Source organism: Artemia sp. Qi Xiang Cuo, chromosome 3, assembly GCF_049724085.1.
Source record: "Artemia sp. Qi Xiang Cuo chromosome 3, ASM4972408v1, whole genome shotgun sequence".
Classification (NCBI taxonomy): domain Eukaryota; kingdom Metazoa; phylum Arthropoda; class Branchiopoda; order Anostraca; family Artemiidae; genus Artemia; species Artemia sp. Qi Xiang Cuo.
In genome coordinates, this window is record NC_142796.1 from 85,980,567 (window position 1) to 86,040,447 (window position 59,881).

Here is a 59,881-nt window from a genome sequence, read left to right on the forward strand (position 1 = left end):
CAAGTGTCGAATCACATTCCGTCACTGCCAAATAAAAATCAGTGGGCTTATAATCATAACACCCAGTGTCTTCACAACGATGACGTAGAAACTAAATTCTTTTGTTGTTCCAACAGTTGAATCGTTGACCCGGTTCCTCCTTCCAGAACAATCTAAAAGCACGACGATACCAATCTCGTAGCAATACACTACAATCACGGTTAGGATTCTTTCCAATCATATCGTGATATTTATTCTCCCGCTGCTTGCATTTATCATAATTACAATTGAAACATAGATTGGATCTATGATGGGATTCACACACCTCATCAACACAAGCCTTACAACCTTTAAATTGTACAGTATCTCCTCTATGCAATTTACACGGGTTGCAGAATCTACACTTTTCATTATACTCCTCAATCAGTGTGCAATTCTCACATGATGACCAGCTGCCCTGTGTGTACATACATAACGGACATGTATGGAACATTTTGTTATGTGTTGACACTCTCACTGTCCCAATGAAACTGACTTAGCAACAAAAAAAATTGTCTGAGATAGAGAGAGAGAGGAGTAAACCATCCTTGAGCACCATCTTTCTTATAAAAAAAAAGTCCTAAATTTCTAAACTAATGTTTAAAAGCATATCCACAATGTCATTTTGTCGTGTCATGATCAATATATCAATAAATTGTGTAAATGCATTTGGACCACGTTGTAGAAGCTACATACAATAGTCTAATGATGGAGACTCAGTTTTTATTATATCGACAAGCATTCCTCGATAAAATATCTTCCTTTTAATAGAAAAATCTATAAAATCATCATCTTGAATTAAATGTTTTTAAATAATAACTTTATTCCCAATTTTTAGATATTTATAGAATCTATCCATTTTTTTTTTTTTTTTTTTTTAGTCATAACTCTATCACAACAAAATTAATAAAAAACAGAATTTCTTTTTTCTAATATATAAAATATATGATTGTATAATATATAAAAATAAAAAATATAATTGATTTAGAAAAATTTTTATTGAACATAATTACAATAATAATATTCACTGATGCATTTTGTTCTCATCAATATATTTCTATAGGACATCTAATGCTGACCGAAGTTTATTTATATGGAGAATATTAACTTTTCCAGCAAAACATAGCTGCTCCTCCTGCTTAAATTTGCTTAATGATATCACGTATCTCGCATACATAATGTCCCATTCAAGACATAGTCTACAGCCAGCAGTTATTTCCACAGCTACATTAGGTACTCGTATATCGCTGCTGCTGTCGGTTCCATCATTAATCTCCAATAATGTAAATGCACCACTCATTTTTTTTTTTTTTTTCACTAATATCCTTGCAAATAAAATATTCTCTTTGAATTCAATTCTCTTACTAATATTAATTGTAAAGAAAACTATTACTTTTATTCAAATCCTAATCACCAATCAAGTTATACTCGTTCCGCTTGGCAAAGGTGTAATGACCTGTAGAGTAGGACTACCAGAAAAACCTGTTTCGTACGGGGGCGTACGCAAAGTATATAGCTTCAAGCAAATTCCATATGATATTTCAAATTGCTTTAGCTTCTATAGAAATGATACCTCTTTGCAAATGACCCTGGTAACCCAATTACTTGAAAATATACACACATATCCATGCCTCAGGCGTAGGTTTCCTTGTCCCTTTTCAACGAATTGGGCGCTTACTACTAACGTCTTTTGATTTTCTTCACTAGTTATATCCAGATAAATTCTGATTCCCATTGGGGCTTTTAGGCGAAAAAATTAAAAAATTGATTGGAGACATAGAATTTCTAGCTACCTCCCCCCTCCTCAACACAAAATTTGAATCCCTCCTTTCCCACACAAACTACCTGAAAGTTTCAACTGCAATCTTCAAGTTGCTTCTGACATGTTGCAGATACGTTATTTTGATGACCTGAATATGCATGCCGTATAAGTTTATGTTTATTTTTTTCCGCATTTGAAATTGTTGCTGTATTGATTGGGTCCCCTACAAGCTCAGCTTTTGGGGATACAATATCTGATGTATTTGTTTTCCTTTTTCTTTTACTCTTACAGTTTTTTTCTTTATTATTGTATTTGTTATTTGATAGTACTAATAAAAATGAAATTTATGAACAATTAAATAGAAGATTTAAGACACAATTTCTAGAAATTAGAAGAGATGGAAGCTCACAAGGCCGTATCTAGGGGGTTACCCGGTTTGAACCCCCCCCCCCCCAAAAAAAAAAAAATTTTTTTTGACCGAGTCGAAAGTAAGTCGAAAATTAGTAAAACCTAGGTAAAAATCAGTAAAATTAGTCGAAAACTGAGTCAAAAATTAGTAAACCCCCCCGAAAAAAATCCTGGATCCGTCCTTGGAAGCTCAAGCCACAGTTACGCCCTCATAAAGATAACCTGGGAAAACATTCAAAGAAATAGTTTTAATTAGTAATAATTAGGAACCAATTAGTATTAATATAAGTTTTTCAGGTTAAATTTCTTGCTATTTAAATTGTCATTACGGGTACATATTTGATGGTACAATCGAAGCTAAGCAAATATCAATCTAAAACATGGATTTTTTTATAAATAAGTGTGGTTATGGTGTTGCTCGGGCATACCGTAAGAATAACGTGCAAATTAATACAGTTCCATGAATGACCAATACTTTCAACACCAAAAAAAACTTATGCAAACCAGCTTTCGAATATCCTTCTGTGAAACTGTCACTTTCATCATATTTCTTCATCCCTATCAATAGTTTCTTTTTAAGATGCGGGATGTCAAAACTAAGATTTAATTCAGTATTCGTGCTACAGTCCAAGAAATCAAAGCTTAACTGAAAATGCTACTTTTTGTGGCATTGTCCTGCACATGGATTTTGTTAACCCTCATGCTAATCCAGTCAAGAAGAAGGAAAAACTTTCCTCCAGGTAATAATTTGTTTCACTTTGCAACCTTTTTTGTCCTTTTTTTGCCCTTCAAATTTCAGAAAATTTCAACATTTTTGAACTACAAAAATTTCAAGAGGAAAAAGTAATAACCTTTTTTTCCTTCGAATTTCGGTAAATTTCGAAATTTTTGAACTATAAGATTTTCAAGAGGAAAACTTTTCCTCCTGGTAATAATTTGTTTCACTTTGCCTTTGAAATATCTTTTTTTCTTTTTTTCTTATTGATCAAATCTATAAAATTCAGAAACATACCAAGGAATTTAGTCTATGGGGGGAGGGCTATTCATGGGTACAACAATACTTACCGAATATTAGTCACGGAGATTGAATTGGTGACCCTTCCATAAGCTGCACGAGCTGCCAGAGACTATCTCAGCTGTTTACGTACCCCTTGTCCCATTCTGTCAAAAGCTTCACTCTTAACCCCACTTATTAAGTTTACTTTAAATCTTTTTTATGACATCCCCCCCCACCCCCGTTTGAGAACAATTTGTTTTTCGTTTCACCCCAGATGCATGGCCAAAACGTGAAATTTTGGCAATTGGTCATCTTTCCTCCATTGTGTAATTTGTGATGGCCTCCATCATTCCATTAACTTCACCCATAGAAAAAAGATAGGCGGAAAGAAAAAAGAATGAAGGCAACCAACCTCTATTCAACCTATCTATTGAGAAAGAATGGAGTAATCTCAATCCAGAGTTAAGCTATATAATTGAAGTGGAATCTTCATCAGGGGCGGAACCAGGATTTTTTTAGGGGGGGGCTCAAAATGGGTTGATCAAAAAAAAAATTTAGGGGGGGACGCAAAATAGGTTGATCCGATAAACTTGCGTTAGAAGTAAGTTTAATTAACGCAAACTTGAGTTAATTAAGTAAATAACACTAATTTAGACTACGCAAGGGGGGGGGGGGGTGCACCCACCCTCGTCCCCCTCTGGATCCGCCACTGATCTTCATTGAGGAAGAATGGAATAAATGACCTCGATTCTTTTTTCTATCTCTTTGATTTCTACACATTGACTGTAGTTTATCTATTTGTCGGAGAGGATGTGGGTTTTTGTCAATATTCTTAATGTATTGGATTGTAAAATTTCAAAAGAATTAAAATAATATTGTGAGAAACATACCTGAACTACACTATAGTTACCAGCAGTGGCGGCGGTAGGTCTTTTGGGGCCTTGTGCAATATGACTTTGCAGGGCTAAAATGGATATTACGACAAACCAGAGAATAGCATTTATCCCATTCATTTGATTAAATCTTATTGTTTAGGCGTTTTTATGGTCTCAAATGTGATTCCAGGACAAGTTTTCGCCATGCAGTATAAAGGTGTACATTCTATGCTGCACAGATGGCAGAGCATTGACGCTCTCTTGCATTTTTGGTTATGTCTACGCTGAGATCCAGGCCCCTGGTTGGCCGAGGCCCTGCACAGCCGCTAGGTAACACATGCCTAACGCCGCCACTTATCGCAAGTATCAATAGAAAAAAATACCAAAGCGTACGGATGGCTTGTGGTTTTCCATGGTTTCAATGTCAGAGATGTACTTTAGAAGCTGAAAATTGAAATACCAAGAAAGTGGTTTAAAAGTCCTATATCAATGCTAATTAATTTCCAATTATCGCTAACTATTACTGTGTTTTTGTACATTTACCTGGATTTGTCTTACATTTAGATAAACTGCTTTTTCAAGCTTCCATCTTTTGTATCTTTAAAAAATGACGCTTTAGATCATTTTGATCTTATATTATTTTACAAACGGAAGAATGATGACTTACTGCTAAAATTATACTTTTTAATCAGCCATCTGGTGTCAAGACCAAAAGAAAATCGTCTCCAATAGAGTACATAGACACAGAAGTAATTCTAAAAGACCACATTTTTAGTTTCTAAAGGACAACAATTTCGATATCATTCCATAGCTGGGATTCAACTGTGTCCATCTGCCAAGTTATATGTTACAGATTTGGTGGACATGGTTTCAGTAGAGTAAGAGGTACCATTTTGCTTGCCCCAATAGCAATTTCAACGTTATTTGCTTGTGTCTCTACGCCTTTTCAAAGAGATTCAGAGCTCCCTCACATGGCATTATACTATGTTCCATCTTGTGCTACTTGGGATTTGCATAATATGCTATGAAGGACAAGTTTTTTTGACATAATTTACGTGAACTAGATTTCTATTTCATGATATACATGTTTTTTTTTAGGGTAAATCCGTGTCAGAAAAACCGGTGCGTCTTTTTTTAGCTGCCAATATATTCAATTATTTTTTGTATACTTTATGTCACTATTCTAGTTTTTCTAAACCAGACTTGCCTATAACTTAATATATTCAAATATTTTTTGATAACTTGATAGGTGATTTGAATGAAAGGAATTCAAATATTTTGCCTATGAAATAGAAGCTAACTCAATTTGCGAAAAGGTATTCCATTTGAACAACTCTGATCTGATTGAATTGTCGCCCGACAATGAGATGTAATCACTGCTAAGCCTTTTGTTATTGCGAGAGGATTACCCAATTTACTTCTTAGTGTTAACTGACTGAGTTCCAAATACGAACATTTTGAAAAGCAGACGAAAAATTGGACACTATAATCAGAATTATTTGATTAACATTTAAAAAGGGGTAATGAGATATGTGGTCTGTATAATACACAAGTAACGTTTGAAAAGTATTGTCAATTTAAAATCGTATCTACCGTTCCCTGTGTTCCCCCATTTCTTAGGGACATGAGAGGGTAGGAGTTGGGGAGGGGAAGTCAATTTTTGAGGTAACACATTCTAAATGAGAAATCGTAAAATAGCCGAGACAATGAACAAGTCCCAATATGCCAAGTATTTAGTTAATATAATGCTTGGAAGAGAAATTAAGTTTTGAGGGGGGTGTAAAAATGGTACTTATTTAATATCCCGGTAAACAAACGACTAGAAATGCTTCAGGAGAAATAGACTATTGCTTCTTTCTGAACTAATCAATATTCCTTGACTAATATTTTTTTTTATTTTTACTGTATTGCTATTATTCAAACCATTTTATTGTCTATGCCACATCAAACTAGTGAATAATTATCGTGGCTTTTTAGGTGTTCAATTTTTTTTTTCTGTGTAATTAATAACATAAAAAAATTTTTAATTTTTTTTTGGTCTAATATATTTTTTTACTTATTTATAGGCATTGAGGCAGAGGGGGGAATGTATTCAGTTTAAATAAATCTAGGCAGGGGGAACGGAAGTTTTGATGGAGGTGTAAAAATGCTACTTATTTAATACCCCGGTAAACATTTGACTTGAAATGCTTCAGGAGAAATAGACTATTGCTTCTTTCTGAAACTGTCTGGGGGGGGGGTGGGGGCAAGTATTTAGTGAAAATAATGCTAAAAAGGGGGAAATTAAGTTTTGAGGGGGGTGTAAAAATGGTACTTATTTAATATCCCGGTAAACATACGACTAGAAATGCTTCAGGAGAAATAGACTATTGCTTCTTTCTGAACTAATCAATATTCCTTGACAAATATTTTATATTCTTGTCACTTTTTGGTCCCCAAATTTTTCAAAGTGGGAGTTTACAACTAAGGGGGAAACTGACTTGTCCAAAGAGTATTTATATTCTTGTCACCTTTGGTTCCCCAAATTTTTCAAAGGTGGTGTTTACAACTAAGGGGTAAACTGGCCCGACAAAAGAGTATTTATATTATTGTCACTTTTCGTTCCCCCAATTTTTCAAAGTGGGTGTTTACAACTAAGGGGAAACTGGCCCGACCAAAGAGTATTTATATTCTTGTCACTTTTCGTTCTCCCAATTTTTCAAAGCGGGTGTATACAACTAAGGGGAAACTGGCCCGACCAAAGACTATTTAGAGTCGTGTCACTTGACTGTCCCCCGATTTTTCCAACTGGTAGTTTAAAATAAGCGGGAAACTGCCACGACCAAAGAGTGTTTATTTTCATGCCAGTTTTCGATCCCCGTATTTTTCAAAGTGGGAATTTACAACACAGAGGGAAACTGGCCTGGCCATAGAGTATTTATATTCTTGTCACTTTTCGTTCCCCCAATTTTTCAAAGTGGGAGTTTACAACAAAGGGGGAAACTGGCCCGACCAAAGAGTATTTATATTCTTGTCACTTTTCGTTCCCCCAATTTTACAACGCGGTTTTTTAGAACTAAGGGGAAACTGGCCCGACCAAAGAGTTTTTATATTCTTGTCACTTCTCGTTCCCCCAATTTCTCAAAGCGGTTGTTTACAACTAAGGGGGGAAACTGGCCCGTCCAAAGAGTATTTATATTCTTGTAACGTTTCGTTCACTAAATTATCAAAAGTGTATTTTTAAAAATAAGGGGGGAAACTGGCCCGACCAAAGAGTATTTATATTCATGTAACTTTTTGTTCCCCCAATTTCTCAAAGTGGGTGTTTACAACTAAGGGGGAAACTGACCCGACCAAACAGTATTTATACTCTTGTCACTTTTTGTTCCCTCAATTTTTCAAAGCGGGTGTTTATAACTAAGGGGGAAACTGGCCCGACCAAAGAGTGTTTATATTCTTGTCACTTTTCGTTCCCCGAATTTTTCAAAGTGGGTGTTTACATCTAAGGGGGAAACTGGTCCGGCAAAGGAGTATTTATATTCTTGTCACATTTACTCCCCACAAATATTCAAAGTTGGAGTTTACAACTATGGGGAAAAATGGCCCGACCAACGAGTTTTTATATTCTTGTCACTTTTTGTTCCCCCAATTTTTCATAGAGGGTGTTTACAAATAAGGGGGGTACTGGCCCTACCAATGGGTATTTATATTATTGTAACTTTTTGTTCCCCCAATTATTAAATGCGGATGTGTTAAAATATGGGGAAACAGGCCCGACCAAAGAGTATCTATATTAATGTCACATTTCGTTACCCCAATTTTTAAAAGCGGGTGTTTACAACTAAGGGGTAAAATGGCCCGCCCAAATAGTATTTATATACTTGTCACTTTGCTTTCCCCCAATTTTTCAAAGTGGTTTTTTAAAACTAAGTGGAAACTGGCCCGACCAATTAGTATTTATTTTCTTGTCAATTTACTTACCCCCCATTTTTCAAAGGGGTTGTTTACAACTAAGGGGAAACTGGCCCGACCAAAGAGTATTTATATTCTTGCCACTTTTCGTTCCCCCAATTATTCAAGGTGGGTGTTTACAACTAAGAGGAATGGCAGAAGGATGTATTAGCGAAGTTATAGTGGAGGGCCAGTTGCTAGCAAAAAACCCATGTGGATGAGTTGAAATAAAAATTTTTTTATAAGAAATGACTGAAAATTGTTTGATTGGCAGAAGGATGTATTAGCGAAGTTATAGTGGAGGGCGAGTTGCTAGCGAAAAACCCGTGTGGATGAGTTGAAATAAAAAAAATTTTAACAATAAATGACTGAAAAGTGTTTTGGGGGAGATGGGTTTATTGCCAGAAGGATGTATTAGCGTAGTTATAGTGGAGGGCGAGTTGCTAGCAAAAACCCCGTGTGGATGAGTTGAAATAAAAAATTTTAACAAGAAATGGCTGAAAAGTGTTTCGGGGGAGATGGGTTGATTGGCAGAAGGATGCATTAGCAAAGTTAAAGTGGAGGGCGAGTTGCTAGCGAAAAATCTAAGCTAATAAGGGCTTTTGACCGTAAACTCTAGTTTTTTGTAAGAAAATTATGGAAAATACAATTTGTTGGTTCATAGGTGAAACTTAAGTCCAGGTATGGATCGAAAAATAAACTATTTTCTGTAGAATCTGAGCTAATAAGGGTTTTAGACCATAAACTCTAGTTTCCTGTAAGAAAATAATGCAAAATACAATTCTCTCGTTCAAATGTAAAACTTAGGTCCATTCTCTGGTTCAAATGTGGAAAAACCCGTGTGAATGAGTTGAAATAGAAATTTTTAAAAAAGAAATGACTGAAAAGTGTTCTGGGGGAGATGGGTTGATTGGCAGAAGGATGTATTGGCGTAGTTATACTGAAGGGCGAGCTGCTAGTGAAAAAACAGTGTGGATGAGTTTAAATAAAAAATTTGAACACAAAATGGCTGAAAAGTGTTTTTAGGGAGATGGGCTGATTGGCAGAAGGATGTATTACTGAAGTTACAGTGGAGGGCAAGATGCTAGTAAAAAATCTAAGCTAATAATGGATTTTGACCGTAAACTCTAGTTTTTTGTAAGAAAATTATGGAAAATACAATTTGTTGGTTCATAGGTGAAACTTAAGTCCAGGTATGGATCGAAAAATAAACTATTAACTACCTATGAACCAACAAATTGTATTTTCCATAATTTTCTTACAAAAAACTAGAGTTTACGGTCAAAAACCCTTATTAGCTTAGATTTTTTACTAGCAACTTGCCCTCCACTGTAACTTCGGTAATACATCCTTCTGCCAATCAACCCATCTCCCCAAAAACACTTTTCAGCCATTTCTTGTTAAAATTTTTTATTTCAACTCATCCACACGGGTTTTTCGCTAGCAACTCGGCCTCCACTATAACTACGCTAATACATCCTTCTGCCAATCAACCCATCTCCCCCAGAACACTTTTCAGTCATTTCTTGTTAAAAAATTTCTATTTCAACTCATTCCCACGGGTTTTTCCACATTTGAACCAGAGAATGGACCTAAGTTTCACATTTGAACGAGAGAATTATATTTTGCATAATTTTCTTACCGGAAACTAGAGTTTATGGTCAAAAACCCTTATTAGCTCAGATTCTACAGAAACAGTTTATTTTTCGATCCATACCTGGACTTAAGTTTCACCTATGAACCAACGAATTGTATTTTCCATAATTTTCTTACAAAAAACTAGAGTTTACGGTCAAAAACCCTTATTAGCTTAGATTTTTCGCTAGCAACATGCCCTCCACTTTAACTTCGCTAATACGTCCTTCTGCCAATCAACCTAGCTCCCCAAACCTTTTTCGGCCAATTATTGTTAAATTTTGTCATGTCAAATCATTCAATTGAGGTTTTCGACACCTACTTAGCTGCCATAATAACTACGATAATACATCCTTCTAGCAATCAAAATATATCCCAAAAAAAACTTTTCAGTTATTTCTTGTTAAAAAAAAATTATCTCGACTCATCCACCCGGGTTTTTCGCTAGCAACTCGCCCTCCACTATAACTTCGTCAATGCATCCTTCTGTCAATCAAACACTTTTCAGTCATTTCTTGTTAAAAAAAAATTTATTTAAACTCATACACATGGGTTTTTCCCTAGAAACTCGCCCTCCACTATAACTTCTCTAATACATCCTTCAGCCAATCAACCCATATCCCCAAAATCACTGTTAAATCATGTCTCTTTGAAATTTTTATTTCAACTAATCCAAACAGGTTTTTAAGTAACAACTCGCCTTCCACTATAATTTCGCTAATACATTCTTCTGCCAGTCCTCTCAGTTTCAAACACCCATTTTGAAAAATTGGTGTAACGAAAAGTTACAAGAATATAAATACTCTTTGGTCGGGCCAGTTTCCCCTTAGTTGTAATAACCCACTTTGAAAAATTGGGGGAACGAAAAGTGACAAGAATATTAATACTCTTTGGTCGGGCCAGTTTCCCCCTTAGTTGTAAACACCCACTTTGAAAAATTGGGGGAACGAAAAGTTACAAGAATATAAATACTCTTTGCTCGGGCCAGTTTGCCCTAGTTGTAAACACCCGCATTGAAAAGTTGGGGTGACGAAAAGAGACAAGAATATAAATACACTTTGGGCGGGCCAGTTTCCCCTAAGTTTTATACACTCGCTTTGAAAAATTGGAGGAACGAAAAGTGACAAGAATATAAATATTGGTTGGTCGGGCCAGTGTCCCCCTTATTTGTAAACTCCCACTTTGAAAAATTGTGGGAACAAAAAGTGACAAGAATATAAATACTCGTTGGTCGGGCCATTATCCCCCTTAGTTGTAAACACCCATTTTGAAAAATTTGAGGAATGAAAGGTTACAAGAATATATACACTCTTTGGCCAAGCCAGTTTATCCCTTTGTTGCAAATTAACACTTTGAAAAATCCGGGAAACGAAAACTGGCATGAAAATAAACACTCGTTGTTTATGGCAGTTTCCCACTTATTGTAAACACCAAATTTGAAAGATCGGGGGACCTACAATTGACACTACTAGAAATACTCTTTGGTCGGGCCAGTTTCCCCTTGGTTTTAAACACCCGCTTTGAAAATCTGCGGGAACGAACCTTGACAAGACTATAAATACTCTATGATCGGGCCATTTACCCCCTTAGGTGTAAACTCCCTCTTTGACAAATTGGGGGAACAAAAAGTGTCTAGAATATAAAAACTCGTTGGTCGGGCCAGTATCCCCCTAAGTTGTAAAAACCCATTTTGAAAAATTGGGGGAACGAAAAGTGACAAGAATATAAATACTCTTTGGTCAGGCCAGTTTCCCCCTTAGTTGTAAACTCCCACTTTGAAAAATTCGGGGAACGAAAGGTGACAAGAATATAAAATATTTCTCAAGGAATATTGATTAGTTCAGAAAGAAGCTATAGTCTATTTCTCCTGAAGCATTTCTAGTCTTATATATACCGGGATATTAAATAAGTACCAATTTTACACGCCCCTCCCGTCTTAATTTCCCCCTTTTTTAGCATTATTTTCACTAAATACTTGCCCCACCCACTCCCCAGACAGTTCAGAAAGAAGCAATAGTCTATTTCTCCAAAAGCATTTCAAGTCAAATGTTTACCGGGGTATTAAATAAGTAGCATTTTTACACCTCCCTCAAAACTTAAGGTCCCACTTCCGAGCTTTATTTTAACTGTCTAATTGCCCCCACCCCCCTCACGTCATCTTAAGTAGTAGAACTATATAGTGGACAAATATAAAATTAATAATTTTTTTAATTAATTAATAAAACTGAAAAAAAAAATTTAACAAATAAAAAGCCACGATAATTAGGCAATTTCTAGATGTGTCATAGACAATGAAATGGTTTGAATAATAGCAATACAGTAAAAATAAAAAAAAATATTTGTCAAGGAATATTGATTAGTTCAGAAAGAAGCAATAGTCTATTTCTCCTGAAGCATTTCTAGTCGTATGTTTACCGGGATATTAAATAAGTACCATTTTTACACCCCCTCAAAACTTAATTTCTCTTCCAAGCATTATATTAACTAAATACTTGCCATATTGGGACTTGTTCATTGTCTCGGGTATTTTACGATTTCTCATTTAGAATGTGTTACCTCCAAAATTGACTCCCCCTCCCCCTCTCCTACCCTCCCCTGCCCCTCAGAAATGGGGGAACGAAGGGAACGTTAGATCCTATTTTAAATTGACAATACTTTTCAAACGTTACTTGTGTATTATACAGACCACATATCTCATTACCCTTTTTAAATGTTAATCAAATAATTCTGATTATAGTGTCCAATTTTTTGTCTGCTTTTCAAAATGTTCGTATTTGGAACTCTGTCAGTTAACACTAAGAAGTAAATTGGGTAATCCTCTCGCAATAACAAAAAGCTTAGCAGTGATTACATCTCATTGTCGGGCGACAATTCAATCAGATCAGAGTTGTGCAAATGGAATACCTTTTCGCAAATTGAGTTAGCTTCTATTTCATAGGCAAAATATTTGAATTCCTTTTATTCAAATCACCTATCAAGTTATCAAAAAATATTTGAATATATTAAGTTATAGGCAATTCTGGTTTAGAAAAACTAGAATAGTGACATAAAGTATACAAAAAATAATTGAATATATTGGCAGCTAAAAAAGACGCACCGGTTTTTCTGACACGGATTTACCCTAAAAAAAAACATCTATATCATGAAATAGAAATCTAGTCCACGTAAATTATGTCAAAAAAACTTGTCCTTCATACCATATTATGCAAATCCCAAGTAGCACAAGATGGAACATAGTATAATGCCCTGTGAGGGAGCTCTGAATCTCTTTGAAAAGGCGTAGAGACGCAAGCAAATAACGTTGAAATTGCTATTGGGGCAAGCAAAATGGTACCTCTTACTCTACTGGTTTCTTAGATTGAAAATACATCGAAAATTGGTTGAAAATCGCTGAACCATCACCCAGGGCCTTATCCAGTTATTTTTGGGGAGGTTGCACAAAAGGATTTTTTCCGGGGGGTGTATAAAAAAACTTTAAGAAACGCATCAAAAATTTTTTTATATTCAATTTGTTGTGTTTTTACGAGTCGAACAAACATTTCAAGGGCATTAAAACCCCCTATCCCTCCCCTGGATATGGCCTTGCAGGTACTAATTCAAAAATTAATCTCAGGAGCATATAGATATCCAGGGAGGACGTCCAAATAATATTTTATTATTTGTATCTTATTGTATATTCCATCTTTTGTACCATATCAAAATGTGCCTTCGATAATTTCCATATTAGATTATTTGACCTTTTTGGAATGATAGAGGCCATTTCAAATTCCGTTTTGAATATTTTAAGGCCGATTGACAAAATTGTATTTTTTTTGGCCAGCCAAATGAAAAGCAGATCGTCCCAAAAGGGGCACAAGAGCACACAGATACAGAAACGGTTCCAGTTGATCATTTTTAAATTTTCAAACAATGCCTCGTAAGGAGTGATGTGGCTCAATTGTAACCGAAACTTTAAAAATAGAATTTTGATATCAATCGGTAGGCTATATCGAAGGGATCGGCTTATTGTGCTTGTCCCAAATATATAAAATCTATTCAGCTAGGTTTTACCCATCAAAGGTTACGAGCCTTAGAAAAATTGCCTGATTTTCGAAAAAGGAGGGAAACACACGATATGAGTGAAAGAATCTTAATGAAAATCACACCGTCATATTCAGCGTATCAGAGAGCCTTGCTGTAGAGGTTTCAAGCTCTTATCTGCAAAAATGCAGAATTTTGTATTTTTTACCAGAAGAAAGATCACGGATGCGTGTTTATTATTATTTTTTTTATCCCAGGGGTAATTGTATCGAAATAATGGTCCTAGAACATCGAGACAAGGCTCATTCGAACGGAAATTAAAAGTTCTAGTGCTCTTTTCAAGTGGTCAAAAAGATTGGAGGGCAATTAGCCCCCCTCCCATGCCCCTGTTTCCCACAATTGTCAGATCAAAATTTTAAGATAGGCATTTATTTTATCATAGTTGAAAGGTCCAAAAACTATGCCTTTTAAGATAAAATGACCCAACACAGCCCCTGGGGATAGGTCTTTAAGCTATAAAATTTGCCCATTGGTTACGTATAGTATTTGCTATTGAGAAGTATAGAGACATTTGGAGGGGGGATTTTGTGCTTGGGGTAAGTTCTTATGGGGAGAATTTTCCATGAGGAGGTAAATTTCTGGGGTGAATTTTCCAGGAGTAATTTTACACTGGAGGGATTTGACAGAATTCCTGTACGAAATTCTTTTTATATGTCTTACTTTCTCTTTTCCAATTCAATTTTGCATGTTTAAATGTTCTTGGGAAACTGTCAGGGGGAAAGTTTCAGAGGGCTTAGATTTCCGGGAAAGAATTTCTATGGAATGGGATTTTTCTGGAATAATCAAAAAAAAATAGAAATCAAATGTGTTTTTTTTTTCAAATTAAAGTATTCTAAGGAGAATTTTTCAGGCTGAATCGTCCGCAAGAACGATTCAGCTCAATTTTAATAACAAATTTAATCGAAGTTTTGGGAGCAGTTTTTCGTTGTAGGTGGGAAACATGACTTTAATATAAGTTTCGCCTAAAGCCCCTTAATAAGCTCTAAGAAATGAAGCTAGAAAGCCCCCGACGCTCATTAACAAAGATTTATAGTTTTTCAGGAGGAGCTGGGGATCATCCTTTTGAGCCTGGCATCTTTCCAGTTTCCAATTGAATGAGCCCTTTTCGAAATTTCTACGATAACTTCTTCGATACGCAGTGCCTTGGTCAAAAGGATCTCAAAGCAAAAGTTCAAAGCAAAAAGGCTTTGACTGCGTGAAACAATCTTATACTGCTTGTTTAATTTTAGGGAAACAGTCATGGTCACCCCAAGGATCGTCTTGGAATGGCCCTTACTCTCTTTCCCATATAATAAGTTCCTGTGTAAAAGATTGTGCAAGTTTGATGATCGCTTTTCTGATATGTAGGACTGCTACTTTACATGGACTAAGCCTCGGGTTTCATATATCCTGGGGGAGGATATATGACAGGAAATAGATGTAATTTCTTGGGAGGTAGCCAAAGCAGAAGCAAGGTATGAAGAAGGAATGTTCACCAGTCGGTCAGCCTTAAGCGGTTAACGCTGCGATGAGTTTGTAGTAGTCGCAGCCAGAATTCGCACATCACAATAAGAAATGCGGTACTTATTGATCTGGCAGCTGAAAGGCAAGCTTAAGAGCAAATACGCTGGCCTTTTTTATGAAGACCTCTTACTTATTGACATATCTATAACGTCACAACACACTAGTTTTCAGCGAGGATGGAATTGTCCGGAAGGAATTTTACGGGCAGGGATTTTTTGCGTGGGAGGAAATTTCCACGGTGGAGTTTCCCATGAGGGGAGGAAATTTTTCATTGAGGGTAAGCCAGAATAATCGGTATTATTTGAAAAACGATCAGAAATTAAATTTAAAAAAAACAAGTTTTTTCAACTGAAAATAAGGAGCAACATTAATCCTCAAAACGAATAAAAATTATTCCGTACATAAATATACTGTATTTTGCTCTTTACGCTAAAGCTTGACTGTTTGACCCATTTTTTAAAGAACGAATCCTGAAACATAAGGGCCTTTTAATTCGAATAGGAAGCTTTTTCAAAAGTACTAAAAACCATAGCGGGAAGAGCAAGGTATAGAGGAGGTGGGCAACCCCTTCATATATAGGATAGTTCCTGTTTCTTTGAGTTTTAATGTTGCTCCTTACTTTCCGCTGGAAAAACTTGTTTTTTTCTTATAAACTTAATCATGGTACAAACTAGTATACTAAGAAGTCTGTTTTCGATGCATTTGCTAAGCCTTGGCTTTTTTAGTCTCAGAAAAGGGGGGTCAAGGTTCGTTTGTAGCCAAAGTTAATTGCAGCTTATGTGCTGCAGCTCATGATTGCCAGTAGAAGCTCATTGACGTAAGAAATCAGAGACAACGCTCCAGTATTGCCTGCAAAAAGGAGCCATATTCCTGCATTGTATTGACTATTGTTCCTTTTTTATAGAGCTATTTCACATTGGGGGGGGGGGAGGTTGGTGGAAACATTGGACCGGACCCACTTGATAGGAATGAAATAGTTTTAATGCCTTTTTAAGAGTCAAAAGTGATTAGAGGGCAACCAGCCCCCTTCTCGTGCCCTTAATGCTACTCTGCCCCCACAACCCTTAAGACAGTCGATCAAAATTTTGACACAGAGATTTTTTTCAAAATATTCGGTAGGACCCATAAATATGCATCCAGAAATGACATTTGGCGCCTATAGACCCTGGGGACGTGGGCCATAAATAATATAAAATACCAATTGTTTAACTGTAGCTTTTTATATTTGAAAAGTGAGGGGGGGGGGCTTGTTTGTTGTTGGCTGTGCAATTGGCTTGAAACTCTTAGGGTCGCTCTTTTTATCAAAAGAATCAAATTTTGTTCCGGGGAAGGGGTACAAAATTGAGCCAAAAATTGTTATGCCCCTGATCAGTTTGAAACTTGAAGTCTCAAATCCTTGAGCCAAAGAGGAACATAGTGTACAAAAAAATACCGGGACATAACCCCTCGCCCCCCCCCCCCACAAAAAAAACAACAAAACAAAACAAACAACTTGGCTCCAAAAAAGGATAGAGTTTTTGTTGTTTCCTGATCAGCTCGAAATTTATATATTTCCTTGGGTGAAACTTAAGGAAACCCCAAGACAGAAGGAAAAATAGATAAAACCCAAAACTCATCAAAGGGCCAGGAAGGAGACAGAAAATTCTTTCTCCAGCTACCTCTCATAAAAGGGTGGTCATAGAAACTTAGGAGGGGATTCAAGTGGAAATTTAATGTTCTAATAGCCTACCCTTTTTAACGGCAGAATGTGGTTTGAGGGCAACCAATGTCTCTCCCGTGCCGTTTTCTGCCACCAGGTTCCCTCCTCTAGTAATTCCAATGGCATTATATCCAAATTTCGAGACACTCATTTTATTCATGAACATTGAAATGTCTAGTAAGTATGCCTCAGGGGTAAACATGACCCCCACAGCCCCAGGGAAATGACATAAAAGTAAGTAAATTAATCATTGTTCATAGATAGGTTTTACTAGAAAAGGGATCGTCCACAAGACCAAAATTCCCAGAGTTTCACATGGGCAAAATCTGGGGAACGAAACAGGTGCCTGAATGTTTCAGGCAGTGTTGGGGGGGGGCAAGTGGATCCTTAGTTTTCACTTGGCAAGAGGGAGGGGGAGGTAGCTCAAAAGACTGTGTATATTCAGACCATCAAAATGGCATATGGGCAACATCTCGGCCACAGCTAGGTGGACGAAGTTAAAACTTTTAGGCAATTTTGGAGAAAAGAGGAGAAAGGATAGGGTAAGAGGACTTAATATCATATGTTGAATGAGGAGGAAGGGGCTAGCCATTTCTATTTGTTCTTCATCAAATTTTTTGAACAATAAGCTCCAATGGGAATTACAATCAAATTGTAAAGTAAAACAAAAGACACTGTGTCGTGACAGGTTAGCGTAATAACCTATACACAATACTTAGGGAGCAGCTTGGGGTATGAAGTTGAAACTGTCAGGGAGTATTAAGGGGGAAGGATCGAAGTAGACCTCAAATTTTAACTCAGAGAAGGAGGCAACTTGATCAAGACACTATGTGTAGCCAGACCAACGATATAGCACATCTTCAATATATCGGGAATGGCTTGGGGCATGAAGTAGAGACTATCATGTACTGCTAGGAAATGAAAATATAGGGGTAGTTTTGGACAAAAGGATTTCCAATTTTGTCTTAGAGGAAGGGAAAGGGGTTTAGATTGAAATCTAAATTCTGTTTTTTAGAGTTTCAGTTACTACTGAGCCGTATCTCTCCTTACTTACTGTTGATTACCACGAACGGTTTGATAAACTTTTCAAACTATAAGCTACTATAGGGCTTAAAATATATTCACAGTTAGGTAGCAAGATAAATCAGAAGATAATATGTGTTGCCTGATTTGCCTAAACTTAGGAACGACTTTGGAAATCAAGTTGAAACTTTTAAGAGGTGTTGCGGGGTCAAGTGGACATCAAACTTTGAGTTTGGGGGAGAGGAGAGATAAATCTAAAGTAATATCCATATCCAGGCTGTCAAAATAGCATATCTGCAGTTTCCTGGAAATAATCCTGGCGATCCAGTTCACAATTTCAGATAGTGTTTGTGTGTGTGTGGGGGGGGGGCAGGGGGCTCTGTATTTTGTTTTAGAGGAGGGATGGCTAAAATTGTTGTCTCCAATCCATCTACACGTTGTTGCAGTAAAAGTACCAATGGTTGGGTGTCCTGGAAATGTCTTTTCTCCGATCCAGCTAAACTTTTTTTTACTATAATCCTCTATAGCACCCATAATTTATTCACTTTTAAGTAGCAAAGTAAATCACCTGTGTTACCACGTGATGAAAACAGCGTATCTGGCAACAGCTTAACTTGTTATCAAAATAATGTATCTGTATTATATCAAGAACAGCTTGGGAATTGAGTTGAAATAATCAGTGGGCTTTCTTATAACGGAGGTGGGCAAGGGGATTTGGTTTGGGAGATGGGCAGAATTTAGTAAGAAAATCTTCGCATCAAGGTTATCCAAATGACATATCTGTGTCATCTTGGGAACGAAAGTATGCATTGAGCTGATTTATACAGGTTGTCAAAATAATGTATCTTTAATATCCCAGGAACTACTGAGGGAAGGGAGGGCAGAATTAAAACTTTCAGACTGTATTTTGGGAAGGTAAGAGGACTCAAAACATTTTGTTTCGGGAAAGAAATGAGGGTGTAGAAACATTTTTATTTCTCCCATTGACTCGTCCAAGAAAGAGCCGACAATTTTTCTTGAAAGCATGAAACATATACCCATGAGCTATTGGGATCAAGAGAGCCCTTATGCACAGAAAAAACGTGAAGAAAAACACAAACTGCTACTCCTGAGGCCCTAAAAGTTTTTTTTTCCCGATCGACTGAGATGAGTAATAATTTTTATTCAGATAGAGTACTTGACTTCCTATGTTTTTTATTATTCCAGACTAAAATACTAAAAGACTTGGAATAAAAAAAAACGGGACGTTTTTTCGTCTCCCCAATCATCATTATAAAGACGCTCACCCCAGGTGGACCCCTATGCAAAAACAAGTTTGAAACAAATTTTGACTTCATCTGTTTGCTACGCCCAAAAATGGGCCAAAAATTTGGCTCATCTGTGATAGGTTTTTAATAAATTGGCATGTAGACTTGTAGACAGTAGCGGCATCAATTCACAGAAAAGTAAACAGTGGCGCAAAAGTGTATCTTGAAAATCTAGGGGGTGGTTCTGATTTGTTGCTTTTAGATTTTTCAATGAAAATACAAAAAAAGGGTTTCTCTATAACAATACCAAAAAGTGTGTTTTTAAAATTTATGGGGTGGGACAAAGGCCCTCCCCCCAATTGAACGCACTGGAAAATATATTAGAAAGGGTAAAACTTGTTGTAAGGCGGCAGTTTCCACTGTCTTAATTAAAGGTTTCACCTAGTCTAATATATTCATTTCATTTTAACTATCACTTAATATCACATTAATATCCATTTAGTAAGACTTGTACTAGTGCAGTGGATTGATCTCTTATTGTCAATATGGGGCCCGGGTTCGATCCCAGCTACCACAAGCCCGTTGGGGTAGGAGACCCGTTGCTTAAATAAACTCTCAAAAAACATTTATGGATGTCCTATACCCCACAAATGGCCTAGGAGGAAAAACTTATTTTATGTTATTATATTTGCATTATCTACTTAATATTAATCCTTATTGCAGAAGAGAATTGCCCCTCGTGTGGCCTCTCCAAGTGTACTATGATCTGTAACGTAAATTTTAACCACAATGCACAACTACTATTACTGCTAACAACAACTCGCTGCCGCATTGAGCTACTTAGGGCCGAGCCGGCTCCTCCTCTAACAGGAGTGTGGGAAAGAAAGCCAAAAAATATTCCACAGACTACTAGCACCTATAAAATCTAATCAGTGGTTACTTTCAATAAATAATTGAATACGGATTACTTAAATCCCAATAATCATCAACTGCTCGTGACCGTTGGCAACCAGTTTCTACCTTTTGACTGGTGAAGAATTGCAAAACTTATTTTGCTGGTGTTGTCAAGCGGCGTTCACAAGCAAGTCCACCAAGACTTCCATGCCCAGACATGTATGTCTGGCCATCCACTTGCTTAAGCATAGAAATTCAGCCAGACCTACTTGTGAAGGACACTCTTAAGCACTGATGATAAATGTAGTGCAAAAGAGGCTTCCTGATTGGTAGGATTTTTAACCAGAGTTCTAGACTTCAAAACTGGATGCTTTGCTGCAATTTTTTGCAGCCAAGCACCGAGTTTTATATGTGAACAGAAATTGCCATGATATAGATGCCTGGTCAGAAACATGTCTGGGCATAAGAGTCTAACTAGACGTGCATCTAAACGCCGCTTTAAAATCAATAGTTGTTTGAGCCTTGTAAACGGCAACTCTGCTTTGCCCTCTTGGGCTTATATTGAAGTATTTAAGTGTTACAATTCAAAGCGCAAGACTATAAGGACCAAAAAAAAAAAAAAAAAATTAAGAGATGGACACAACATAGGCATCTTGAATTGACCTTCCTGGAAGGAGTCATGTAATTTCACTCGCCGAAAAGCACAGACCAGCTGTTTTTCACATCATACTTACAACTTCTTCATAATCATTATTTTAGTTTTTTTGTAAGTAGTAACTGACACTTTTTTTTTCAGGGCCACCTCCATTACCCATTATCGGGACTATACCTTACATGTCAAGAAACTTAGTCCAAACATTTGAAAGGCTTGGCAAGAAATACGGGGATATAATATCGCTTCAAATAGGAGTATTTGACGCCATCGTGCTAAATGATTATAAAATTATTCGCGACGCGTACAAAGACGACGTTATGAACGGTCGCCCTAAATTCCATTTTTGTGACGCTCTTTGTGAGGGAAATAACGGAATCCTTTTTGCTGAAGGACCTGAGTATGAAGAGATCCGTCGTTTTACCTTCAAACAATTAAGACACTTAGGACTTGGCAAGTCAACTCTAGAAGATACAATAGTTTCAGAGATCAAAATTATTGAAGATGATTTTAAAAAGTTCATTGGGGTACCTACGGATATAAGAAGCAAGTTTAGTGTACCGGTTGTGAATGCACTGTGGACAATCACAACAGGAGAACGTTTTTCTAACACAGATAATCGAGTGCATGAAGTATTGGACGAAGTGTTTATGTGTATGCAGACCGGTGGAGTGGCATCTGTTCGTCATTTATTCCCATATTTACGCCATTTGCCACCGTTGAAACGTCAAGCAGAGCTTAGGTACTTAGCTGCAAAGCATATGAAGGACTTATTCAACGAAACCATCAACAGACACTTAGAATATGAGTCAGAAGATTTTGTGGGTTTATTTTTGAAGCAGATAAAAGAAAGTGGAGAAGGCTCACCTTTCCATGGAAAACAAGGACTATTGCAACTGAAAATTGTCCTGATGGACCTCTTTTTAACAGGTGCTGACACAACCTCCACATTCTTAGGCTGGTTCTTCCTTTTAATGGCAGCTCACCCGGATATTCAGAAAAAAATACAGGATGAGGTTGATGCACACGTAGGTCAAGAGCGAAAACCAGGCTTAACTGACAAACATAACCTAAAATATGTGGAAGCTTGTATTCAAGAAGCTCTTAGATTTATATCCATGGCCCCAGTGATAACCCACAAAGTTACCGACGATAAAGTATTCCAGGGGTATGACTTTAACCCTTTCAGTCACCATGTTCTCACATGAGAACATCACAGCTTCGCTTGGTCTTCTTGGACCCTGTAGGTGGCAGCGATACTCGAGTATGCGCTCCATAATAATAAGTAATGCGAAAAGACACTGGCGAAGTTTCAAACCGATGATGCTAAATTCTGATTTTTAGCAGTATTTTGAAGTTGTTGCACATCCGTACTCGAAAGAATGGATCTACCAGGTATGTTTTCATGCATTTTTTTTACCAGATTTACCATGAAAATACGCGAAAAAAGGGGTTCATTTGTCCTTTTCAGTTAGTTACCCCATCTATAAAAGTTTACCTCGCTAGTGCGTTGGATAGATGCCGCAGATTTTTTCGAAGTAGCGTGTTCTTGGGTAAGGACAGTGTGACTTTATACTAAATTTTCTATTTAAATAGCAGAATATTTGTTACAGTCAGTGTAAAATACTTTTGTTTTTATTATTTGAAAACATCTGTGATAACTTTTTCCTGTAATGTCGCTTTTCTGTAAAAGCGACTCACTATCTTCTTTTCCAGGTCCATCCAATGATCGACCACGTCGAGTTCGTCACGCTGACATACTGAATGTCTTGGACGCGATCGACTCAGACCTTTCAGAGTTATCGGACCTACCAAACTCAGATGACGAAGGTGAAGATTGGGCGTCAGTAAATCTATCGCAGCCACACGATACGGATGAAGATTCATTATCGGAAGTTGAGGATGATGAGCCGCTCCTCCCCCCGCCTCCGAAAAATCGAAAACGCAGACTCGTATGGAAGAATGCGATCTTCTCGAAAGTTATCAACAATGCCGACCCGGCGCCGCCGCCACTTGGTCCCGAGGAGCCTATAGACTACTTCAAAGAATATTTTGATAGTGAATTTTATGAGTTAGCCGCCGAGATGACCAATCTTTATTCTGTACAGAAAACCGGCTCAAGTTTGGGTACAACAGCCTCTGAAATAAGAAGGTTCATAGGTATTCATATAGCGATGAGTGCTTTTAAATTCCCAAGGTATCGCATGTACTGGGGTAGTCGGACTCGGATACCTCTAATAGCAGACGCCATGAACTTCAATAGGTTTTCGCGTCTCCGAAATTTGTTTCATCTGGTAGATATCCTCTCTAAAGACCCGGAGAACACCGATCGCGTATGGAAGGTTCGTCCGGTTATAGACCGGGTCCTGAAAAAGACAGAAAGCATCGTACCTTCTGAGTATGTATCAGTCGACGAGCAAATGGTGCCGTACACCGGTGCATTGGACATAAAACAGTATATCAGGGGGAAGCCAACACCGTGGGGCATAAAAATCTTTATGCTTTGTAACAGTAACGGCATCATACTCACTTTTGATGTTTACCAGGGTAAGAAAACTATCCTGACGGAAGAGCAGAAGCAGTTCGGACTGGGACCTGGAATGGTACTAGCTCTTGCTGGTCGCGTCCAGCTTCGCCCGCATACGAAAATATTCTTTGACAACTTTTTTACGAGTATTCCGCTCCTTGAAGAGCTTGAACGGAAAAGTATGTATGGCACCGGCACGATCAGAGCGAATAGAGTTCTTGGCGCAAAGTTGGAATCTGATACGTCTCTGAAAAAGAAAGGAAGGGGGCGTTCCACGAGCTAGTGAGTGGAGAAGTATGTCTGATCAAGTGGATGGACTGTAGATCGGTGATAGTCGCTTCTAACATGATTGGAAGCGGCAACGTAAAAAACGTGATGAAGTGGTGTAAGAAAACGAAGACAGAGGTACAAGTGACGCAGCCGGAAGCTATTGCGGCTTATAACCTGAGTATGGGTAGGGTTGATAAGCTTGACCAGATGGTATCCTACTATAGGATCCTCATTCGATCAAAAAAATGGACTTTGAGACTCGTATTCCATTTGATCGATCTTGCTGTAGTCAACAGTTGGCTTGAATATGTCGAGATTTGCAAGGCACAGAATATGAGACAAAAGAACATTGTCGATTCGTTCACCTTCCGACTCGACATAGCAGAGACTCTCATTATGTCTGAAGACACTCCTAGAAGAAGAGGCCGACCCAGATCTCTTCCTTCAAGCGAAGAGGAGGAGAGTGATGAAGAAGACTCGGTTGCCGAAAATCGTAGGAAACGAAAACTCAAATTTCGTAGGCCCTGCTCCGCCGTGAAGAAAGATTCCTATGCTCATTGGCCAGAAAAATTTGCCACCCAAAACAGGTGTAAAAATGCCCCCTGTATCATGAAGACTAGGTTCATGTGTACCAAGTGCAACGTCCCACTTTGCCTGGAAGAATCGCGAAACTGTTTCGCACAGTTTCACAAACCTAAAGAAACGTAAAAGGATCATTGTCAATTCAGTTTCTCGTTTTTTGTACTATATTTGAAGTCTCAGTTTTTCATTGGTTTTATACTGTATTTGAATAAATTTGGTCACACTGTCCTTGCTCAAGTACATGGTGGAAAAGAAAGAAGACGTTCAGAAAAAAATCTGAAAAAATTCCTGGTAAGTACTTATCCATCACATGGTTGACTTTCGCTACTCTCATAATTTTGACCTTCCAGGCTAAAATTCGTGACTGAAAGGGTTAAAAAAGGTACTTTATTATTTGCTAACATAGCTAAAGCTATGCGAGATCCATTAGTTTGGGAGAAACCGAATGAATTCTACCCTGAGCACTTCTTGAATGGAAGGAAAGTACCAGATGCATTTATGCCCTTTGGAACAGGGAAGAGAGTATGCATTGGGGAAAGTTTGGCAAGAATGGAGCTTTTCCTTTTCATTACACACTTACTTCAGGTCTTTACATTTTCTTTGAAGGATGGTGAAACGCCCTGTTTTGAACCCATTAATCCAAATGTCTTAGTCCTAGCTCCAAAGCCGTACGAAATAGTTCTAAAAACGCGCTATTAGAAACAAAATGATGTTACATATGTTTTGTGAATCTTTTGTATGTTTAAAAAAAATATGAGTTTTCAGTTTTTATTTCCTCCGAGTTCGTGAAATAAATTTTACTCTTTATTAATCATGGTGCAGTATAAGATAGAGGCAGGGTGGCCGCAGGAAATTAAAATAATTTTAGAGGAAGTAAGATATTCACATTTTTGGAATGAAGGTCAGGGATCGAATTCGGACACAGTGGTTGATAAGGTAAAAGAAAGGTTACACGAACAAGGAATACAGCAGTGACAGGCTCGGAAGGAGGCCTCGGGATATCTCAGGCTGTATAGTACGGTGAAAGACACGTGAGGGGAAGAAGTTTATTCTAAGTTGGGGTTGAAAGGGGAAGAAATAAAATGGATTTTGAACTTAAGGGGAGGGTCGATTGATATTGGGGAAAGAGAGAGCAAATTTAGGGGTCATAGTGTTAACCCAGTCCCTTGTCCGATGTGTGGGGAAGATGATGAGGATATTTTTCATTTTTGGGGGGAATTGTAATGGTGGATCTGAGAAATGAGTGTTTTTCATTAGTGTTAAGAGATAGAAGGTGGGTGGAAAGAATTGTAGGATCACGAATTAAATTGACATTAAGGAATTTGGCTAAGAATGTTGATGAAGGTTCGATGCATCGTGAAAGATGTATCTCTGTATAACTAAATTCGTGAAGATTCGTAAATAAGTGAGCTTTTCTTTTTGATTTATTTGTGTTTTTTTATTGGTTTTGTTATGCTCATGTTCTATTTTTTTCCTATGGCCCGACGGCTCTTTTTTGGGAATTAGTTACAAAAACTTTTTCCGCAAAATAAGTATTTAAAAAAAAAGTGAAAAACTCCATTAAACCAAAAGTGAAAATAAAATCAAATAATCTACCAAGCATACAACTACCACAAATCAGTATCAATAGATAAATGAAACCAAAAACGAACAGAAAATAAAATAAATGACAGTCAAACTTAAAACGAGCAGAAACTAACAGGAGTAGGGCTCAAAACCCCTATGCTATTTAAAAGCCAGAATATAAGTTGTACTTTACTGAAAAAAAATTCAAATGAATGTGCATTGTCAGTTTAATATGCATATGCTGATATTTATTCCTTAAAATCTTAGTTAATTTTGATTTCTTAAAGTTATAAAAGTCACAACATTTAAAAGAATTTTTCATGAAAGTACGAATTATATTCTGGCTTTTAGAAAGCATAGGGTTTTAGAACCCTACTCATATTAATTTCTGCTTGTTTTGAGTTTGACTATGTATTTATTTTAAATTCGGTTCGTTTTGGGTTTCATTTATTTATTGATACTGATTTGTGGTAGTTGTACGATTGGTTGATTATTTGATTCTATTTTTGTTCATTTTTCGTTTAATGGAGTTCTTTAATTTTTTTTTTTTTGAAAAACATATTTTGTGGAAAAAGTTTTTTTTAATTAATTTCTGTTCGTTTTATATTTACATAGTCTTTTTCAGAGAAAAAGAAAATAATAGTTTGAATCTTCCCGGTTTTCCTTTAAGAATTTATAGTTTGGACCTTTATTTATGTGCTGGAGAAACTTTTCCAGTAATTTTTAACAGCATAAACTTTTTTTTGAAAATCATGACACAAATAGCAGTGTTTAATTTAGTCATATACATCATCTAGTTGACTTGATACCATAAAAAAATATATATATGCTCTTTCACAGCCGGGATACACTTACACTCTTTTGATTTAGTAAAATTTTAAGAGCAGAAGTAGTAATGAAACTAGCCCCAAAAATTTAAACTTAATACCCTCAGTTGTTCTTGGTATATTACTGAGATGTCTTATTGGCAGCCAGCATACAAGCAGTGTGTTTTGATTTAATTTTAAAGCAAAACTTAGTTTTTAAGCATAATGAGCAAATTACATAGCTGTGGGGGGTTGACCTACCGTATAACCCAAGATATATAGTTACTAGACCATTCAGCTATGCTGAACAAAATGGCTGTCTTAAAATTTTGATTGGTATTTCTCGAAACTTGTGAGCTAAAGAGGAGGCCTGATTGCCTTCCAATCACTTTTGACTCTTAAGAGGGTACTAGAACTTTTAATTTTCAATCAAACTAGTTCCTTTAAAATAACAATGATATTACTAGCAATGATAGAGCATCGCTACCGATGTCCTTATATGCCCTATAGTGCTTATATGCCCTTTTAATACTTGCATGCATATAGGTTTTTTGTTTAATTGAAACTCCTTCTAAACGTTCCCTAAAAGTTTTAACTTAATGCCATTAGTTTCATTAGTTACAGTAACTCTAGAAGCAGCATTAAATGAATACACACAGTGTCTTATGGCTTTCTAAAAATCCACAACATATGAAGGTATGAAGGTGAAATTTTCACAGAATATTTCTGTTGCACGGATGACAACCTGCCATCCGTAAGCAGGTTGTCAAAAGGGCACATCAGCAATATCTTAGGAACAGTTTCGTGTGTGAAATTCAAACTTACAACGCTTGTTGTGGGCGATGTTGAACAAACGGAAAGACAATATTTGCATCATAATACTAATGCTTCTACTCCTACAACTTCTGCTACTATTAGTATTACTGCTACTAAAGATAAGACTACTACTCTTATTTATACTCCTACTGCTAATGCTATATTTACTGGTGCTACTACTACAACTATTAAACCTAAGGATATTAGGGCGAAAATTTTGGCAATATTGTAACTGTATTGGAATAACTCGAAACACACTATGCCCATATAAGTTGTGAAGAGGACGTATCAGCAAAGCTTCAGGTCCGGTTGATAGTATTAAGTAAAAAATTTCATCGTTTGTTGAAGAGGATGTTGAAAAAAGGTGCTATTTGCGTACCGCTATTAATACTGCTACTACAACTATTGCTAGGAATATTTACTGAACCTTTCAACAATGCTGAAAAAATTGATGTCTCAAAACTTTGTTTGGGTGTCTGTGATGCGAAATGATAGGTATGGGGGATATCTTTCAAATCATTTTGACCCTTAAAAAGGGCACTAAAACTTCCAATTTAAAATCAAATGATACCCATCTGAATTTAAAACGACCCTCCATTCCATAAAAACCTTATATACCCCCAGGGCACAACTTAAAGTCCTTGCCCCAGTGCTCTGGGGGATTGTACCAGCCTTGGAAGCATAGTTATATGTTCTTTGGACTATTTTAAAAAAATTGCTATTGCACAATTTCAATCAGATGCATTTGGTGAAAAGAATGGTAGTTGGGGGAGGGGGGGGGTTGTTACTTGACCTCCATCACTATTGACTCTTAATAGGAACTAGAACTTCCAATTTCAACCAAATGAGCCACCTCTAAAGCTTATACAACCACCCCTTCCATAAGAACCTTAAATGCCCCACGGGTATGACTTACAACCCTCAGGCTCTGGTGGTTTGTATCGACCTTAAAAGCTCTGTTATATGATATTTGGACTATTTTAAATCAAAGGAATGTCTCAAAATATCTATTGGATACATGTCAGGAAAACACGACGTGTTTGTGTGTGTGTGAGGGGGAGGGGGGTAGCTGCGCTCTGATCACTTTGACTCTTAAAAAGGGCACTAGAACTTATGATTACCAATCCAATGAGTCCTCTCCAAGGTATATACGACCACCCCTTGATTTTTATTCCGTTGATCTTGAATTGAAAATCAAGTATTTTGCAGTAGGCAATAAGAAATGGCTAATCATAGGCGGCGCAATGGTGCCGCGTAAGTAAAGAGCGATATTGACACAATGTAATATTTATTTTTTTCGTGATCCTAGACCAGGGCACTTCGTATCGAAGTAGTTGTTATAAAAACTTCACAGAGAGCTCATTCGAGTGGAAATTGGAATGACTAGTGCCCTTTTAAATAGTCGAAAGTGATTGGAAGGCAATTAACACCCCTTCCACCCCCACCATTTCCCCAAACACACCCAATAAAAATTTTTAGATAGCCATTTTATTCAGCGTAGTTGATTTCCAGATACAAAATATGTTTTTGAGGAGGACACTCCCTCAAAGCCCTTAGGGCAAGGGTTGTAAGTTATGCCCTGGGTGGCATATAAGATTTTTTATAGAAAGCGTTGTCGTAGAAACTTCAAAAAGGGCTCATTTGATTGGTTATTGAAATGACTAGTGCCCTTTTCAATAGTCAAAAGCGATTGGAGAGCAACTAAACACCTCTCACGCCCACCTTTTCCCCAAACACATCCAATCAAAATTTTCGGATAGCCATTTTGCTCAAAGTAGTTGAGAAATCCGGAAATTATATCTAAGAGAATGACACTCCCCCCACAGCCCTCAGGGCAAAGGTTGTGTTGTGCCTTGGGGTTATATAAGGTTTTTATTGAAAGTTTTGTCGGAAACTTGAAAAGGGCTCACTCGATTGGAAATTCAAAGGGCTAGTGCCCTTTTTGATAGTCGAAAGTGATTTGACGGCAAATAAGCCCGTTATCACGGTGACCATTCCCCCAACACATTCAATCAAAATTTTAGATAGCCATTTTCCCCAACGTTGTTAAAGGTCATAGAACGTACGTCCCTTAGGATGATGGCACCAGCGTAACCGTTAAGGCAAGGGGTCTATTTTATGGCCTTAGGGTACCAGTGGTTTTTATAGATTGCTGTGAGGCCGGACTTTCAAAAGGGGTTCATTCGATTTGAAATTAGAAGGGTTTGTGCCCTTTTTAATAGTGGAAAGTGATTGGAGGATAACTAACACCCTTCTCACACCCACCGTTTCCCCACATACATCCAATCAAAAGTTTGAGATAGCCATTTTGTTTGACGTAGTTAAAGAATCTGGAAATTATTTTTTTGAGGACGACACTCCCCCTACAGCCCTCAGGACAAGGGTTGTAAGTTATGCCCTGGGGGCATAACTTAACATCAAGGGACTGTGGGGTATTAAGTCATCCTCAAAGACATAGCTGTTATATTTTTCGACCATATGCACTTTATTTGCACTTTACTGAAAAAATACAAATGAATGTGCATTGTCAGTTTAATTTACATATACTGATATTTAGTAATCAAAATGTTAATATTATTTGATTTATTAAAGTTATAAAAGTAAAAACATTTATATTGTTTCAGAAAAGTGCAAATTATGTGCACGATCGCGCTGCCTAAGTAAAGAACGTGGACACTCGAGAACGAGACAAGAAACGGGGGCTAAGTAAAGAGGAGGACAATCCCCCACAACCCTCAGGGCAAGGATTTTAATTTATGCCCTGGGGGCATATAAGAACGATGTTGGCACAATGTATTATTTATTAATTTTTTCCTTAGGAGCAGGACACGTCGTATCGAAGAAGTTGTCGTAGAAACTTCGAAAAGCGCTCTTTCAATTGGAAATTGGAGTAGCTTGTGCCCTTTTTAATAGTCAAAAGTGATTTGAAGGCGACTAACACCACTCTCACGCACACCATTTCCTTAAACACATCCAATCAAAATTTTGAGATAGCCATGTTGTTTAACGTAGTTGAAAGTTCTGTAAATTTTGTCTTAGAGGATGACAACAACCCTAACAGACCTTAGGGTAAGGGTTGTAATTTATACCCCGGGGGCATATAAGGTGTTTATAGAAAGCGTTGTCGTTTCGAAAAGGGCTCATTCGATTGGAAATCGAAAGGGCTACTGCATATTTTAATGGTGTAAAGTGATTGGAATGCCTGACGTTTTTAATGTAAAGATTGATGAGGATATAATGTATTATTTGTTCTTATTGTTGTTGTTTAGACCAGGGCTCGTCGTGGAGTTGTCGTGGGAAGTTCAAAAAGGGCTCATTCAATTGAAAATAGAAAGGGCTGATGCCATTTTTAATAGTCGAAATTGATTAGAGGGAAACCTAATCTCCCTTTCACTCTCACCCACCCACGCCCATCCTTCCATTTCTGCTCTTAAAATTTAACCGAATCAAAATATTCTAAGTGTATCAAAGCGATCAAAGAAAGTAAACAGATTTTTATACGAATGGTATCAAGTTTTCTATTTCAGGTCAGCTAGAGGATGTATGAAACTAAATTAAACACTACTATTTGTGTCCAGATTTTTAAAAGGGTGTATGCTGTTAACAATTAGTGAAAATTTTTCTCCAGTATACAAATAGCGGGCCAAACTATAAAGTCTTAAAAAGTAAAGTTTTATTTTCTTTTTCCTGAAAAGACTATTTCAATATAAAACGGACAGAAATTAATTAAAAAAACTTTCCACAAAATAAGTTTTTCAAAGAAAAGTAAAGAACTCCATTAAACAAAAAATTAGCAAAAATAAAATAAAATAATCTACCAAGCGTGAAACTACCCTAAATCAGCATTGACAAATAAATAAAACCCAAACGAACAGAAACTACAATAATTAGCCGAGTCAAACTCAAAGCGAGCAGAAATTAACCTAAGTTGGGCGCAAAAGCCCTATGCCTCCCTAAGGCCAGAACAAAATTTGCACTTTACTGAAAAAAATACAAATGAATGTGCACTGTCAGTTTAATATACATATACTGATATTTAGTAATCAAAATGCTAATATTATTTGATTTATTAAAGTTATAAAAGTAAAAACATTTATATTTTTTCAGTAAAGTGCAAATTTTGTTCTGACCTTGGGAAGGCATAGGGGTTTGTCGCCCAACTTATGTTAATTTCTGCTCGTTTTGAGTTTGATTCGGTTAATTATTGTAATTATAGTTATTGCCAAGACAGATAGTCCGAGTAATTGAGAAGCAAAAATGTTTAAATGGCACGGGTAAATGGTGGGAGTAAGTATGACTCTCTTATTGGACCTTATATGAGAGCCTTATATGCCCCAAGGGCATAACTTACAACCCTTTTCCTGAGACCTATAGGGGGGAGGGGTTGTCTTCCTCACAGATATAATTTCCGAAACCTTCAACTACGATGAGTAAAATTGTTTTTTCCAAATTTTAATTAGAGGTATTAAGGCAAATGATGAGCGTGGAGGGGGGGGGCTGTTTGCTCTCGGATCACTTTGACTGATCCGAATCATTTTGACTGATTTTCAAATCAAATGAGCCCCATTCAACATCTGGTGTTGTAACAAAATAACTTACAACGCTATTCCCAGGGCGCTGGGGGGTTGCGTCATCCCTAAAGACATTATTATATGTTCTTCGGACTATTTTTAAAAATATTGCTATCTCATAATTTCAGTCAGATGCGTTTGGTGAAAGGCGGGGTTGTAGGGGAGAAGAGGGACTAAATTCCATCCATCACTTTTGACGCTTAAAAAGAAATTAGAACTTCCAATTTTCAACCCAATGAGCCTCTTCCTAAGTTAAACAGCCATCCCTTCCATAAAAACCTTAAATACCCCCTAGACATAACTTATAGCCCTTGTCTTTCTTCAGCTTCATCCCCAAGAGGTATCAGAGATTTTGATATAGATAGATTAAACAATTTAGAAGAGTCTTCTTTAAATCTCAAGCTTATTTTTGATCAAGAAATTGGTCAAGAAAATGATTTCCATTTGTTTGACGATGAAAATTTTCCTAGAAGTAAATATGTAATTTCTAATGTAATTACTGGGAGGTCTTCCGATTCTAGGCTTTCGGTATTTCATTTGAATTGCCAAGGATTTTATTCCTCATTTTCTGATCCAGAGTCGACATGTCGGGAGCTTAAACCAGATTGTATAGGTTTATGTGAAACATTTATTACACAACAAACCGAAAGCCTTTTGGATATTCCAGGTTACACTAGCCATTTTCTCCACAGAAAACAGATGAAAAGGGGTGGTATAGAGATTTATATCCGCGACAGAAACACGGTTCAAACTAGGCAAGACCTTACACGAAATATTGAAGGAATTTTCGAGTCGTTGTTCCTAAAAGTATGGCTGTCCCCAAATAAAAAAGTTATTGTGGGTGAAATTTATCGTTCTCCGTCAGGGTCAACGTATCAGTTTATGGAACATATGGCTCAAGTTCTGGAGCTAGCACAGTGTAAAAAAAATGAGTTTATTCTCATGGGAGATTTTAATATTAACCTCAGTATTCCGCTAACGGCCGAAGCGGAACCGAACGTTCGGAAGTCCGAACGGCGAAAGGTTCAGGCCTATATCTTGCTGTTACGATTCCGACACGGGTTACTGAGAGTACGCATTCACTTATCGACAAAAAATTCAGCCCCTTGCTCCCAGAGTCAGTGGCAGTCCTCGTCAGTGACACATCAGACCACATTCCCATTCATACAACACTCAGCCTTTCAGAACCAGATAAGATAAGGTCACGGATCAACCCTATGTTACCGATTATATGTTTAACAGAGGAAAACTTGAAGAATTTAAAACAGGAACTAGAGCAATTAAACTGGGGTAACATAATGGAGATTCAAGATGTAAACGAAGCATTTGGGTCATTTCATTCGACGTTCTTGGATGTATACAGTAGATGTTGCGTGAGAAACCCGAGAACTAATAAACGAAAAAATAACCAGCCAATTAGCCCCTGGATGACGGATGGTCTTCTGGCCTGTATGAATAAGAAAAACCACCTTTGGGGAGAGTATAGACGCTTTCCGAGCTTAGCGCGGCTAGAGGAGTATAAGCAATACAGGAAAGTCCTTCGGACTGTGGTACGAAGAGCAAAGCATGGTTACCTGCAGCAAAAGCTGACGGAAAGCGGCAAGGATGGTCGAAAAGTTTGGCAAATTATCAACTCGGTACTACGGCCAACCACTAAGTCTTCCACATTATCAGCGAAATTGGTCACGAATAATGAAGAAAATTACCGAACCTACACAGGTTGCCGCATCGCTGAGTATATTTTTCGCAAATATCGGTGATACCACAGCAAATTCCGTCGGGATACCATCTAAATCATACAAAGAATACCTTGGCCCTAAGTGTATGAAATCAATGGCAGTGAGTCCTGTAACACCAGGTGAGCTCGAATTACTCGTAAAAAATTTGAACGCTCTTCTGCTTCAAGTTTCGACCTGGTCCACACAAAGGCACTGAAAGCAGTAGTGACGACCATTGCTGAGCCACTAACTTACCTTGTAAATCTTTCATTAGATAAAGGAGTCTTTCCTGAAATGTTAAAAAAGGCAAAGATAATACCTCTTCACAAAGGCGGAAGTCATAAAGACACAGAAAACTATAGACTAATCTCAATCTTATCAGTTTTCTCGAAAGTCTTTGTAACGCCAATAAAAACCAGCTTTACCAATATTTAGAGGCCAAAGGATTTTTTAACAGCCGCCAATTCGGGTTTAGGGCTGGCCATTCAACCGAAGACGCCCTTACTTCACGAAGTTTATTCGTAAACAGAATTCTAGATTCTGGTGCTTTACCTGCAGCAGTGCTTCTAGATATTAAGAAAGCGTTTGATAGCATGCACCACGAAATATTACTAGGAAAGCTGGATCATATTGGCGTTCGTGGCCAAGTCCTAGATTGGTCTAAGTCTTACATGGAAAATCATCGAATGTACACAGGAAATAACCATACAAATGATGTCGTAGTTAACTGCGGGGTGTCACGGGGCTCTAAATTGGGACCGGTATTGTTTCTTGTTCACGTAAATGATCTTCAGCAAATACTGACTCCTGCAAGTCGTAGCCCTTATTGCTGCGAACTGTGTCAACCACAAACGACGCCGGGGTCTATAGTAGAAGCCGAGGACGAACTAACGGCATTTGCGGATGATTCACTTATGGCAAGCTCAGAATGGAACATCAAGTTTCTCAAAACGAAGCTACGAGACATTCTTGAAGAAATGTACCTGTGCATGGACGCAAATCGTCTAGTCATCAACATTGACAAATCGAGTGACTTTTTGCAAATTGACAAATCTGCAGACATTTTTCTCACGGACAGGCTCAGGTACTCTAATTTTGTACGTAGCTCTTCTCGTAGACTTATTTTGCCCAAACGTTCATTTTCAGCAGCCCAGAGGTCTGCTGTTTATAAATCAATTCAGTTATGGAATTCAATCCCAACAGATGTCCCGCTATTTCTGTCTGCAAAGGCAGTTATTCGTCGTGTCTTTCCAGTTTAGTAATTTCTCATTTCTCTCTCCTTTGTTTATTTTCCCTGTTTTCTCTTTTCCTAGTGTTTCTCCTTTTTGTGTTTTTCCCTTATATATTTTTTTTTTTATTCTATATGGTAGTGTTTATTCTCTTTAATCTTTATTTCATATATATTGTTTAATTTAGAGTAATATTTATGGTTGTTTTAGTACTTTATTATGTTGTAAGGCCCATAACAAGCCAAGCTTCTTGGGCCAAATAATTTTTCTTTACGTTTGTAATAGAGTTTAGTATTAATAAAATGATTGATTGATTGATTGATTGATTGAGTGTTTTATTTTTTTCACGTATAGATTCGCTTGCTCCTGATGTGATTGGTATTGAAACCTCTCGTGGACTTATCAAGAGACCAGAAAAAGGACACTTTTGTTACCTAGGGGTTTTAATCGACGAAACTCGTTCAGATACCACATAGCAAGTGTCGAGACGAAGCTTTCAAAGAACCTTGGAATCTTGAGAAAACTCAGTCACCATTTGCCTAAAAAAATACTGATCCTGATTTACAATGCGGTTATCAAGCCTCACATTCAATATTGTTCTACAGTTTGGCAATCTAATTTCAAGACACATTTACAGAGACTAAACTCACTTCACAACAAAGCACTTCAAATTTTAGGCCCAGCACCGAACGGCTATCAATGGTATCACTTTACAGACTATCTTGCACCGTTTTTTGTTTTAAATATTTTTCAGGAACACTCCCATCACCATTTAAAGGCTTATTCACACTAGCATCACAAATCCATAGTTTAAATACACGATCTTCATCAGACATTTATATACCCCGACACCGACAGCTAGGTCGGAATTTTCTCCTGGAATTGCGTGTGCTAGAGAGTGGAATGCACTTCCGCAAGAGCTGAAGTCATATATGTCTCTCGGCTCCTATAAAAAGAATGTGAAAAAATATCTAAAAGATTAAAAATGTATTTACTAGATTTATTTTCTTATTATTATGATTAAAAGTTCTAGTGCCCTTTTTAAGTGACCAAAAAAAATGGAGGGCAACTAGGCCCCCTCCCACGCTAATTTTGTCCCAAAGTCACCTAATTAAAATTTTGAGATAGCCATTTTGTTCAGCATGGTTGAAAATATGATAAGTATGTCCTTTAGGATGACTTAATCCCCCGAAGTCCTCGGGGGGAGGGCTGAAAGCTATAAACTTTCCCCGATGTTAACATATAGTATTGGTTATTAGGAAGTATACAGGCATTTTCAGGGAGGATTTTTTCTGGTAGTAGGGGGTGGGGGGTCGGGGGTTATGTGAGAAGATCTTTCCATGAAGGAAGTTTTCAAGGGGGAGGAGGCATTGCTATGAAGGGGGCGCCGGATTTCCCAGCATTATTAAAAAAGAGATCAGAAATTAAATATAAAAAAAAACAAGTTTTCCAACTGAAAATAAGGAGTAACATCAAAACTTAAAACGAACAAAAAATATTACGTGTATAATTGGGTTCACCCTCTAGTCAGAGCCTCGCTCTTTAAGCCAAAGATTTTTTAGTACTATCATTAGAACTATTTATTCTAATTAGCGGCCTTTGTGATTAAGGGGTAATTGTTAAAGAATTGGAACAAAATTTGTAATTTAGATGAAAGAGTGAGGTATTGACTAGGGGGTGAGTCTCATAATATACGTATTAAAAATCTATGAATATAGAAGTTCGTTACGTAAGTTAATTCGTAAGTTACGTATATTTATTGCTAATAAAAACGTTCGTAAATAAAATTAAACAAGTTTCGAGAAAGCCATTTAACCAAATAAAAGTAAAATTAATATGCAAATTTTGATTTAATTATTCATGTACGGTGAGCTAAAATAAGAACCTGCATTAATTCAAAAACGTTCAAAAATTAAATAATAAAAAAACAAGTTTTTTTGACTGAAAGTAAGGAACGACGTTAAAACTTAAAACGAACAGAAATTATTCCGTATATGAAAGGGCCTGTTCCCCTCCTCAATGCCTCGCTGTTTACGCTAAAGTTTGATTTTCTCACAACTCTTATTTTTTTTAAACAATAAAAAACCTTAGCGTAAAGAGCGAGGCGTTGAGGAGGGGACAGTCCCTTTCATATACGGAATAATTTCTGTTCGTTTTAAGTTTTAACGTTGTTCCTTACTTTCAGTTAAAAAAACTTGTTTTTTTAATTTAATAGTCAAAAGTGATTGGAGGGCAACTAACCCCCCTCTCACGCCCACCTTTTCCCCAAACATATCCAATCAAAATTTTGAAATAGCCATTTTGTTCAACGTAGTTGAAAGTTCTGGAAATTAGGTCTTTGAAGATTACAACCCCCCAACAGCCCTCAAGGCAAGGGTTGTAAGTTATGTCATAAGGGCATGTAAGGTTCTTATAGAAAGCGTTGTCGTAGAAACTTCAAAAAGAGCTCATTCGAAAAGAAATTGAAATCACTAGTGCCCTTTTTAATAGTCGAAAGTGATTGGAAGGCAACTAGCACCCCTTCCATGCCCACCATTTCCCCAAACACATCGACTCAAAATTTTGAGATAGCCATTTTGTTCAACGTAGTTGAAAGTTCTGAAAATTATATCTTTGAGAAGGACACTCCCCCCACAGTCTTCAGGGCAAGGGTTGTAAGTTATGAACTGGGGGCATATATGGTTCTTATGGAAGGAATGCTCGTGTAAACTTCAGAGAGGGCTCATTTAATTGGAAATTGAAAGTTCTAGTTAACATTTTAAGAGTCAAAAGATATCGGTGGGTAGCCAGCCCCCCGCGCACTTTTTTCCCAAATGCATCCGATAAAAATTTTGAGATAGCTATTTGATTAAAAACAGTTCAAAGATCATATAACAAAAACTCCGGTGTTGACTTAACCTCCCAGGGCCCGGGGGCAGGCGTTTTAAGTTATGCCCTGGGGGTATATATAGTTCTTATGGAAGGGATGCTCGTATGAACTTCAAAGCGGGCTCATTTCATTGGAAATTGAAAGTTCTAGTTCACTTTTTAAGATTCAAAAGAGATTGGAGGGCACCTATCCCCCCCCCCACCTTCACGCCCTTTTTTCCTCAAATCCATCCGATAAGAACTTTGAGATAGCCATTTTTTTAATAGTTCAAAGACCATATAACGATAACTCCGGGGTCGAAACAGCCCCCAGGGCCCGAGAGCAGACGTTGTAAGTTATGCCCTGGGGGAATATATAGTTCTTATAGAAGGGATGCTCTTAAAAACTTCAGAGAGGGCTCATTTGATTGAAAATTGAAAGTCCTAGTTCAGTTTTTGAGAATCAAAAGAGATTGGAGGGCAACTAGCCCCCTCCCTCCCACGCCCCTTTTTCCCCAAATGCGCCTGATAAAAATTTTCAGATAGCCACTAAGTACAAAATCTTTCAAAGGTCAGATAACAAAAGCTCAGGTGTCGACACACCCCCCCAAGGCCCGGGGGCAGGCGTTGCAAGTTATGCACTGTGGCATATATGGTTCTTATGAAAGGGAAGATCGTATAAACTTCAGAGAAGGCTCATTTGATTGAAAATTGAAAGTTCGGGCTCACTTTTTAATAGTCAAAAGAGATCGGAGGGTAACTAGCCCCCCCCCACGCCTTGTTTTCCTAACCCATCTAATGAAAATTTTAAGATATATATGGCTATCTCAAAATTTTGAAAATCAAAATTTTGAGATAGCCATTTTGTTCAACGTAGTTGAAAGTTCTGGAAATTATATCTTTGAGAAGGACACTCCCCCCACAGTCTTCAGGGCAAGGGTTATAAATTATGCACCGGAGGCATATATGGTTCTTATGGACGGAATGCTCCTGTAAATTTCAGAGAGGGCTCATTTGATTGGACATTGAAGGGTCTAGTTCACTTTTTAAGCGTCAAAAGATATCGGAGTGTAACCAGCCCCCCTCCCCTACGCTTTTCTCCCAAATGCATCCGATAAAAATTTTGAGATAGCTATTTGATTAAAAACAGTTCAAAGATCATATAACAAAAACTCCGGTGTTGACTTAACCCCCCAGGGCCCGGGGGCAGGCGTTGTAAGTTAGGCCCTGTGGGCTTATATCGTTCTTATGGAAGGGATGCTCGTGTAAACTTCAAAGAGGGCTCATTTGATTGGAAATTGAAAGTTATAGTTCACTTTTTAAGATTCAAAAGAGATTGGAGGGCACCAAGCCCCACCCCCCCCACCTTCACACCCTTTTTTCCTCAAATCCATCCGATAAGAACTTTGAGATAGCCATTTTTTTAATTAATTAAAAAAACTTTCCGAAAAATAAGTTTTTCAAAGAAAAGTAAAGGCCATTTTAAAATTAAGCTCAGCATATACAAATACCTGTAAATATTCAAACTCAAGACGACCAGAAACTACTATTATAGAATAAATGAAACCCAAAACGAACAGAAATTAAATAAACAATCATAGCAAAAAACATACAACAAGTAATAATATAAATGAATAAATAGATCTTAAAGCGAGTAATGCTTAGATTGAATATGAAAATCAAGCTTGAAACGAAAACAAATATTTTGCTATTTAAGTATAAATGAAACTTAAAACGAACAGAAATTAAATAACAAGTGAAACTTAAATTGAATATGTAAATCAAGTTTGAATCGAAATAAAATAACTACAAACAAGAGTTTGGCTACCGTCTCACTGCAGAAGCCTAAAAACTACTGCGTCATTAGCGCTTTACTGAAAACGAATTATATTACAAATGTTTTCTTTTGTACTTAATATTGAAAATAAATATTAAAATTACAGTAAAATTTTGAACTGATGAGCTTTTAGCAATTAATATCATTATGCATCAAATATTTAGTTTAATCTATTAGTTCTTTGAAGATTGGTCAAGACAAATATAGTTTCACTACATGCAAAATTTGGATACTGCCCCCTTCTTTAACTGTAAAAACCTAAAGCTTCTGTGTCATTGGTGCTTCACTGAAAACGAATTACTCGTATATTACAAATTATTATTTTCCAGTTCTTACAGCATTGAAAATGAAAATAAAAATTACAGTAAAAAAAAACTTGAACTGATGGATCTGTCAACAATTAATATCATTATATATCTAATATTCAATTTGATTTTGTCTATACTTTCCAAGACTGTTCAAGACTCGTATAGTTTTGCCATTTTTTTTAACTCTGCCATTTTTTGTAGCTAGTTGTGTTAGTGTGTTATGAAAACATCCTATGGCTTCTAGGCATTTCTATTTGAGCAGAAAACTGCACCTCAAACTTTGTGGAGCATGCATTTTCTTGCATGAAACACCAAAATATAAAAAAATGTCAAGTTTCAGAGTGTTCCACCACTCGCAAGCAAGTGCCATTTGGATTTTTGAATCCACATGGTCAATTTAGGGGGTGGAGGGTAGGCTAATTCTCGTAGCAGCCCCATTCCGTCGTGGTATGGTTCACGTTTATTCTTTATAGTAATTTCTGGTCGTTTTGAGTTTGAATTTTAACAGGTATTTGTTTAAGCTTAAGTTTAAAATGGCCTGAGCTTAAGTTTAAAATGGCCTTTACTTTTCTTTGAAAAACTTATTTTTCGGAAAGTTTTTTTTAATTAATTTTTGTTCGTTTTTGATGGCAAAAAGTTTCAAGTTTTTATGGCATGGGGAGGGGTGCTTACTGTCCGATTATTCTTGACTTTAAAAAACGGATCTAGAACTTTCAATTTAAATCGAATGATGCTTTTTTCAAAGTCCATACGATTACCTCGTATAGAAAAAAAAAAATAATAATCAGAGGCAACGCTGTAGCGTTGCCTATAATAAAGGCCATACGGCTCCAATGTTTTATTATTATTATTATTTTTTCCCCCGGAGGCACTTCATACAGAAGGGGCTGTCGTAGAATATTCAAAGGGGGATCATTCGATTGGAAATCGAGAGTTCTAGTGTCCTTTTTAATAGTCAAAAGTGATTGAAGGGCAACTAGCCCCCCCCCCACGCCCATCATTCCCCCAAACACATCCAATCAAAATTTTGAGATATCCATTTTGTTCAGCGTAGCTAATTTTCATAGACTAAATATATTTTTGAGGAGGACAAACCCACACAACCCACAGGGCAAGGGGTTTTTAGTTATGCACTGAGGGTCTATAAGGTTTTTATACAAGGTGTTGTCGTAGAAACTTCAAAACCGGCTCAATCGATTGGAAATTAAAGGGCTAGTGCCCTTTTTAATAGTCGAAAGTGGTTGGAGTGTAACTAGCCTCCCCCCCCCCACGCCCATCATTTCCCCAAAAACATCCAATAAAAATTTTGAGATAGCTACTTTGTTCAGCGTAGTTGATTTCCAGATAGAAAATATATTTTTGAGGAGGACACTCCCCCACAACCCTCAGGGCAAGGGTTTTAAGTTATACCCTGGGGGCATACAAGGTTTTTATAGAAGGCGTTGTCGTAGAAACTTCAGAAAAGGCCCATTAGATTGGAAATTCAAAAAGCTAGTGCCCTTTTTAACAGTCGAAAGTGATTTGGGTTCAACTAGCCCCCCCCCACACACCCATTAGACCCACGAAAATATCCAATAAAAATTTAGAGACAGCCAGTTTGTTAGGCATAGTTTACTTAAAAATATAAAATATGTTTTTGAGGAGTAAACTCCCCAACAACCCTTAGGGAAAGAGTGTGAAGTTACGTCCTTTGGTCATATAAGGTTTTTATAGAAGGCGTTGTCATAGAAACTTCAAAAACAGGCTCAACCGATTGGAAATTAAAGGGCTAGTGCCCTTTTTAATAGTCAAAAATGATCAGAGGGCAACTAGCCCCCCTCCCACGCCCATCACTCCCCCAAACACCTCCAATCAAGATTTTTAGATAGTCATTTTGTTCAGTGTAGTTAATTTCCATTTAGAAAATATATTTTTGAGGAGGATAATCCCCCAAAACCCTTAGGGCAAGGGTTTCAAGCTATGCCCTGGGGGCATATAAGGTTTTTACAGAAGGTGGTGTCGTAGAAACTTCAAAACAGGCTCATTCAATTGGAAATTAATGTGATAGTGCCCTTTTTACTAGCCGAAAGTGATTGGAGTGCAACTAGCCACTCCACGCCCATCATTTCCCCAAACACATCCAATCAAAATTTTGAGATAGCCATTTTGTTCAGCGTAGTTGATTTCCGGATAGAAAATATGTTTTTAAGGAGGACACTCCCCTTAAACATTCAGGGCAAGGGTTTTAAGATATGCCCTGGGGGCATATAAGGTTTTTATAGAAGGCGTTGTCGTAGAAACTTCAAAACAGGCTCAATCGATTGGAAAGTAAAGGGCTAGTGCCCTTTTTAATAGTCGGAAGTGGTTGGAGTGTAATTAGCCCCCCTCCCCCCCCCCACGCCCATCATTTCCCCAAACACATCCAATAAAAATTTTGAGATAGCCATTTTGTTCAGCGTAGTTGATTTACAAATAGAAAACATTTTTTTTAGGAGGACACTCCCCTACAACCCTCGGGGCAAGGGTTTTAAGTTATGCCCTGGGGGCAAATAAGGTTTTTATAGAAGGCGTTGTCGTAGAAGCTTCAAAAAAGGCTCATTCGATTGGAAATTCAAAAAAACTATTGCCCTTTTTAATAGTCAAAAGGGATAGGAGGGCAACTAACCCCCTACACCCATTTTTCCCCCAAACACATCCATTCAAAATTTTGAGATAGCCATTTAGTTCAGCGTAGTTGATTTCCAGATAGAAAATATATTTTTGAGGAGGATAATCCCCAACAATCCTCAGGGCAAGGGTTTTAATTTATGCCCTGTGGGCATATAAGGTTATTATAGAAGGCGTTGTCATAGAAACTTCAAAACAGGCTCATTCGATTCCAAATTAAAGGGCTAGTGTCCTTTTTAATAGTCGAAAATGATTAAAGGGCAACTAGCCCCCCCCCACGCCCATCATTCCCCCAAACACATCCAATCAAAATTTTGAGATAGCCATTTTGTTCAGCGTAGTTGATTTCCAGATAGAAAATATATTTTTGAGGAGGATACTCCCCCACAACCCTCAGGGCAAGGGTTTTAAGTTATGCCCTGGGGGCATATAAGGTTTTTATAGAAGGCGTTGTAGTAGAAACTTCAAAACTTGCTCATTCGATCGGAAATTAAAGGGCTAGTGCCCTTTTTAATAGTCGAAAGTGATTGGAGTGTAACTAGCCCCCTTCCCCCCCACGTCCATCATTTCACCAAACACATCCAATCAAAAATTTCAGATAGCCATTTTGTTCAGCGTAGTTGATTTCCAGATAGAAAATATATTTTTGAGGAGGAAACTCCCCCACAAACCTCAGGGCAAGGGTTTTAAGTTATGGCCTGGGGGCATATAATGTTTTTATAGAAGGAGTTGTCGTAGAAACTTCAAGACAGGATAATTCGATTGGAAATGAAAGGGCTAGTGCCCTTTTTAGTAGTCGAAGTGATTTGAGGGCAACCAGCCCCCCCACGCCCATCTTTTCCCCAAACACATCCCGTCAAAATTTTGAGATAGCTATTTTGTTCAGCGTAGTTGATTTCCAGATTGAAAATATGTTCTTTAGGAGGACACTCCCCCAAAGCCTTCAGGGCAAGGGTTGTAAGATATGCCCTGGGGGCTTATAAGGTTTTTATAGAAAGCATTTTCGTAGACACTTAAAAAAAGGCTTATTCGATTGGAAATTCAAAGGGATAGTGCCCTTTTTAATAGTCGAAAGTGATTGGAGGGCAACTAGCTCCCCCCCCCCCCACGCACATCATTGCCCCAAACACATCCAATCGAAATTTTGAGATAGCTGTTTTGTTCAGCGTGTTTGATTTTCAGATAGAATACATGTTTTTGAGGAGGACAATCCCCCATAACCCTCAGGGCAAGGGTTTTAAGTTATGCCCTGGGGCATATAAGGTTTTTATAGAAGGCGTTATCATAGAAACTTCAAAAAAGGCTCCTTCGATTGGAAATTCAAAGGGATAGTGCCCTTTTGAATAGTCAAAAGTGATTGGAGGGCAACTAGCCCCCCCTACGCCCATCATTCCCCCAAACACATCCAATCAAAATTTTGAGATGACCATTTTTGTTCAGGGTAGTTGATTTCCAGATTGAAAATATGTTTTTGAGGAGAACACACCCCCACAACCCTCAGGGCAAGGGTTTTAAGTTATGCCCTGGGGGCATATAAGGTTTTTATAGAAGGTGTTGTCGTATAGACTTCAAAACAGGCTCATTCGATTGGAAAGTAAAGGGCTAGTGTCCTTTTTAATAGTCGGAAGTGATTGGAGGGCAACTAGCCCCCTCCCCACGCCCATCATTCCCCCAAACACATCCAATCAAAATTTTTAAAGAGCCATTTTGTTAATCATAGTTGATTTCCAGATAGAAAATATGTTTTTGAGGAGGACGCTCCCCCACAAACCTCAGGGCAAGAGTTTTAAGTTATGCCCTGGGGGCATATACGGTTTTTATACAAGGCGTTGTCGTAGAAACTTCAAAACAGGCACATTCAATTAGAAATTCAAAGGGCTAGTGCCCTTTTTAAGAGTCGAAAGTGATTGGAGGGCAACTAGCCCCCCCCCCCCTACGCCCATCATTCCCCCAAACACATCCAATCAAAATTTTTAGATAGCCATTTTGTTCAGCGTAGCTGATTTCCAGATAGAAAATATGTTTTTAAGGAGGACAATCCCCCACAACCCTCAGGGCAAGGGTTTTAAGTAATACACTCGGGGCATATACGGTTTATATACAAGGCGGTGTCATAGAAACTTCAAAAAAGGCTCATTTGATTGAAAATTAAGGGGTCCGTGCCCTTTTTAATAGTCGAAAGTGATTGGAGTGTAACTAGCCCCCTTCCCCCCCCCCCACGTCTATCATTTCCCCAAACACATCCAATCAAAATTTTCATATAGCCATTTTGTTCAGCGTAGTTGATTTCCAGATAGAAAATGTATTTTTGAGGAGGACAATCCCCCACAACCCTCAGGGCAAGGGTTTTAAGTAATGCCCTGGGGCATAAAAGGTTTTTATAGAAGGAGTTGTCGTAGAAACTTCAAAACAGGCTCATTCGATTGGAAATGAAAGGGCTAGTGCCGTTTTTAATAGTCGAAAATGATTGGAGGGCAACTAGCCCCCCCCCCCCCCACGCCCCAAACACCCCCAATCGTTTCCCCAAACACATCCAATCAAAATTTTGAGATAGCCATTTTGTTCAGCGTAGTTGATTTCCAGATAGAAAATATGTTTTTGAGGAGGACACTCCCCCACAACCATCAGGGCAAGGGTGTTAAGACATGCCCTGGGGGCATATAAGGTTTTTATAGAAGGCGTTGCTGTAGAAACTACAAAAAAGGCTCATTCGGTTGGAAATTCAAAGGGATAGTGCCCTTTTAAATAGTCGAAAGTGATTGGAGGGCACTTAGCCCCCCCCCCCCCCCAAACCCATCATTGCCCCAAACACATCCAATCAAAATTCTGAGATAGCCATTTTGTTCAGCGTCGTTGATTTTCAAATAGAAAACGTGTTTTTGAGGAGGACAATCCCCCATAACCCTCAGGGCAAGGGTTTTAAGTTATGCCCTGGGGGCATATAAGGTTTTTATTTTAGGCGTTGTCATAGAAACTTCAAAAAAGGCTCCTTCGATTGAAAATTCAAAGGGATAGTGCCCTTTTAATAGTCAAAAGTGATTGGAGGGCAACTAGCTCCCCCCCCTACGCCCATCATTCCCCCCAACACATCCAATCAAAATTTTGAGATAGCCATTTTTGTTCAGCGTAGTTGATATCCAGATTGAAAATATATTTTGAGGAGGACACACCCCCACAACCCTCAGGGCAAGGGTTTTAAGTTATGCCCTTGGGGCATATAAGGTTTTTATAGAAGGCGTTGTCGTATGTCGCAAAATATTTGTTTTCGTTTTAAGCTTGATTTTCATATTCAATCTAAGCATTACTCGCTTTAAGATCTATTTATTCATTTATATTATTACTTGTTGTGATTTTCGCTATGATTATTTGTTTAATTTCTGGTCGTTTTGGGTTTCATTTATTCTTTAATAGTAATTTATGGTCGTTTTGAGTTTAATTTTAACAGGTATTTGCATCTCCTTAAAATGGCCTTTACTTTTCTTTGAAAAACTAATTTTTCGGAAAGTTTTTTTTTAATTAATAATAATAAAACATTAAATCCGCATGGACTTTACGATAGGCAACGCTACAGCGTTACCTCTGATAGTTCAAAGACCATATAACGATAACTCCGGGGTCGACACAGCCCCTCCAGGGCCCGAGAGCAGGCGTTGTAAGTTATGTCCTGGTGGAATATGTGGTTCTTATAGAATGTATGCTCGTATTCACCTCAGAGAGGGCTCATTTGATTGGAAATTGAAAGTACTAGTTCAGTTTTTGAGAGTCAAAAGAGATTGGAGGGCAACTAGCCCCTCCCACCCACGCCCCTTTTTCCCCAAATGTACGCAATAAAAATTTTCAGATAGCCACTAAGTACAAAATCTTTCAAAAGTCAGATAACAAAAACTCAGGTGTCGACACAACCCCCCAAGGCCCGGGGGCAGGCGTTGTAAGTTATGCACTGTGGCATATATGGTTCTTATGAAAGGGATACTCGTATAAACTTCAGAGAAGACTCCTTTGATTGAAAATTGAAAGTTCGGGCTCACTTTTTAATAGTCAAAAGAGATCGGAGGGCAACTAGCCTTCCCCCCACGTCTTGTTTTCCTAATCCATCTAATGAGAACCCACCAGGGCCGGGGAGAAGGAGTTCTAAGTTATGCCCTAAAGGCAGGTATGGTTCTTATTAAAGGGATGCTCGTATAAACTTCACAGAGAGCTCATTTGATTGGAAATTGAAATTTCTAGTTCAGTTTTTAAGAGTCAAGAGATTTAAGGGCAACTAGCCCTCCCAACGCCCATTTTTTCCCAAACCCAGCCGCTACAAATTTTGAGATAGCTAGTTCTTTGAAATTTGTTAAAAATTTAGATAATAAAACTCCGGTGTCAACACAACCCTGTTGTCTTGGGGGTGTATATGGTTCTTATGCAAGGGATGCTCATATAAACTTCAGAGAGGGCTGAGTTGATTGGAAATTTAAAGTTCTAGTAAACTTTTTAGGAGAAAAAAGAGATCCGAGGTCAACTACCCCCCCCCCCCCCCACAAACACACACACCCTTTTTTTCCCAAACCCATGCGATTTTTTTTAAGATAGCCATTTCATTAATATAGTTCAAAGGTCAGATAAGAAAAACTCTTGTGTCGACGCGACCCCCCAGGGCTCGGAGGCAGGTGTTGTAAGTAATGCTCTGGGGATATAGTTCTTATGGAAGGGATGCTCGTATAAACTTCGTAGAGTCAAGATATTTAAGAGCAACTAGCCCCCCCCCACGCCCTTTATCCCAAAACCCATCCGCTACAAATTTTGAGATAGCCTGTTTTTTTGGAAATTGTTCAAAAATTAGATAATAAAAACTCCCCCCAGGGCCCTTGTATAGGCGTTGTAAGTGTTGTCCTGGGGGCTTATATGTTTCTTATGAAAGGGATGCTCGTATAAATTCCAGAGAGGGCTCATTTGATTGGAAATTTAAAGTTCTAGTTAAATTTTTAAGAGTCAAAAGATATCCGAAGGCAACTAGCCCCCCCCCCCCCCACAAACCCTTTTTCCCTAGCCCATCCGATAAAATTTCTATAATAACTATTTCATTGAAAAGAGTTCAAAGGTCAGATAAGAAAAACTCCTGTGTCGACAAAACCTCCCAGGGTCTGAGGGAGAGGTTTTAAGTTTTGTCCTCGGGACGAATGTGGCTGTTATGGAAGTGAAGATTACATAAAATTCCGAGAAAACGCTGTCGGATGTACATTTAACGTTGTAATTCACTTTTTAAAAGTAAAAATTGACTGGAGGGCACCCAGTCTCCCCCCACACTCCATTTATTTTTTCCCAGAGGTACTTCATGTAGAAGGGGTCGTCGGATAAACTTCAATGGGGGATCATTCGATAGAAAATCGAGAGTTCTAATGCCCTTTTTAAGAGTCAAAAGTGATAGGATTGCAACTAGCCACCCTCTCAAGCCCTTTTCCCCTAATACATCTGATGAAAATTTGAGGTAGCCATTTTTCTAAAAATAATTCAAAGATCATATAACAAAACTCCTTTACGTATGGTTATTTTGTTGCAAATAGTTCAAAGGTCAGATAAGAAAAGCTCCTGTGTCGGTGCAAACCCCCAGAGCCCGGCAGGCGTTGTAAGTACTACCCTGGGGGCATATATAGTTTTTTATGGAAGGTATGTTCGTATTAACTTAGGAGAAGGCTCATTTGATTCGAAATTGAACGTTCTAGTTCACTTTTAAAGAGTTAAAAGATATCGGAGGGCAACTAGCCCCCCCCCCTTCCATGCCCTTTTTTCCTCACACCTGATCGATAAGACCTTTGAGATAGCCATTTATCTAAAAATAGTTCAAAAATCATATAATGAAAACTCCGGGGCCGATACAACCCCCCAGGACCTGAAGGCAGGCGTTGCAAGCTATGCTCTGGAGGCATATATAGTTCTTTTGGAAGGGATTCTGGTATAAACTTCGGAGAGGGCTCATATGATTGGAAATCAAAAGCTCTCGTTCACTTTTTAAGAGTCAAAAGAGATCGGAGGGCAACAAGCCCCCCCCCCCTCTCAACGCCCTATTTTCTTCAAATCCGTCCGATAAGATCTTTGAGAGAGCCATTTTTTCAAAATGGTTCAAAGATCATATAACGAAACTTCCGGGGTCCACATAGTGCTTCAGGGCCCGGGGTAGGCGTTGTAAGTTATGCCTAGGGGGTACATACAGCTATTGTGGAAGGGATGCTCGTATAAACTTCAGAGAGGGCTCATTTGATTGGAAATTAAAAGTTCTAGTTCAGTTTTTAAGAGTCAAACGAGATCAGAAGGCAACTATCCCCACACGCCTCTTATCTTCCAAATGCATCCGATAAAAACTGTTAGATAGCTATTTTGTTAAAAATAGTTCAAAGGTCAGATACAAAAAATCCGGTGTCAACGCAACCACAAAGGGCCGGTGGGCAGGTGTTTCAAGTTATGCCCTGGGGGCATATATATTTCCTATGGAAATGGTCGTATAAACTTCAGAGAGGGCTGACTTGAATTGAAATTGAAAGTTCTATTTCAATTCTAGTAGAAAGGCCCCTATTGATCCGACGATTACCGCATGGTTTATGGTTTTCTCACTGAGAATGAAAAAACAGAATTTTTCTCACTTGAAAAAACAGGAATTTTCTCACATTTATGGTTGTTTCTTGGACGGTTATGAGTGTTGGTCAATTTATTTGATGTTTTTCATGGATGTCAACATCAATTTATGTCTGTTTTATGGTTTTCGTCAGTGAGAATAAAAAACAGGAATTTTCACACATTTATGGATGTCAACAGCAATTTATGTCTGTTTTATGGTTTTTGTCAGTGAGAATGAAAAAACAGGAATTTTCTCACATTAATGAATGTCAACAGTAATTTATGTCTGTTTAATGCTTTTTGTCAGTGAGAATGAAAAAACAAAGAAACAATTCAATTCGTACGTGCGCGTACGTAGGCTAACCTAGCCTAACCTAACTTAACCTAACCTAACTTAATCTAGTCTATCCTAACCTAACCTAACCATTCACCTAACTTTTTGCCTGTCTTTCACCTAACCTAACCTAAGTGAAGCGTACGCAGGATAACCTAACTAAACCTAACCTTATCTAACTTAATTTAATCTATTCTAACATAAGTATTTCTTGGTCTTGAGGTATCCAAAAAGCTGTAAAGTATAGTTGTGGGTGAAAAAAATAAGTACTTCAAGTTGAAAAATGGGTTTAGGAGGGACATTAAGAAAGTAACTTGCTCTGAAATGGTCTTTGAAAAGTATTTCTTGGTCTTGAGGTATACAAAAAGTTGTAAAGAATATAGTTGTGGGTGAAAAAGATGTCGAATTTAAGTTTGTAACAGGATTTAGGAGGGACAATTAAGAATGTAACTTGCTCTGAAATGGTCTTTGAAAAGTAATTCTTGATGTCTAGGTTTCCAAAAAAATGTAAAGTAAAGTTGTGGGTGAAAAAGATAAGTACTTCAGGTTGAAAAATGTGTTTAGGAGGGACATTAAGAAAGTAACTTGCTCTGAAATAGTCTTTGAAAAGTATTTCTTGGTGTTGAGGTATCCAAAAAGCTGTAAAGTATATTTGTGGGTGAAAAAATGATTAATTCAAGTTGGAAAATTGGTTTTGGATGGACATTAAGAAAGTAACTTGCCCTGAAATGGTCTTTGAAAAGTATTTCTTGGTGTTGAGGTATCCAAAAAGCTGTAAAGTATAGTTGTGGGTGAAAAAGATAAGTACTTCAACTTGTAAAATTGGTTTATGAGGGGACATTAATAAAGTAAATTGCTCTGAAATGGCCTTTGAATAGTATTTCTGGGTGTTGAGGCATCTTTAAAGCTGTAAAGTATAGTTTTGGGTTAAAAAGATAATTACTTCAAGTGAGAAAATGAGTTTATTAGGGACCGTAAGAAAATAAATTGCTCTGAAATGTTCTTTGAAAAGTATTTCTTTGTGTTGAGGTATCATAAAAGCTCTAAAGTATAGTTGTGTGAGAAAAAGATAAGTACTTCAAATTGGAAAATGGATTTAGGAGGGACATTAAGAAATTAACTTGCTCTGAAATGGTCTTTGAAAAGTATTTCCTGGTGTTGAGGTATCATAAAAGCTGTAAAGTATAGTTTTGGATGAAAAAGATAAGTACTTCAACTTGTAAAATGGGTTTAGGAGGGACATTAAGAAAGTAACTTGCTCTGAAATAGCCTTTGAAAAGTATTTCTTGGTTTTGAGGCATCCTAAAAGCTGTAAAGTATAGTTGTAGGTGAAAAAGATAAGTACTTAAAGTTGGAAATTGAGCTGAGGAGGGACAATAAGAAAGTTACTTGCTCTAGAATGGTTGTTGAAAAGTATTTCTTGGTTTTGAGGTATCCAAAAATGTGTAAAGTATATTTGTTGGTGAAAAAAATAAGTACTTCATGTTTTAAAATTTGGTGATGAGCTACATTAAGAAATGAACTTGCTCTGAAATTGTCTCTTGAAAATTATTTCTTGGTGCTGAGGTATCCAAAAAGCTGCAAAGTATAGTTGTGGGTGAAAAAGATAAGTACTTCAAGTTGGAAAATGGGTTTAGGAGGGACATTAAGAAAGTAACATGCTCTGAAATGGTCTTTGAATAGTAGTTCTTGGTGTTGAGGTATCCAAAAAGCTGTAAAGTATAGTTGTGGGTGAAAAAGATAAGTACTTCAAGTTGGAAAATGGGTTTAGGAGGGACATTAAGAAAGGAAGTTGATCTGAAATGGTCTTTGAAAAGTATTTTTTTTTGTTGAGGTATCCAAAAAGCTTTAAATGAGAGTTTTGGTTTAAATTGGGTAGAACCGCAATTTGGATAATGGGTTTAGGAATGATTTCAGGTAAGGTACGTGCCATGAAATGCCTACTGAATAGTTTTAGTGTGATTTTATGTGTACTGATCGCTTTTAATTATTGTTTTTGGTGAAGGTGACATTTACTACGAATTGGAACTTGAATTTAAGAGGAACATAGAGGATGGAATTTGCACTGCACTTTTCAGTGAAAAGTATTTGTTGGTGATAAGGTATACTAAAAGCTGTAATGTATAGTTGTGAGTAAAGAGGATATGTACTTCAAGTTGGAAAATGGGTTTAGGAGGAACATTAAGACAATAACTTCCTCGGAAATGGCATTTCAAATGTTTTTCTTGGTGGTGAGGTATCAAAAAACCTCTAACGTTTAGCTGGGGCTGAAAAACATAAGTACTTCAAGTTGGAAAATGGGTTTAGGAGGGACATAAAGAAAGTAAATTATCTGAAATGGTCTTTGAAAAGTATTTCTTGGTGTTGAGGTATCCAAAAAGCTGTAAAGTATAGTTGTGGGTGAAAAAGATAAGTACTTCAAGTAGGAAAATGGGTTTATGGGGGAAATTAAGAAAGTAACGTTCTCTGAAAGGTTATTTGAAAAGTATTTCTTGGTGTTAAGGTATCCTAAAAGCTGTAAAGTATATTTGTTAATGAAAAAGATAAGTACTTCAACTTGGAAAATGGGTTTAGGAGGGACATTAAGAAAGTAACGCTCTGAAATAGTCTTTGAAAAGTATTTCATTGTTGTTGAGGTATCCTAAAAGATGTAAAGTATAGTTTTGGGTGAAAAAGATAAGTACTTCAACTTGTAAAATGGTTTTATGAATGTACATTAAGAAAGTAATTTGCTCTTAAATGTTCTTTGTAAAGTATTTCATGTTATTGAGGTATCCTAATGGTTGTAAAGTAAAGATTTGTGAGAAAAGCATAAGTACTTCAAATTGAAAAATGGGTAAACGAGGGACCTTAAGAATGTAACTTGATCTGAAATGTTCTTTGAAAAGTATTTCTAGGTGTTGAGGCATCCTTAAAGCTGTAAAGTATAGTTGTGGATGAAAAAGATAAGTACTTCATCTTGTAAAATGGGTTTAAGAGGGACATTAAGAAAGTAACTTGCTCTGAAATGGTCTTTGAAAAGTATTTCTTGGTGTTAAGGTATCCTAAAAGTTGTAAAGCATAGTTTTGGGTGAAAAAGATAAGTACTTCAAGTTGGAAAATGGGTTTAGGATGGACATTAAGAAATTAACGCTCTGAAATGGTCTTTGAAAAGTATTTCTTGGTGTTGAGGTATCCAAATTGCTGTAAAGTATAGTTGTGGGAGAACACGATAATTACTACAATTTGGAAAATGGGTTTAGGAGGGACATTAAGAAAGTAACTTGCTCTGAAATGGTCTTTGAAAAGTATTTCTTGGTGTTGAGGTATCCTAAAAGCTGTAAAGTATAGTTTTGGGTGAAAAAGATAAGTACTTCAAGATGGAAAATGAGTTTAGGAGGGACATTAAGAAAGTAACTTGCTCTGAAATGGTCTTTGAAAAGTATTTCTTGGTGTTGAGGTATCCAAAAAGCTGTAAAGTATAGTTGTGGGTGAAAAACATAAGTACTTCAAGTTGGAAAATGGGTTTAGGAGGGACATAAAGAAAGTAACTTATCTGAAATGGTCTTTGAAAAGTATTTCTTGGTGTTGAGGTATCCAAAAGCTGTAAAGTATACTTTTGGGTGAAAAAGATAAGTACTTCAACTTGTAAAATGGGTTTATGAGGGTCATTAAGAAAGTAACTTGCTCTGAAATGGTCTTTGAAAAGTATTTCTTGGTGTTGAGGTATCCAAAAAGCTGTAAAGTATAGTTGTGGGTGAAAAAGATAAGTACTTCAAGTTGTAAAATGGGTTTAAGAGGGACATTAAGAAAATAACTTGCACTGAAATGGTCTTTGAAAAGTATTTCTTTGTGTTGAGGTATCCAAAATGCAGTATGGTATAGATGTTGGAGAAAAAGAAAAGTACTTCATCTTGTAATAGCGATATACTAGGTACATTAAGAAAGTAACTTACTCTGAATTGGTCTTTGGAAATTATTGCATGGTATTGAGGTATTCAAAAATCAGTAATGTATTTGAGTTGAAGAATAAAACAAGTACTGCAAGTTCTAATTTTGGGAATGGTAAGGCATTATGACAGTAACTTGCTATGAAAGGTTCTTTGAAATGAATTTCTTGGTTTTGAGGTATAACATAAGCTTTAATGTCTAGTTTTGGATGTAAAAGATATGAACTTCAACTTGTAAAATTGACTTAGGAGGGGACATTAAGAAAGTAACTTGCTCTGAAATGGTCTTTGAAAAGTATTTCTTGGTGTTAAGGTATCCTAAAAGCTGTAAAGTATAGTTTTGTGTGAAAAAGATAAGTACTGCAAATTGTAAAATGGGTTTATGAGGGAAATTAATAAAGCATGTTGCGCTGAAAGGGTCTTTGAAAAGTATTTCTTGGTGTTGAGGTATCCAAAATGATGTAAGTTATGGTTGTGTTTGTACATGATAAGTCCTACAAGTTTGAAAATGGGTTTTGGAGGGGACATTAAGAAAGTAACTTGCTCTGAAATGGTCTTTGAAAAGTATTTCTTGGTGTTGAGGCATCCTAAAAGCTGTAAAGTATAGTTTTGGGTGAAAAAGATAAGTACTTCAAGTTGGAAAATGAGTTTAGGAGGGACATTAAGAAAGTAAATTTCTCTAAAATGGTCGTTTAAGTGTTTTTATTGATGTTGAGGTATCCAAAAAGATGTGAAGTATAGTTGTGGGTGAAAAAGATAAGTACCTTAACTTGTAAAATGAGTTTAGAAGGGACATTAAGAAAGTAACTTGCCCTTAAATGGTCTTTGAAAAGTATTTCTTGGTGTTGAGGTATCCTAAAAGCTGTAAAGTATAGTTTTGGTTGAAAAAGATAAGTACTTCAACTTGTAAAATGGGTTTAGGAGGGACATTAAGAAAGTAACTTGCTCTGAAATTGTCTTTGAAAAGTATTTCTTGGTTTTGAGGCATCCAATAAGCTGTAAAGTATAGTTGTGGGTAAAAAAGATAAGTACTTAAGGTTGGAAAATGGGTTTATGAGGGACATTAAGAAAGTAACTTGCTCTGAAATGGTCTTCGGAAAGTATTTCTTTGTGATGAGGTATCCAAAAAAGCTGTAAAGTATAGTTGTGGGTGAAAAAGATAAGTACTTCAAGTTGGGAAATGGGTTTAGGAGGGACATTAAGAAAGTGAATTGCTCTGAAATGGTCTTTGAAAAGCATTTCTTGGTGTTGAACTATCAAAAAACCTGTAAATTATAGTTGTGGGTGAAAAACATAAGTACTTCAAGTTGGAAAATGGGTTTAGGAGGGACATAAAGAAAGTAACTTATCTGAAATGGTCTTAGAAAAGTATTTCTTGGTGTTGAGGTATCCAAAAGCTGTAAAGTATACTTTTGGGTGAAAAAGATTAGTACTTCAAGTTGTAATATAGGTTTAGGAGGGACATTAAGAAAGTAACTTGCTCTGAAATGGTCTTTGAAAAGTATTTCTTGGTGTAGAGGTATCCTAAAAGCTGTAAAGTATAGTTTTGGCTGAAAAAAATAAGTACTTCAAATCGTAAAATGGGCTTAGGAGGGACATTAAGAAAGTAACTTGCTCTGAAATGGTCTTTGAAAAGTATTTCTTGGTGTTGAGGTATCCTAAAAGCTGTAAAGTATAGTTTTGGGTGAAAAAGATAAGTACTTCAACTTGTAAAATGGGTTTAGGTTGGAAAATAAGTAAGTAACGTGTTCTGAAATTGTCTTTGGAAATTATTTCGTGGTGTTGGGGTATCTTTCAAGCTGTAAAGTAGTGTTTTGGGTGAAAAATATAGGTAATTCAATTTAGAAAATGGGTATGGGAGGGACATTCAGAAAATAACTTTTTCTGAACTGGTCTTCGGAAAGAATTTCTTGTTGTTAAGGTATCCTGAAATCTGTAAAGTATAGTTTTTGTTTAAAAAGACAAGTACTTCATCTTGGAAAATGGGTTTAAGAGGGACATTAAGAAAGTAACTTGCTCTGAAATGGTCTTTGAAAAGTATTTCTTGGTGTTGAGGTATCCTAAAAGTTGTAAAGCATAGTTTTGGGTGAAAAAGATAAGTACTTCAACTTGTAATATGGGTTTATGTGGGACATTAATAAAGTAACTTGCTCTGAAATGGTCTTTTTATATTAGTTCTTGGTTTTGATGTTTCCTAAATGGTGTTACGCATTGTTGTTGGTTAAATATATAAGTACTTCAACTTGTAAAATGGGTTTAGGATGGAACATTAAGAAATTAAATTTCACTAAAAAGGTCATTGGAAAGTATTTCTTGGTGTTGAGGTATCGTATAAGAAGAATAGTATAGTTGGGGGTGAAATAGATAAGTACTTCAACTTGTAAAGTGGGTTTAGGAGGGACATTAAGAAAGTAACTTGCTCTGAAATGGTCTTTGAAAAGTATTTCTTGGTGTTGAGGTATCCAAAATGATGTAAAGTATAGTTGTGGTTAAAAAAGATAAGTACTTCAACTTGTAATTTTTTTATAGAAGTTACATTAATATTACATAGGTAAATGTTATTTAATATTAACATTATGTCTTTTTGCTTTTTATTCCAAAAGCAGTAAACGAAATATTTTGTTGAAAAAGATAAGTAATTAAACAGTTAAAAATTGGTTTTGAGGGGACCTACTTTCTGAAACTATATCTGATATGGCTTTTGAAAAGTACTGCTTGGTGTTGAGGTGTCCTAAAAGCTGTAAAGTATAGTTGTGGGTGAAAAAGATAAGTACTTCAAGTTGGAAAATGGGTATAGGAGGGACATTGAGAAAATAACTTGCTCTGAAAAGATATAATAAAGCCTTAAAAAAGTATAAAAAAATAGGTAGGGGACTCTTAGGGGGGCCGGGGTCCCCTGGGGGACCGGGTGGTCCTTTGGGGCCCCTTCGGGGTTGTGATGGGGTATGAGGACCCTTTGGGGTTGGGGTAGAGGACCTCACAACACTGTTCAAATTGAACCTGTGTAGTATAACGACCACAGAGTTTCACCCTCAAATCCTCTTCTAAAATCCTCTTTTAAAATCATCTTTTAAAATGTCTCTAACTGTTCTCTCCGAAATAATTCCCTAAAATGTCTATAACAATTTCGATCAAATAATCCCTAATCATAACTTCAGTGTGTCTATTTTTTTTGGTATCTCTGTGATGTCACAGTTGAAATTACTAAGAAACCTGATTCCCGTGTTAATCTATTCATCTCTAAGATGTTTCTTGGAGAATTGTTTCCATGGCAAAGTTTATTAATATCTTTTGGAGTTCGACCAGTAGAATTGTTTCCGGGGCGAAGACATTAATGACTTGGGTCTATTCCTGGAGAATTGTTTCTAGGCGAAGTTTTAGAATTGTTTCCGGGGCAAAGTATTAATGACTTGGATCTATTCCTGGAGAATTGTTTCTTCGTTTTTTCATTCTCACTGACAAAACCATAAAACAGACATAAATTGCTGTTGACATTCATTAATGTGAGAAAATTCCTGTTTTTTCATTCTCACTGACAAAAATCATAAAACAGACATAAATTGCTGTTGACATCCATAAATGTGAGAAAATTCCTGTTTTTTCATTCTCACTGACAAAAACCATAAAACAGACATAAATTGATGTTGACATCCATGAAAAACATCAAATAAATTGACCAACACTCATAACCGTCCAAGAAACAACCATAAATGTGAGAAAATTCCTGTTTTTTCAAGTGAGAAAAATTCTGTTTTTTCATTCTCAGTGAGAAAACCATAAACCACGTGGTAATCGTCGGATCCATAGGGGCCTTTCTACTAATTCTTATGAGTCAAAAGAGATCTGAGGGCCCCTAGCCCCCCCCCCCCCACCCTTTTTCCCCAAACCCATCCGATACAAAATTTTGGGATAGCCATCTTTTTAAAATAGTTCAAAGATCAGATAACAAAAACTCCTGTGTCGACACAAACCCCCAGGGCCCAGGGGGCAGGCATTGTAAGCTATGTCCTGGGGCCGTATATGGTTCTCATGAAAGGGATGCTAGTGTAAACTTCAGAGAGGGCTCATTTGAATGAAAAGTTCTAGTTCATGTTCTCAGAGTAAAACAGATCACAGGGCAACTAGCCCTTCCCACCCTCCACGCCTTTGGGTTTATCGGATGGATAAACCCATACGATAAAAATTTCAAGTGACAATTTTGTTAAAAATAGTTTTAACATCAGATATTAAAACTCCGGGGTCGACACAACCCCCCAGGGCCCAGGTACAGGCGTTGCAATGTATACTCTGGGGGTATACATGGTTCTGATCGAAGGGATGTTCGTATAAACTTGAGAGAGGGCTCAGTAGACTGAAAATGAAAAGTTCTAATTCACTTTTAAAGAGTCAAAAGAGTCCTAAGGGCATTTAGCCCCTCCCACGCCCTCTTTTCCCCAAACCCATCCGATAAAAAATTTGGGATAGACATTTTGCTAAAAATAGTTCAAACATCAGATAATTAAAACTCCGAGGTTGACACAAACCCATTTTTTCACTTTGATATTGTTACTTTGATTCCAGTTTTGATACTTTGATTAAAATTTGTTTTGTTTTTTTTAAATTGATTTTGAAATGAGGAATTTTAAGAACTTGAAACTTTTTGGTATCAAGAACGAACAAAAATTAATTTAAAAAAAAACTTTCCGAAAAATAGTTTTTTCAAAGAAAAGTAAAGCCCATTCTCAACTTAAGCTCCGCAGATACAAATATTTGTTAAATTTCAAACCCAAAATGACCAGAAATTACTATCATAGACAGCGCAATAGCGCTGCCTAAGTAAAGAACGATGTTGGCACAATGTATTATTTTTTTTGTTTGGTTCTTGGTTTTAGACCAGTGCACTTCGTATCGAAGGGGTTGTCGTAGAAACTTCGAAAAGGACTCATTCGATTGGAAATTGGAAGGGCTTGTGCCCCTTTTAATAGTCGAAAGTGATTGGAGGGCAACTAACACCCCTTCACCACCCACCATTTCCCCAAACACTTCCAATCAAAATTTTGAGATGGCCATTTTGATCAGCGTAGTTGATTTCCATATAGAAACTAGGTTTTTGAGGAGGACACTCCCCCACAGCCCTCAGGGCAAGGGCTTTAAGTTATGCATCGGGGGCATATAGGGTTTTATAGAAACCGTTGTCGTAGAAACTTCAAAAAAGGCTAATTCGATTTGAAATTCAAAAGGCTAGTGCCCTTTTAATAGTCGAAAGTAATTGGAGGGCAACTACCCCCCCCCCCACCCTCACGCCCGCCTTTCCCCCAAACACATCCAATCTAAATTTTGAGATAGCCATTTTGTTCAACGTAGTTGAAAGTTCTGGAAATTAGGTCTTTGAGGATGACAGCCCCCCCCCATCCCACACCCCTAAGGGCAGGGGTTTTAAGTTATGCCCTGGGGGCATATAATTTTTTTTATAGAAAGCGTTGTCGCAGAAACTTAAAAAAGGGCTCATTTGATTGGAAATTGAAATGGCTAGTGCCCTTTTTAATATTCGAAATTGATTGGAAGGCAACTAACACCTCTTCCACACCCACCATTTATCCAAACATATCCAATCAAAATTTTCGAGATAGCCATTCTATTCAAAGTAGTTGAAAGGTCCGGAAGTTATATCTTTGAGGATGACACTCCCCCCAAAGCCCTCAAGGTAAAGGTTTTAAGTTATGCCCGGGGGGCATATAAGGTTTTTATTGAAAGCTCTGTCGTAGAAACTTGAAAAAGGGCTCATTCAATTGGAAAATAAAAGGGCTAGTGCCCTTGTTGATGATTGAAAGTGATTTAAAGGCAACTAACCCCCCCCCTCACGCCCACCTTTTCCCCAAACACATCCAATCAAAATGTTTAGATCTCCATTTTGTTCAATGTATTTAAAAGTTTTAGATATTAGGTCCTTGAGGATGATAACCCCCGTCAGAGCTCTCGAGGCAAGGGTTGTAAGTTCTGCCCTGGGGACATGTAAGGTTTTTATAGATAGTGATGCTATAGAAACTTCAAAAAGGGCTAATTCGATTGGAAATTAGAAGTGCTTGTGCCGTTTTCAATATTCGAAATTTATTGGAGAATAACTAACACCCCTCTCACACTCACTATTTCCCCAAACACATCCAATCAAAATTTTGAGATAGCCATTGTGTTTGACGTGGCTAAAAAGACTGGAAATTGTGTTTTTGAGGATAACACTCTCCCCACAGCCCTCGGGGTAAGGGTTGTAAGTATGCCCTTGGGGCATATAAGGTTTTTTTTATTATAGAAAGCGCTGTCGTAGAAACTTCACAAAGGAATCATTCGATTGGAAATTGAAACGGCGAGTACTCTTTTTAATAGTCGAAAATGATTGGATGGCAAGCAACCCCCCTCTCACGCTCACCATTTCCCCAAACACATCCAATCAAAATTTTGAGATAGCTATTTTGTTCAACGTAGCTGAAAGGTCCGGAAATTATGTCTTTGAGGATAACAACCCCCTCGCAGCCCTCGGATCAAGGATTGTAAGTTATGGCCTGGTGCATATAAGGTTTTTATTGAAAGGATTGTCGTAGAAA

General features: G+C 37.3%; 1 protein-coding gene across 1 annotated transcript; it reads left to right on the top strand.

Moving 5' to 3' along the window:
• The first annotated feature begins 2,819 nt into the window (after nucleotides 1–2,819).
• Nucleotides 2,820–24,902, top strand: LOC148954696 (cytochrome P450 2L1-like). Its single transcript, XM_089086699.1, has 3 exons — nucleotides 2,820–2,928; nucleotides 20,868–21,899; nucleotides 24,476–24,902. Exons 1-3 carry the CDS (start codon nucleotides 2,841–2,843, stop codon nucleotides 24,799–24,801), a joined length of 1,446 nt encoding a protein of 481 aa, XP_088942825.1. The 5' UTR covers nucleotides 2,820–2,840; the 3' UTR covers nucleotides 24,802–24,902.
• Nucleotides 24,903–59,881: the final 34,979 nt, after the last annotated feature.

What these genes read in the sequence shown, in the direction of transcription:
- LOC148954696 (XM_089086699.1), top strand. Translation starts at nt 2,841, where the DNA reads ATGCTACTTTTTGTGGCATTGTCCTGCACATGGATTTTGTTAACCCTC. An exon ending in AAGGAAAAACTTTCCTCCAG is followed by an intron (nt 2,929 to 20,867) that starts GTAATAATTTGT and finishes TTTTTTTTTCAG; the next exon opens with GGCCACCTCCATTACCCATT. An exon ending in AGTATTCCAGGGGTATGACT is followed by an intron (nt 21,900 to 24,475) that starts TTAACCCTTTCA and finishes TGACTGAAAGGG; the next exon opens with TTAAAAAAGGTACTTTATTA.